The sequence below is a fragment of the Nicotiana tomentosiformis genome, chromosome 7 (genome assembly GCF_000390325.3).
Source record: "Nicotiana tomentosiformis chromosome 7, ASM39032v3, whole genome shotgun sequence".
Classification (NCBI taxonomy): domain Eukaryota; kingdom Viridiplantae; phylum Streptophyta; class Magnoliopsida; order Solanales; family Solanaceae; genus Nicotiana; species Nicotiana tomentosiformis.
The window spans coordinates 49,118,178-49,190,266 of NC_090818.1; the positions used below are offsets into that span (position 1 = coordinate 49,118,178).

A 72,089-nucleotide genomic window follows, 5' to 3' on the forward strand; every position below is an offset into this window, starting at 1 on the left:
ACAGTTCCCAGCTCCTAATTTCTACTATGCGAACGCGAGGGAACAAATGCGAACGCGAAGCAGAAGAAAGCAGACCTTTGCGAACGCGATGAAGAAAAATGGGGCAGATCAACAAAACACTACGCGATCGCGACTGGAGCTACGAGATCGCGAAAGAGAGCACCAGAAACCAGCAATCAAACAATAGAAGAAATTGGTCTGAGACCCATCTGAAATGCACTCGAGGCCCCCGAGACCCTGTCTAAACACACAAACAAGTTTCATAACCTAACACGGACTCGCTAGAGGTCTCACATCACATCAGACAACGCCGAAAATACGAATCGCACCATGAATCGAACTTAAGAACTTTCAAATCTTCCAACTTCGAAAACTCATGCCGGAACCTATCAAACCAACCCGGAATGACGTCAAATTTTACAGGCAAGTCATAAATGACATAAAAGAAGCTATTAAAATTTCTATATTCGGATTCCGACCCCGATATCAAAAAGTCAACCCCCCCCTCCGGTCAAACTTCCCAAAAATTCATCTTTCGCTATTTCAAAGCCAAATTCTTTTACAGACCTCCAAATAATTTTACAGACACGCTCCTTAGTCCATAATTACCATACGGAGCTATTGTCATCATCGAAATTCCATCCCAGAGTCATTTGCTCAAGAGTCAACTTTCATGTCAACTCTTTCCATTTAAACTTCTAAGTAAGGATTGTTCTTTTAATTAAAATTTGAATCTTCCGTAAATCAAACTCGACCACACCCGTGGGTCATAATACATATTGCGAAGCTTCTCGAGACCTTATGTCACTGAACAAGGCGTAAATTCTTAAAACGACAAGTCAGGTCGTTACATTCTCCAACTCTTAAACAAATGTTCGTCCTCGAACGTGCTAAGAATTATTCTGAGGTTACCAAATCGATGATTTTTTTTACTTTTACACATATACTCACGGTTGATCCCATGTTACCGCATTTGAGATAAGGCCGACAACACCATCTCATTTGAGATTATTTATTTTATCCATATTTATAAACTTTAAAACCAATTTCTTACACTTCAAATATTTTCAAAAGGCCTGATTTTTACAACGACAAATGGTATTAGTTTCAACTGGCTATAGCAACTCGTGCCTACGCACACATCAACTTTCTTGATAGTGTTGAACTATTTCAAAAAAAATTCGGGGTGTTACATTCTCCCTCACTTAGGATCATTCGCCCCCAAATACATAACATAACTTATCTCTTCTTTTGCACGTATAAATCCCCTAAATTTTTTTACTAACTCCCAAAATTTTCAAATTTTTTTGGCAGAGTCTCCCCTGTAACTGGGTGTATCCACTTGCCAGAGTAACACCAAAACAACTCCTAACAACACATTCACAACCCAACAAAATATCACAAGGTATATATCAATAACACTAATCTCAGCATTACAAGCACTGCATTATCATAATGATATCAGGATATGAAGCACATCATATGTATGCTCATCACCACATCTCTCGTCTTAAAAGTTGTTCATAATTAATTCCAGCATCTTCAATTAATCTTATATTAATCACTACCTCGTTTCGAATTTTTACAACACTGACAACAGAATGTGGGGCATGAAAACCTCATGATTACTTACTTGGATTAATGAGTCACATTTAACATCACCTGGGCACTCACCTCATAGGCTAAAACTTAATATTTACAGCACGAAGATGGCTGAATATGAACAGAAAATATACAATAATTATCAAATAAGCCTAACAGGCATGACTCTATATTAATATTATTGTAAAAATTAAATTTCACAAAGGGAGAATTTTAAACTCATAAATATTTTACCACAAGGACCTCGTCCTTATATAACTTCCACCGCGGCTTGTAGCCCGGTTTAAATATTTTACATTATATAAAAAATACGAGGATATCATCCTCAACTCCGAATCACAAGTATTTTGCACATTGTGCCAACTGAAATTTTCAATTTCCTTTCTTTCTTCTTTCAATATATTTCATAAACAGTTTTCACAACACATAATGAACCCTCATACCGGTAGGGTATATAATTCATAAAAAAAATTGGAATCAATTATTCTGAAACACATTAAACCCAATGTGATAAATAATAAAAATTACTTTTGGGACTTATAACCCTCAATGGTGCAACAAAAAAAAAAGACAGATACAGGCTCACATCCTCAATTCTCCCAACAGGGATAACATATAAGTGGGTCACAAAATTACTAAGCTCACCCATAAGCGGAGCATAATAGGAGGACTCGCCTCAATATTCAAATCCGAATCGAATTAAAGGAAATTATTCTTTTATAACAAAACCAGGATCGTACCTGTAACGACATCATCTGGTGTATTGGCCTCAGCCAAATCATAGCGATTATATCAACGGGTCGAGCCTCCGCCTCTTAGGCGCCCTCTATCCGTCTGTCCTCCATCCCTAACTGGTTGTGCATGTGGGGGTAGTTGCACTGAGCCTATAGTCTGAGTGTTCTGATAAAATTCACCCCTCCCAAGTCTTGGACAATCTCTCATAATGTGGCTAGTGTCACCACACTCAAAGCAACCCCCCTGCTAGCGTGGCTATGGGAATTGTGCGGTACAGGTACTCTAAGACCCATGAGCACCTGAAACACCGTGCGAAGCTTGAAGTGCAAACTGAACTGGCTGACCCACAAAACCTCTACCATGTCGTACCCTGCCTCCAAAATAAGGACCAGTAGATCTCTACGGTCTACGAGGCCTCCTCGCCTCCTTGCCTTCTCTCTTCTGATCTCGCCTGTACTCTCTCTCATATCCCCGCATGTCCTCTCTCTCCTGATCCCACATACCATGTACACGACAAGCGATCCCTACTACCTGCTGAAAAGAAACATCTGACTCTAACTCCCGAGCCATGCTGAATCGAATATCATGCCTGAGTCCTTCAATGAATCTACGGACACACTCTCTAACTGTGGCGACCAAAACAGGTGCATGTCTGGCCAAATCACTGAATCTAACGACATACTCTGACACTGACATAGTGCCCTGGCGCAGCCGCTCAAACTCCGCGCGCCATGCATCTCGAAGGGAATGAGGTACAAACTCTCTCAGGAACATCTCTGAAAACTGAACCCACGTAAGTGAAGCTAACTCGGCTGGGCTACCCAACTCATATGCCCGCCACCACTGATAAGCCACTCCCCTGAGCTGGAACGTAGTAAAAGCAACCCCGCTCGTCTCCACAATACTCATAGTACGAAGAATGCGGTGACACTCTTCCAGGAAACCTTGTGCACTCTCTGAAGCCAAACCACTGAATGTAGGAGGGTCATATTTCTTGAACCTTGCAAGTATAAGTTTCTCTTCCTCAGATGTTGCTACCCTGACCACGGGCTAAACTGGAACCATAGGTTGTGTCGCCATGACACTTGGAACCTGACCAACATGAACTCGCTGCTCTGGAGTGTGCGCGGAGGGAGTCTGGGTTCCTCCCCCAGTATGTGAAATAGCTGGTGCAACCAGAATCAACCCCGCCTGATCCAATATACCAAACATGCTCAGGAATTGTGCTAAAGTCTCATGAAGTCCGAGGGTAACATCAGGCGCCTCTCGTACTTGCTCCCCAACTGGAACTACCGGCGGATCTTCAACTGTTGCTCTGGTAGGTGCTCTGGATGCGACACTTACTTCTAGTCGGCCTCTGCCTCTAGCGATACCTGCTCTGGGAGCAGTGTCGTCGATAACTGCACCTCGTGTCCTCACCATCTGTGAGAGAATGGAATGATAAAAGTTCAAACTCTGAGATGAATAAACTCGCACGATAAGAATGAAAGAAGTGAGATTGTCCTAATAGTTCCGTAGCCTCTCGAAGATAAGTACAGACGTCTCCGTACAGATCCGCAAGACTCTACTAAACTCGCTTATGACTCGTAGCACCTATGAACCTTGAGCTCTGATACCAACTTGTCACGACCCAATTTTCTCTTTGTTTGGTATCGTGATGGAACCTAGTACTAGGGACTAGGTAAACCTAACATTAATTGAAACAAAAATATTATTTAAATAACATATAACAAGTTAAATAGAAATCTCTTAAAATTTCCAAAACCTGTAGAACAAGTCATAAGCTCTACAGAGTTTTCTTAATTTTTCTAAATACAACTGTTTGAAATAAAGTAAACAGTATGGATATAAATCAGAAGGTAACTCTGAAGCCTGAGAGCGCAGCAACAGGTTTACCTTGAGTCTCCACAACAATAGGTCTGCACAGCTAGCTAATGATCAACTCACTTCGAAATACCTGGATCTGCACAAAAATGTGCAGAAGTGTAGAATGAGCACACCACAACGGTGCCCAGAAAGTATCAATGTTAACCTCAGTGGAGTAGTCACGAGGTACATTCAAGACACTCTCTAGTCAAATAACTTGTGCCATACTAAAATAATCGAGAACAAATAGCATTGACATAAACAGCAAGGCAACAAGAACACCACAATTTTTACTCTAACAAATAAGAAAGAACACAAGTACAACCAATTAAACAAGTATTTCACATATAATCTCTTCAAATAAATACCCGTCAAGTATATTTCTTCAAATAAGTATCCTTCAAATATAAAACTCTTTCAAATAAATATCTTTAAAAATATAATTCTTCAATTTAAAAGTCACCATGTGACACCTCATTTCATAATCATAAAAATACGGGTCTCAGCCCATTTTCAGATTTTTTTTCGGCCCTTCGTGCCCATAATTAAATCATCATATTTCTTCGGCAGCTCCTGCCCACTTTTCATATTACAGTTGCACGGACAATTCACGTGCAATATTATTATCAATGTATATAAGATTCACATGACCAATTTATTCCCAATAAAATAAGTTTAAATTTTTTAAATCAAGTAGAAATCAACAAAGGAATGAATTTGTTTTAGAATTCATTTGGGTGGAGAAAATAACATTTCAATTAAAATGAAACACCTAATAGTTACTGATTTGGATGTAAAACTTACAAGAATTAAAGCATACAATAATTTCTTTTATTCAAAACAACTTAACCTTAAAAATTAGTAAAAACTAAAAACACAAATCCTTAGAGTCTCGTAAAGAGCCAAAACCTAACACATTACAACAAGGAATACAAACACATAATAAAATCAAATAATACATCACAGAAGAACACAAGAAATTTACATATCACGGGGAAAAAAAAACCCAAAGGCAAGTGCAACCATAGAGAAATATCAACAAAGGACACTCCTAAGGTACCGCCTCGTAGTCCCAAAAGTAAATATGCAACAACAACAACGCCCCCAGGTCATCACAAATCAATCCCCGACATAGCTGACATTGTCTCGCCACGTGTGCAATAGTAAAGTGAATGCCCGCCTTGTCTCGTCACACGCGCACAATAATATTTCCACCTTGTCTCGCCATATATATATATATATATATATAGGTGGCGCCTTATCATGCCGCATGTGCATAAATCAATAGCAATAATAGCACGGCAGAAATCTCGTGCAAACACCCAAACAAAACTTCCCAACAAAATAACGTGCCAATATCACATCTCATAAATTGTACCTCAAGTGCTCAAATATTACAATTTACCACAAAATTCAATAATACATAAATTTCCATAATAAGGAGCCCATTGCTCGACCATAGTGTGCAAAATTTTAACAAATATTTTCGGGAGTGAACAACTCAACAAATAATATTTCACATAAGAATCAAAGTGGCAATTCTACCAAATCATCATGTAGAAACAAAACCAACAAAACAAGAATTTTGGCAAGACAATTAAAGTATTTAATAAGTACCAAAAATTTCTCATTTAATACATAAGGCGTCTAAGGATTTTAACCAATGTAATTTGCACATATAACCCAAGTACGTACTCGTCACCTCGCGTACTTGGTTTTCAATTACACAAATTGTACATAAGACTTAAGGGGTAATTCCTCCACTCGAGGTTAAGCAAGACACTTACCTCAAACTGCGCTCAATCAGTCAAGTAGTGTGCCCTTTCCTCGTTTTTTACGACTCCGATCGGCTCGAATCTAGTCATAATTAATTAGACTCAATCAATACAAATTGTAGGAATAAATTCCATATGAAAATATAAATTTTCTACAAAAATCCGAAATTTAACCCAAAAATTGCATGTGGGGTCCACGTCTCGGAACCCGATAAAAGTTATAAAATATGAACGCACATTCACTCACGAGTTCAACCATACTAAAATCATCAAATTCCGATATCATTTCGTCCCTCAAATCGTGATTTTTCGTTTTGAAAATTTTCTTCAAAACCCAACATTTTCCTCAACTCAAAACACAATTTAAATGATAAAAATGAAGATAAAATCATGGAATATATTAAATACTAGGTGAAGAACACGTACCCAATCAAATTGCTTGAAAAACCCACCAAGAATTGCTCAAAACCGAGCTATATAAGTCAAAATATGGTAAAAATGGCCTAACCCTCGATTTGAAAAACTTATATTCTGTCCAGTTGACTATGCATCGCGATTGCGGAGATTGGGTCGCGATCGCGGAAAAGAGAATTGAGGCTACCAAGAAAGACCCTTCGCGATCGCGAGTGAAGGGACGTGAACGCGATGAATAATGGACAGGAGCTTACGCGAACGCGGGGTAAATGATGCGAACGCGAAGTAGAAGAAAGCAGACTTTCGCGATTGCGAGAGGTACTATGCGAACGCGATGAAGAAAAATGGGGCGGATCAACAGAACACTACGCGATCGGGACTGGAGGTACGTGATCGCGAAAGAGAGCACCAGACACTAGAAACCAGTAATCCAAAAATAGAAGAAATTGGCCCGAGGCCCATCCGAAACACACCCGAGGCCCCCGGGACCCCGTCTAAATACACAAACAAGTTCCATAACCTAACACGGACTCACTCGAGATCTCAAATCACATCGAACAACGCCGAAAATACGAATCGCACCATGAATCGAACATAAGAACTTTCAAATCTTCCAACTTTGAAAACTCGTGCCGGAACCTATCAAACCAACCCGGAATGACGTCAAATCTTGCAGGCAAGTCATAAATGACATAAAGAAGCTATTCAATTTCCCAGAATCAGATTTCGACCCCGATATCAAAATGTCAACCCCCGGTCAAATTTCTCAAAAATTCATCTTTCGTCATTTCAAGCCAAATTCTTCTACAAACCTCCAAATAATTTTACGGACACGGTCCTTAGTCCATAATCATCATACAGAACTATTGACATCATCAAAATTCCATCCGAGAGTCATTTGCTCAAGAGTCAACTCTCCGATCAACTCTTTCCATTTAAGCTTCTAAGTAAGGATTGTTCTTTTAATTAAATTGTGAATCTTCCGTAAATCAAACTCGACCACACCCGCGGGTCATAATACATATTGCGAAGTTTCTCGAGACCTTAAGTCACTGAACATGGCATAAATTCTTAAAACGACAAGTCGGGTCGTTACACAAACACAACTTCATCTTCAATTCAAATTTTAGTGAAATTCTAAATTTGAATTTATTTTTTTTGGAATTCATGTCCAAACGCCTACTTAGAGTCCGTTTGGACATAATTTTTTTTTACGTTTTTCCGAAATTTTTTTATTTTTTCTTGAAATCAGTGTTTGGCCATAAAATTTTTAATTTTCATTTGAAGATACAACAACAACAACAACAACAACAACAACAACCCAGTATAATCCCACTAGTGGGGTCTGGGGAGGGTAGTGTGTACGCAGACCTTAACCCTATCATGAGGTAGAGAGGCTATTTCCAATAGACCATCGGCATCCTTCCCCTCCAAGAACTCCCCACCTTGCTCTTGGGGTGACTCGAACTCACAACCTCTTGGTTGGAAGTGGAGGTTTGAAGATGAATTTTGGAATTTTTTGAAAATTTGAAAAACTACAAAAAACTGTTTTTCAAAATTTTCACTCAAATCACTCACAAAAATTCAAAAACAACCCAAATTATATTCATGTTCAAACACAATTTTCAAATACCATTTTCAATTGAAATAAAAAATTCACTTTTTTTGGAATTTTACTATTCTTATGTCCAAACGCCCACTTAATTTGTTGTCTAGTTCCACACTACACAATTACTACATAATAATGGAATTAATAGAGCTGGGTCATCATTGTTTAGCTAATTCCACACATCCTTATTTTTTTTCCAGTTGATTATTAAGAGCAACAAATTGTTAGATAATTTCTTTTCATCTATCTAAACTTTAGCAGGTAGAGTTGCTTGATAACTGTTCTGTACCACTAAAATGTAGACACTCAATGAAATATCCAGATATTTACAAACTGGTTCTATCACCACAGTTCTGGAAAAAAAATATTAACTGAGCCACAACTTTAAGAAATGAGTAGTAGGATTATCAATAGTGATGCAAAATTTATTTTACAGTAATAATTTACAGGTAAGATGCTGCTCCCTGTCTGCTCATAATCAGAACTCATCTGGAAGCATCCGAGTATTTTTCTTATGCATCAGCTCTTCATCTAGACTATCAACACGATCATCAGGTAAGAAAGCAGGGAGCATTTTGGACCAAAATCTTTTGGCTTAGAGTTAAAGGTTATGTTTCCAGGTTTATCCGAGATTTTGTCCCCAGAATAATTGCTTAGAAGCTTCGCTGTGTAGCTACCAAAATCGATCCTTGTTAACACTCAAGTAACCAGACATGACTTTTCCTCCGGTATTCCTCATACCATCTATGAGGAAACACCATGTGGAACCCAATGCTCCAATGAAGAAATCATCTTCAGTTGCCAACAAAAAGTTAACAAGAGGATAATTCGTGCTCGTCTCCCTGCCAAGACTGGCTTCATAATTTGCCATTGTCATGTTACCCATTTGGCGTGTCACATTTGTGTAGTAGAACTTCCAATGCTGGTACAGTCTCGATTGATCCACAACTTCCTGTTATGTTGGAAGATGTGTTATAATGAAAAATCAGGGAGAGAAAAACAACTGAAGTATGAGAAAAGTGTCATACCTGCATTTCTGTTGAAAGCCAGATGCTCTTAAGATTAGGGAAGTGCTCTCTTATGCGCTCAGCGAGATGCATGTATTCTTTGAACCCTACAACCTTCATCTCACATGCCTTGTCGCCCATCCGGACATGCATGCTCAGCATTGGCCTAGGAATCCAAGGTTTATGACTTGACCATACAAATTTTGCAATGTCATGTCCGGCCTTTTCTACTCCCTGAAGAAAGGAAATGAAAGGGAAACAATTTTCTTTTTAATCATACAGATTCATATTGAAGCATGATAAATAATTTTCTGTTACACTATTGGAATAAATCCGAGGAGGATATCACTTCTCCACACGAACAGAATAAAGGAAATTTATATTAGATTTGATCGATGACCGAAGATGAGAGCGCAATGAGATGGCATGATCCTATAAACTGTATCACAATATTCAATATTAGATGAAAAGGTAGAACCCTGAAGAATTAGCTTCTAGTCAAGAAGAGATGAATAGAGTTCTGTACCTCTGAAAAATCTCTAAGTGGACTTTCAAGAACCATTTTCGCTGCTTCCCAGCCAAATGCTGCATGTCGTGCATGGTTTAGCAAGTCGCATGTGTACTCAGTCTGAAATCGCATTAGGTAGCGCACTGCCTGGAGAAGAAAGATATAAAAGTCATGACAAATACATATGCTTTTCGCCTTGCACATCGCTGATAAAGCTATTTATTGAATGCACTGGAAAAACAACAGGTAAAAAAGCTTTTGAATTGCAGCTGGAAAAGGGCAGATTGATGAGAACATTAGCATCCATTTTGTTATATACTAAGGGTACCAACTGAAAGAGCAATGATTACAATTTTGCACTGTTTTATTTGTCTTTCAAAAGAGTCGATATAATTACACACAAGGAGCATGCGAACATCCGAAATTATATGATGTTCTAAGTAGGCCTACTGACTCTACCTGAGCTCGCCACCACCTCCTATCCATTTTGCGATGATAAGCAATTAGAGTTCCATTTATATCTGTTGTTGGCTGCAAATAACTCCAAGGTTTGCCCCATGACCTGAAATCAAGATGCTTTGAGTTGCATGAACTATATAATACTATCTCCATCCCAAAATAAATGACCGGGTTCAGAGTTATATTCTGCTGATTTATGGTATGATTTTGGACGACATTCCTTTGACGTTCCTGAAAACTAAATTTGCATGTATACAAACTACATAAAAGCACTAACAAGTGTAAATCACAAGTTTTAATATTAAAATGGAAATCCAAAACGAAAAGTTATTTTGACTTCCTAATTAGTATAAAATGGACAGAACAATGTACTTGATATTGCAGAGTTATTTATTTTCACAGATGGCATATGTTACAGCTTTTACCTTGGAGTGTGTCCAGACCATATCTCCTTAGAAGTATAGTTTTCTTTTATCGTTATGATCCCTTTTTCCCATGCTTCTTTTTGTTTCATAAGCTCAAAAGCACGATATCTGCATTCCTGGGGTGTTTCTGGAAAGAAGTAGCAAGACCAACTGGAGCGTGACGAACCTATGAAGGCAACAGTGATAGAATTTCATGCCAATAGCCATACTATCATGTCTCAACTTCAAAATGCACTCAGGAAGGAACTCCATAGTCTTAACATGGCACTTTTAATGTTTGTTCGTGAGACTATTCACAGACCAATTGTCTTAACTTTTCTAAGTTTTTGGTGGGATCCTGGAATAATGCATATAAAGTTAATGGAGATTTGAAATAGGTTTGACAAACTAAAGGGGATGTAATGTAGAACCAAAATAAGAGGAAAGTCATCAGTTTTTTATGTTCTCCTGTGATTTCTAGAACTGTTTTTGCCCCTAATGGTCAAATGTTGATGACCCAAAGGGGTAAAAGTGTAAAGAACAAGCGGCGACAATTAGAGCTACCTTTACAACCATCATGATCAGCACGATTATAATAGCTCGTAACAAGGACCCTTTTCTCATTGATTGCTATTGCAAGAAGACCACACATTCCGGCTATCTGGGCACCAATACCAAACCCAGGTATTCTCTCCCAGTCAGCTATCAGAAATTTCACATTTCCATCACCGCAGTTCAAAGGATGCTGATGGAGCCATATATCACGTTGCACCTTCCTTGTTAAGGGGTAGTTCTCTTCATCTGACCCCTTGATCTGCAATTGCTTCTTATGTTTGAGATGTTTTTTGGTATTGAAATATGAAAGCGGATATCCTATATTTTGTAGTGTTTGATAAAAGAAATGATTAATTAATCCCTAGAACTTATTAGAATAGAAGTACTGCACGACAATAACATACCCAGGGAGGATAAGCTCCTTCAGATACTGTTTGATGCCTATGATACCGCAGCTTCTCGTCTTCTGCTGTCAAAAGGAAGTTATCTAATTGTCCCTTCCATATAGTCCATGGAGGGAAACTGTCATTTCGAACTCGGGTATCAAGTCGTTTATTTGTTTCTGCACTCAGCTTGCAGTCCTCAAAGTGAGGTGCTTTTGGTAACTTGGATTTACCCAGACGATTGTCTTCATTTGCTGATTTAGTCAGTAAGTTACTCCAAGATGAGTACAGTAATGACACCCTCTCATCTACCCCCAATGCAATTTTTTCCTGGGGAAAAAACAACCTTTCCGAGTTCTTTTGTTTAACATCGCAGTCTCCACCTGTAACATATCAAAAACAAGGTTAGTTGCTCATAAGATTTCCGCAACAACAGGAAGATGTATATGTTGTTCGGTGCAAACAAATAATTAAGAAATTGATATTATTGACGAAGACAACCACTCTTCTTCTTCACTCCTTTTATATACTGGGAGTGGAGTATATTTAGAGTCACACAAGACGTTAATAAATATCAGCTTAAGTAGTGCTTTCCATTGCAGTAGCTGTGCCATAACATAAGTAAAAGATTCCAATGGGTACCAGATTGCTTAGGCAAAGTATTTAATCCCATGTTTGATCTAATTTCACCTTTTTTGTCAGCGCCTTTTTGTCAGAAATCATGTCGCTTCTAGTCAAATATTCTTTATCTACCAGATCTGTTTCCTCTTATCAATTATACAAAGGGAAAATAGAAAAGTGCCACACCAGTCAAAATAGCCTTAAAGTTGAAGTCAGCTAACATAGAGCAGTTATACAAAAAAATTGGAAAAAATCATACAAAAGTTTTACTCAAATCAGTTATATTCCAACCTTAGGTTGCTTCAAAGTCACTCTTGGAACACATTTAATGATTCTTGTGTCCTGCTACTTTTTTCATGGTTTAGACTAGACCATAGTCATAAAACTGCTATACAAGGATTATTAAATCTGGTTTGTAATGCAGATGACAATTGACATGTATCCTAAAAATCAACTGTTTTCATGACCTTCAATATCATCTAATATAATATTCAAGAGCTAGCTTATCAAAAAAAAAAAAAAAAAGTTTATCAAAGGAAGGAAAAAAGAAGACACTCTTTTCCGGAATTAGAAAGAATCTTCTACAAATGCACAAGTGAAAATTTGCGAGGTCGGAAATGAATTTGACTTACTTATTATGCTTGTGGAAGTAGAATTGGATGTTGAAATACCAGATGAAAAAGCTGAAAAAGAAAGGCCACCAAACTGAAAAGCACCAAATGAAGTAAGAGCAGCAAGAAATAAAGAGGTGAGGCAAACACCACAGAGAAATCCAACCACACAAATTCGACATGGAAATGAGCTTCCCATTTGCATAGCCCTCTGTGAAACAACTCTTTCAAGAGATCTCTGATTCAAAGCTTCCATCTTTTCCCCACAAATGACCATTTCACTCTTTCAAAAGGAGTAATAGTCATGTGCTTTGCTTCCCAACCTACTTTTTAACTGTCCATCACATGAAATCCTTTCCTTTTCCTGTTATGCTTTTCTTCCAACTGTAAAATTACAAAAAGAAATAGCCCCTCAGTGTTAATATAGCTTTATACACATAATAAATAATCTTAAAAAGGGAGAAATGGAGTAATTAACACTGAAGGTCGATGAAGGAATGCATCCCTTTCACAACACGCCACACTCCCACAATAATAATAACAAATTAATTAAAGAGAGTAACAAAAAGTGGAAACCTCAAAAGCGAAAACTGTTGTCTCACGGAGTGTAACTTTTTAACTGAACAGCTGGAATTTATGAAATGAAATTACTGAATGTTCATTCCTTAATTGAAAAGGAACTTTTGAAGAGACTGGAAATACAGTAGTAATAAATAAACCAAATACATGCTTGAAGCTTTTTCACCTATTATGAAGATGGATGTTGGGAAATGACTCATTTTAAGACAAAGCTGGCTTCTAATTATAAGTAAAATTTGCCTAGGATGAAGAGGAATTTCTTTTGTGAAGTTGAAATATAACCAGAGATAAGGTCAGTCCTCAGTAATTGGACTAAAAATTCAGTGCCGCGAGTGATAGATAGAAGACGATACAACCACATACCCAATGTGTAATCAAGAAGACCATGCAATGAAACAGAGACAGCCAATTAGCAGAGAAGAAAGGCACCCAAAAAAAGGAGAAAGAAAGAAAATAGCTCTGTAAAAATTGCTCTCACCAAATAAACAAAAAAGCTATAATAATTCCAAAAAATGAATAGCATTTTCAGCTGAAGAAAAGGAAAAGAAGAGGCAAAAAATTGTCACGGATGAAGACATGGGAATCTTACCCAAGAAGAAGACAACATCCAGCTGTACTGAAGTACCAGTTACTCCAGTGTCATTTAGCGGCTACATTATGGGATTAGTAGAGCTGAGAATTAGGTCCCACTTCATTAACTTAGTACTCTAAGATTTTAGCAAAATTAAATCTCATATCGGGCAAATTAACTTTGGTGACTTAATTCAAAATCGTGTAAACTTAGTGAATTGGGCTGTTACATTACATACCCTTTCTCATTCAAACAGAAGTGATGGATTCTTTTCTTTCATTTTCTTCCTCTTCCTCCTCCTAGTCCCATCGCCCCCTCTCCCCAGTCTCCTCAATATCCCCATGACCAAGGGCAGAGCTAGATTATTAATTAGGGGTTTTGCTAAACCTAATAATTTTTGCTCAAATTATGTTTTGTGCTAAAAAGTTTTACTTAATATATATGTCTTATAATTTATTTCTAACCCAGTAAATTATCATGTCTTATAATTTACTTAAAATTCTGGCTCAATGCTATCCCATCCCACATGCATTCGACCATCATCACCTAATTTTTTTCACCTAACCAAACCCATAAAATTTCATCTTCCTCCCCTCCGACTGAGATAACCTGCATCAGATGTCCCAATGGATATTACTCCACTAAAAAAGACAGTAACATTTAAAGTTAAAATGCAAATTATGATTCTTTAGAAATGGTAATAGAAAAAGGGAATCCTCATTAAGGTAGTCAGGAAATGGACAGATTTGGGGTTCTACGCTGTAAAAAAAGTGATTCGCAGGCTAATTACGAAAATTAAAGGCAAACTGGAAGTTGCCTAGGCAGGATTCGACTTGGTAAATGGCAGAATGAGAATTGAGGTGTAGACGTACTTAGGGTTTTGACAGTGAGAGAAAGAAGATAATGAGAGGAAATGTGAATTTGCTAACATTTTGCTTAAATTAATGAAGTGGGTCCTGATATTCCACTTGTCAAATTTTAGAAGGTCTCACCTAAATTGTGTTGGTTGTGTGACACGCGCAAAAACAATTGTCATTGTTTTGCAATGTGCATTATTAAAATAAAATGTACGTGCTCACTGTTTACAATAACTTTATTTTTCCAATTTCTTTTTAAATTTCCAAATGAGTACAATAATAAGATTAGTTGCATGATTTTGAAGGGAAAGAATAAATAATAGTATTTATTATCACTTTTGTAGATGAGGATGAGTTGTGCCTCATTGATAGAAGAGGTCTATGATTCAATTCTACCTGCCTCACAAATTTTCCACCAAAGAGGATTGCTTCAGATATTTGCCAAAAAAATGTTTAAGGAGAGATTTCAAACCTCTAACCTTTGTAAGCAACATCAGCCACATAACCTGCGCCAAGCTGATTCCTTGTGAAGCGGTGTCACTTATTTTTATTTTTTATCTACTATAAGATTCAGTATAGTACTAATATATGTATTTAGTATAATTTTCTCGCGGAGCAATGTTACTTCAATCAATGTGCATCTGCCGTTGCACACTATAATATATACTACTTAGGTGTAGAGAAAAAATAATATACCATTTAGGTGTACAGTTTAATCTCATCTTTGATCAGGGACAGGGACGTACGCGTGATTTTTAATAAGGTGTCCACGTTTAAATAAGTAAACCAATGAATAAAACAATATAATAATATCATATTTTATAATATAAAAAAACCACAATTCAAGTACACTATTGCTTTTTAGGAAAGGAGTCGTAGGATCAAGCCTTGCTGGCTGAGTAAGGGTGTTTACCGGACGGGCTGGATCAGGCTGGTCACGGAAAAAAGAGTCTGCCCGATTAGAGGGGCGGGCTGGTTAGTGGGCTGGGGTTCTGGGCTGGTTAGTCGGCTGGGGTTCCGGGCTGGTAGTGGACTATGATAATCCGGGTTTTATTGGGATCGTCCGGGTTCGAGCTTATTCTGTTCAAATCGGACCGGGTTTATATATATAGTGTATTATATTTCTTTATTCAATGTAATTGACACTTAAGTGCTTGCAAACTTTTAAGTAATAAAATAAGTATTTTAAGACATAAAATTAAACTTTTAAACTTTAAAGTTTAAAGTGTTAAATTTGAAATTTGAATTTTATATTTTGAAAATTGAAATTAAGTGGCTACATAATTTTTTAATAACCAATATATAAGGATCAAACTTCAAAGGCTTTCATTTTATATTTTTATTGCATAATAATACTTCAAATTAATTTGCAAGTTCTATTTTAATTTTTAAATTTTTGAACTTGCAAATTAAAAGTTTACAATAATTATAAAAAATTAGAAAGAGTACGTCACGTGTTTTGCATCATTATTGTAAGTTCTTCCATGTCAACATGAGGTTTTTGATTTCCGCCATTGCTTGAATCGGAACCATAAACTATTATATCTCCAATTTTTTGGTTCTCCAATTCATCTACCTCTTTACGTCCTTGATTTAGTTGTTCTGGTCTTATCCAATCTCTGAAGCATACTAGAACTTTCAAAATGTTTCTACCCAATGAGTGACGGTATCTCCTAGTTGCTGCCTTGCTTAACTAAATGCGCTCTCTGATGCAATTGTTGAAATCGCTACATTTAGCCCGTCTCGAGCCATGGCCGAAAGAACAAGAAACTTATTTGAATTGCTCTTCCACCAAGCCAAAGGTAGAAATTCCTTTGTGTGGAGCTTTGTTGCCCTTTGCAAGTAGAATTGGAGTTCGTCAATATTCATGCGACTGGGTTGTTGATGCTCTCCTAGTGTATACCAAATTAAATAATTTTCAACACAATCATTATCCTCTATAGCACCGGGTGCAGATGTAGAAATGAACTTGAAGGAATATTTGCATTTGCATCACAACAGAAGAAGCACCAACAATGTTAGCATAATAATTATATAAAGCTTGTAAATATTTGTGTAGATCATAAATGTAAGTGTCAATATTAGGGGTTTCAGTTGGTCCAATATCCATACAAGCATATAAAGCAGCGATTAATTGGCGACACGTAGCCATTTTGGTAGAAGGGTTTAAAATAACACCAATTAGGTAAATATGGGGAATATGATAGAAATATTTCTTAAATTTATCTAGCATAGATTCAACAACAGAACTATATCCTTTTTTTTTTTTTTTTGAAATTATGAAGTAAAAGAGAAATTTTAACTATATGTACTAAAATATTTGCAATAGTGGGATAATAAGCTCCAGAAAACTCAAGTGTAGCTACATAAAATTTTACATCTTCAATAACGCTCCAAGTACTAGCTATTAACAAACGGTTAGGATCGGTACAATGAGAATTAACAACTTTAGTTATAGAGATTCTATATTTATAACAGTATATTAAGAATAAATAAGTATAATTCCACCTAGTAACTATTTCTTCAAGCATGCGTCCTGGTCTTAGTCCATAATATTCACATTTATCCTTAAGTGCATTTAATCTAGCACTTCTATTATTTGCTTGAATTACACCAATAGCTTTTCTAACTAAAGTGATCTCATTTCTAAATAATTCAAGGTCACTCTTAACAATTAAATTATAAATATGACATGCACGCCTCACATGAAATATTTTAGGAAGTGGTGGATGTAGATGCAATTTTAATAGTAAAATAACAGCATTGCTGTTAGAAGCATTATCAAATGACATATACAAAATTTTTTCTTCAAGATTGTAAAATATAGCAACTTCATGGATAGTATTACTTATAAATACACCAGTATGATTTTGATCTTCATCATATTTAAAAGCAATAATACGTTTTTGCATACAAAAACTATCATCTATCCAATGGCATATAACAGTCAAATAATCATTCTCATTAACAACACCAATATCATAAGTAAGAGAAACTCTACAAGGAGACTGGCGAACAAGTAATAGATATATGTTTGATATTGTCCCAAAACCCTAAAGATTTTAGCTCTACAAGTACTTATAGGAATACCTTTAAATAAAGGGTTATAAATTCTTTGAATATAAGTAACAAGGTATGGTTAAGCATCAAAGCTAAAAGGTAAACAACCTAAAACAATCATTTTAGCTAATTCTCTCTGATCTTTCAATATATTGTATTTACCCCATTATACCGCCAGTATCCAGGTTAAGTTTTTGTTGGCCAAATTGTTCATCAGCACCCCATGCAATAGGGTGGTTATCTACCATGTGCCTACGAAGTTGACTAATTCCCCCTTGCTTACCTCCGGTCTAATGTTTATAAACTTCATGACAGATAGTACATCTTACATAATTTTTATCTTCTTCTAGTCTTTCAAAAAATTGCCAACACTTACTTCTTAATCTCCGTTTCTTCTTAATAGGGAGAGGATGCCTACCTATATTACCACGACTGCTACCCTAGTATTTTGACTAGCAGTACCAGGTGTAGGTGATGGTGTTTCAAGATTATCAGGTGACTCAATATCATCTAAATTATCATTTATACCATAATCTTCTTGAAGTTACTCATAATCTACATTTAAATTTTCAGGTGAACTTTCAGAAATATGTGTAAAGCTACTAGAAGAACCAACACCACCTCTTGATCTTTTAGTATCTATACTCTTACTGGTACCACCCTACTAGTACGCACTTTTTTTTACTGCTCTAAATATATCCATTATGTAAATTAAATTTAAAAAACTAAATTAATAATTCTAAATAATAAACACCAACGAAGAGAAAACGATGGAACGAGAGTAACGGGAGTCTGGATGCCACACCAAATTTGATATCACACTTCAATTAATATTTTATGATACCACACTTCACTTGATAATAGTAATTTTGTAGTAGCTACCGTAAATAATTGATAAAACATGAAATAATAATTAATTAAGAACTTGAGAGCAACAAGCAATTCAATAATCAAGAGGGAATTGAAAGAGAATTAGAGCAGAATAAGAGAACAAGTTGTAAGAAAAAAATGAAGAAAAGGGGTGCTATCTATATTTTTTAAAAGGCTAAAAATATATTTTATCAATTATGTGGGGGATATTTTAGTAAGGGTAGACCGAAATGGCTAAAACTGTAAAAAAAAATGGCCATTTTGAATTTGACTGTTGACAACGGTAAAAATTAAAAAAAACTATCAGTAACCGGGCTGGAACCCGGTAAAAATCCATGAACGGGTTACCGGGCTAGCCGGGTTCCGATGCACTCGTAGACAAAAAAAATCTGACCCCGTCCGGCACAACCCCTACCCCTTGCCGAACCGGACTGACCCGTGTTGAACAGGGGTATTAGTGGGCCAGCCCGGCCCGTTTAATACCTGAGTGGCTTTTGTTTCGGAATAATGGTCAAAATTCGAACTCTTGACTTCCACCTGGAAAACTGCATTGCTAAACCAGCGAGCCAATGAAAATCTTTAGTCAAGCGGTCTCATTTCATCTCTATTTAAGTGTTACTTTGTTTTGCATATTATTTTACATACATATTAATTAAAAAAGAAATCATCGACGAAGCGTGTTGTCGGATGTCATCGCTTCAATCAACGTGCTTCCGCCCTTGTCAAAGATCTTTCTTTAATTTGCATTTTCTTTACACTATTCACCGCATATCCAACTTGAAGAAAAAAAACCTTGTTGTAATACCTGATTTTTCTTTAGAGGTTAGAGTCGAAAATTTTAACATTCCTCAGTTCTAATCCCGGTCTCGCACTAGGACGCTTGGGCCAACTTGTGGTAATTACGTGTATTAAATATTTATATTAAATCAATAGATAATGAAATATATTTGTATATCGATATTTCCTGTTTAACTATAGGGTATGTAATATACATTTTTTATTTTAGTAGTGACTTAATTATGGTATATTAATATGATTTAGTATGAACATTATATGCAAGTTATATGTTTTTACTTGATTTGGCCTACTTAACGTAAGACTTTCACGCTAATACACAAATGATTGTAATAATACTGATAGGGGTGTTTGGTAGGAATTAGGAAAATAGTTGTATTAGTTTTGATATTATTAATTCTTTATTTGATAGTGTTTTTAACATATGCATAACTAACACATGTATTAGTTATACATCTTGCTATTCTTTAGGGTTAGACAGACTTGCCCTTTCAATGCCATACTTTTTATTTTAATACATAAATAAGCAAACATTTTTCAAAATCTTTTCAACTTTTGTGGAGGGTATTTTATAAACAGATATATTGTTTTTAAAAATACAATATATATTGTTTTTAATATATCAAATCACACAATTGAAAAATAATAATCTCAACATTACTAATTTCAGTATTATTAATATATCATATTCGTATAATATTTTTATGAAATATTATACAGGGTTTTATGAATTTTATGAAAAATACATTACGAACCGCGTAAAGAATTTATACAATTCATATATATATATATATATATATATATATATATACATACATGGTTTCCTTTTATTATTGCCTTTTTTGCACTAACATCCACCAATTATCTTTTCCTTAAAATTTAAAAATAAAAAAGCCTTTGTACTTTGTTTTCCGCACTTTCTCATCGTCTTCGCCTGTCTTAAAGAATATACTACTTTAGATTTAACGTTTCAGCTCACGTTTCTGCTTGACCAAACCAAAGCTTTAGTCAACCTTCTCTCCCATTTTGTTAAGAATAAATCAAATCAATCCCTCTACTTAAATTTCCAATCTTTGTTTCAATCTCTATCTGGGTTTCTTCTTTTTCCTGATTTTTTCTTTTATCTACCTCAGTTTCAGTTCATCAGCTCTTCTTTTTTGCTAGATCTAATAAATGGGTAATATCTGTTCAAGCAAAAGTAAACCTGAACAGTCAAATGCCAACGGCCACCACGGATCAGGAGGAGTTGGGCCCCATCGAACTGAAATTCAGTACACAAAATCTCCAGGCCCGGAATCTCAATTGCCTGTAAGGCCCCCACCAAGCCCAAAACCAGTTTCTGCACACGGTACAATTCTTGGTAAGCCATATGAAGATGTTAGGGTGCACTATACACTTGGAAAAGAATTGGGTAGGGGTCAATTTGGTGTTACATATTTGTGTACTGAAATATCAACTGGTCAACAATATGCTTGTAAATCAATATCAAAAAAGAAACTTGTTACTAAGGCTGATAAGGATGATATGAGGAGAGAGATTCAAATTATGCAACATTTGAGTGGACAGCCTAATATTGTTGAATTCAAAGGTGCTTATGAGGATAAGGGATCGGTTTATCTTGTGATGGAGTTATGTGGAGGTGGAGAGCTATTTGATAGGATTATTGCAAAGGGGCATTATAGTGAAAGAGCTGCTGCAACAATGTGTAGGGCTATTGTCAATGTTGTGCACGTTTGTAATTTTATGGGCGTGTTACATCGTGATCTCAAGCCTGAAAACTTTTTGCTTTCTGATAAGAGTGAAAATGCTGCTCTAAAGATTACTGATTTTGGGCTCTCAGTATTCATTCAAGAAGGTAAATTTTTGCTTTATAATTGTCCTTTTTTCTTCAAGTCGCTGACCTTTCCATGTAAAGCTAGTGAAGAATCTGTAAGGCTAAAAGCTTGATCTTTAAGTTCAGAAATAGGATTAAACATTTAGCTATAAATGTTAACTTTAGATGTGATCACGTTCACACGTGCACGTATTACTTACAACTATATCAATCTTGTATTATATCCTCCATTCAAGTGCCATATTTGATGTTTCTGTAAGTTAGTGGAAACATTTACATCTCTGATAGCCGGGGAAACATTTAAGGGGATCTTCTTAGTTGGATGTGTATAATCGTCAAGCATCTATGAATGCTCTTCATTGCTGATTAATGTCCTTTTTCACTAGGCACTTGTTGCACTGCATGGTCGGGTGAGAATGTGCAGTGAAAACCTTAGTATTAATAGAAAGAATTTGCTGCCGAATTTAATTGTAAATCGATTTGTAAAACTAAATATTGTACTCCCTCCGTCCCAATTTATGTGACACTCTTTCTTTTTTGGTCGGTCCCAAAATGAATGACACCTTTCTATATTTAGTAATAATTCAACTTTAAATTTCACTTCTTACCCTTAATAAAATGATTTCTAGCCATAAATATTTCTATTGTTTTATTTTAGACCACAAGTTTCAAAAGTCTTCCTTAATTTCTTAAACTTCTTGTCCAGTCAAACACTTTCACGTAAATTGGGACAAAGGGAGTACTGAGTAGTATTTTAGCATGATATGTTGATTATTCTTGAATTACTTCCCTTTAAACTTGGTTTCCTGGAACGTGTCATTTTTACATCATCATGTAGGTGTATTCCCCATGTGGCGCTTGTTCAGCTTCTTTCTCACTCTTGCTTAGGAAGCCAGAATTTTAAACATGGTGTAATCCAAATGTTAAATTGTCTGTAAGTTTGTGAAACCGTAGTTGCATTTCACACACTAGTCGCATACAGATTGCATGTATTAGTAAGCTGATTTCTGATTACTTCAGTTGCGATGAACGCCTTCCCTTTTACAAATATGTTGAAGTACCGAGGCTTAACAGTTTCTTTGTGATTTTCTTATCTTCCTTACTAATGCTAACCTTTCTTCTACCTGCGGCTTTCTTTTCCTTTTGTAAATGGATATAAAATCCCATGCAGGTAAGTTGTACAAGGATATAGTTGGGAGTGCTTACTATGTTGCCCCTGAGGTCTTACAGAGGAGTTACGGCAAGGAAATAGACATTTGGAGTGCAGGTGTTATGCTTTATATACTACTCAGTGGTGTGCCCCCCTTTTGGGCAGGTAAAGTCATCCTCTCGCTTTTTGTTGTCTAAGATAATAACAGATGACAATTTTTGTCACTATCTAGGATTCAAGGACTTATTGTATCTTCGTTTGGTATGCAGAAACCGAAAAGGGTATATTTGATGCCATACTTAAAGGACACATTGACTTCGAAAGTGAACCTTGGCCCTCTGTATCAAGTAGTGCCAAGGACCTAGTACGGAAGATGCTGACTAAAGACCCAAAGAAACGGATTACAGCTGCACAGGTTCTTGGTATATGGCCTTTAAACTATAACTTATTTGATTTTAAGAACGCTAAGGATTTCAGTGCAGAGCCTCCATGTTATAGATTCAGAACTCCTTTCTGACATTACTGCACATATTTGTTTCTTTTAGGAAAAAAGGAATTGCATGTACAGTAGCCTGACCTGTTGCTTTCCATGCTTTTATGTCTTTCCATGCATACTCCCTCCTTTCTAGCAGTTAATCGTAGAAAACAAATTCAAGGCAGCACAAACTCTTTTAAGGCAACGTCACCCCTCCAGTTAGATTATTTTGCTTTATTTCACCCAGGCGGCCTTCCCACTTTCTTTCGCAAAATCTGTACTTTGTTTAGGTGTTTACTTTTATCTTCAGTTATGTTTGGCATCTTGAACTGGATTTGTTATTAAGTAAAGCACAGCTGCACCTTCTTGTTAAAGGAGTTGGACATTGCATAAACACATTCTCTTTCCTGTTTAATTTTCTTACACTGATAGTATAATTTTTTTTTTTTTGCATAAGTAGATTATTTAAAAGATAATTATAAATATTATGCATAATAATAGAATTATTTATCTAAAGAAGAAAACCAATAACTAGAGCGGATATAGTTTGTTTCTTATGGATTCAAAAGCTTTTAATTCTCTTTCCTGTTTAATTTTCTTACACTGATAGTATAATTTTTTTTTTTGCATAAATAGATTATTTAAATGATAGTTATAAATAATTATGCATAAAAATAGAATTAGTTATCTAAAGAAGAAAACCAATAACTAGAGCGGATATAACTTGTTTCTTATGGATTCAATAGCTTTTAATTCTCTTTCCTGCTTACACTAATAGTATGATTTTTTTTTTTTTTTGCATAAATAGATTATTTAAAAGCTAATTACTAATAATTATGCATAATAATAGAATTAGTTATCTAAAGAAGAAAACCAATAACTAGAGCGGATATAGCTTGTTTCTTATTTTATGGGGCCAAAACACAAGGTCTTGCCACCAAAATTAGTTTATATGAAAATCAATCTTTTTCTTGGCCAGCGGTAGTTCTTGCTTACTTTTAAGATGTGCCAACTAATTTTAGTTTGGGGCAGCTTTACGCTCTGTTAAAAGAACCTCTCCCGGCTTCACAAACGCCATCATATATCTGGATCACATGATTTATGTTTGGGACAGGTGATAATACTGTCCTTGCTGCTATCTTTGGGGTTCCTTTGAGATACTTTATTTGTTTATTTTTTATAATGCGGTGTACAGTTAACCTGCATGCCCCTCGGCTTATCCACTAGCAACCTATTACAACCCACAAGTATAAGTGTCTGGTAAGCCTGCCCACCAAGGTTGGGGCAGATGGACTCCCACTGGGTGTTATACCGGGATTTTAAACCTGGAATCTCCATTTTTTGTCCTACTCCTCAACAACTCACCTATGCCATTGGAGACTTCAAATAATAACCAGAGTACTCTATTATTTATATATATAAATCATTAAGTTGTTTTCAGATCCATTTTGTTACCAGTTATATTTATTAGTCATATCATTACGGTAGGAAGGATTACGTCAAAGTTGAGAGACGTGATATCCGTCGCAAACAGCTACAAAATTTGCTTGCAAACTAATTTTAGTCATTTGAATCCAATGCAACCTAGGAGAATTTATTTCGATGAGATAAAATAATTCATTTTGATGGCATTACGTTCCCATTGAATCATTTTCCTGTTAATGAGTAGTACTTTTTTTTTAGTGATATGGTAAATCTTACCTTCCAAATTTTCTTTCTAAAGAGTCAAAAGTGATCCTGTCAAACTCCCATGGTGACACAAACTCCCAATCTCTTGGTTGGAAGGGGAGTGTTCTTGCCACTCGAGCATCCAAACCATTCCTTTCCTGTTAATGAGATTTTTTTTGGGGGTGGGGAAGCACTTGTACTCTCCATCTGCCAAGAATTTTGAAACTTGAAAATATAGAATGACGAGATGTGAAAACATTATCTATTTGCAGCTCAAATTAATAGGGGTAATTTTGCTTGCAGTTTCACCTTTGAAGCTTATTTTTTATTTGACACTGGGAATTCGTTCCCCTTTTTAAAATCCTGTTTCTTAGCTTTAATCATTTCTACGAAAAGACTTCTAACTGTTTTGTGCAGAACAAATATTTCAAAGATCAGAACCCACAACAATTTAGGCATTCATGGGCAAATGTACTCCTTGAGAACATCAAAAAAGACATGTGTTGCCAGTATAATTTGCTATGTCTTTTTCTAACCTTACTGCTGGTGTGTCTAATTGATAGAGCATCCATGGTTGAAGGAAGGTGGTGATGCATCAGACAAACCATTAGAGGGTGCTGTCCTTTCAAGAATGAAGCAATTCAGAGCTATGAACAAGCTCAAGAAACTCGCTTTGAAGGTAATCTTAGAATTTCTCAACTCTGCTTCGTTGGCTTTGTTTTCCTAAAGAAGACAAATGGACCACCTTTTTGCATGTACAAGTTACGTTCATTTTATCTGCCTTAATCTCACTTCGTTGCCTTCCTGTCAAGCAAATTATATGTGAAGAACATGATTAGATTTTAGCATGAGCACCATATCTTTTGTGAATTTGGTATGTCAGCTTTCTTACTCAAACTTGTGTGCATGATCATTTGCTTGAAAAGGATAAAGCTAGTCGACCTTTTTTACATTTTTGTGTTTTTGTGAAAGGTAACAGTAAACCTAGTACACATTCTAGTCAATGTATTTGCTGTGAGTGATATCTTTTGGAATTGGTGAATTTGGTAAGTTGACATGCCAAATGTTTGTATCTATTAGCTGCTTTTTCTCCATGGACAACAAACTTACAGAAAGTCGACAATCATTTGTTTCAATTTAATACATGAACGTTCCACTACTATATCAAATTGAAACTGATCGTGTTTTAATATTCTGCGGGCCCGTGTGTTATCCCTACTTGGGATCCTGTGGTTGCGTGAGTATTCTTCTTCCTTCTGCAAGTAATAACGCATTGCATTGTCTGTCTTTTGGATCAGGTCATTGCCGAGAATCTCTCTGCAGAAGAAATTCACGGGCTCAAAGCAATGTTCCATAATATTGACACTGATAATAGCGGCACTATCACTTATGAAGAACTGAGGAGCGGATTGGCTAAACTTGGGTCAAAGCTCACAGAGGCTGAAGTCAAGCAATTGATGGAAGCTGTAAGGCAGAACAACTCCTAAATGTTACAGTATTAACCATTTCTTTCCTTCACAATTACTGAATATATGCCCGCAACAATATCTCATGTCTTGTAAACTTCAGGCCGATGTGGATGGAAATGGCTCAATTGACTACACTGAATTCATCACCGCCACCATGCATAAGCACAGGCTAGAAAGAGACGAAAATCTATATACTGCATTTCAGTATTTTGATAAAGATGGCAGTGGGTACGTACTGTGTGTATATCTAGTGTAAAAACATGATCAGACCTTTAGAATCCCAAGATCAGTCTTTTTCGTGTTAAAACTGTAGGTTCATCACAAGAGATGAACTCGAAACAGCTATGGAAGAGCATGGAATAGGCGATCCAGCCTGTATAAGGGAAATAATAACTGAAGTGGACACGGACAATGTGAGTTTTCACTGCTTTTCGCTAAATAGTTGGACTCAACCTTGCCACATATATGCTAATTCTGTCAAATTATTTTCAGGATGGAAGAATCAACTATGAGGAATTCTGTGCAATGATGAGAAGTGGAGTCAAACAGCCAGGCAAACTCTTCTAGTTGCACGAGTCTCCATCCACCAGGGAAAATTGCATGAACTACCAGAATTGCAACCATTACTTGTTGGGATGTTTTTATCTTTTCCAGTGGTGAACGTGTACATTAGTACTAATTTTTTTCCATCCAAAAGAGTCTTTGCTGTTCTGACTTCTGAGCGCTCTTTTTCCCCTTGTGTAAACTGCCTTAGTTTGGAGCTTGATTTGACCACTCCTAGTGTATGAAATGATCGTTCAATGGTTGAAGATTTCCCCTCATTTTTTGTTATTGAGTTTGTTTATCCATGATAATTGATATCCATTTTTAATGCATGTACACTTTACTTGCTGGACTCTACAACCTCTCCTTGGGCTCCCTTTGCTCTATGCCAAAGTTTCAATTCAATCACTTGAACAGAGGAAGTTGACCTACCTAATTGCTGGTTTGGGTGCGGACCATTGCATGCTACCCCCTTCCACTAAAATGTGTTTCTCACTCGCCCGCTTTTTGCTAGAATGTATTATGATGAGAATCGAAGCAGTCAGTCTGGTGACTACCTTGTTCTCTAGTATTCTTTGGCTATCTTTCTCTAGTTTTAATAGTTAAAACTAGGTTTCTTTTGTATAATAATTACTAGTATACATACCCGCGATGCGCGGATAATATTCAGAAAATAAACGACAGAAAATAATATAAGTAAAAAAATAGTAGATACATATGATACTTCTTTTAATTAGTTTGTCTTACCAATAAAAAAACTAATTTTACATATTACACTGATTTTAAGATGGAACTCTGTCTATGCAAAAATGAAAAAAAATTTGCAACCGAATAAATAGTTTTTTAAGTAATATACATGTATAAAAAATAAATTATATATTAATGAAATTACAAAAGTATAAATATATTTAGTAGAATTACAACCAAGATGAAGTGCATATTTTATTATCAAGGTGCAAGGTGTATGGGACATTAATAGACGTTTCTTTCTTTCTTTATTCTGTAATCTTTGTCTATTATCCATCTTTCAAATAAACCCCTATTATCCCAATCCCTAAATTGCATGTTTTCTTCCTTCTTTCCTTTTGTCCCTCTCTTCTATGATTAATTGAAAAAAGATTATGCTTCCTATTTGGTAGTCTATAAAGTTTAAAGATATATATTATATTCTTTCTATCTCAAGCACTGAGATATGATTACCTATCAAGACTCTAGTAATTACTCATATTAGATATTTTTAGTGTTGTATAGACACACTAAAGCTTTTTTGATCTCATATGATTCAAGGTTGAATTATTGACAAATAATTATGTGATTTAATAATCGAAACAATTTATGTCTCCAAAAATATGCATTTTTGCTGTATCATCACTCGAAAAAAGATAAAGTAAGCTTACCCACTCAACTGTTTCACCACCGGAAGGCGTCGCAATGTCTTGAACAAAAAGTAACATTTATTTGTTTGGGAAAACTAACTTGTTTACATATGCATAGTAATGCTCGATGCACACCATATTTAGGTAACAATAGTTCTCAGTGATAATTTAGAAAAGAAAAAAAAAGAATAGTTCAAACAGAAAATCAAATAACTGCAAATAAGTAAGTCAAGTATGCAAAGTATTTGGTTAGCTCTTTGATTACACAACAAAGACATGAAATCCTTCCATAGAATTAAGTACCCAATCATCTTGAGTATCTTGTATTTGGTAGGAGAAATACCCACTATCATATTGAAATAATTAAGTCAAGTACGCAAGTGTAAGCGAAGATGATAACCTCATTATCATTATGCAGAATTTCACCTATGCCGCTCTTGCTAGTTCTCTTTATAAAACTTTCATCGGTATCAAGTTTTCAGCTCCCTGAAGCAGGTCTATCCCAAATAATATAACTGTTAATGATATTTTGCCTTAGCATTTCAACATATTCACAAAATCGAGTCCAATGCATGTTGCGGTTTCAGCTAGGGAAAGTAATAACCTAGGTGATATTGATCATCCAACTAATATCTTTCTCCATTGTGAACAGGGAGAACTTCTTGGAGTCACCATACACTACCTTACCTCTGTGCTTCTAAATGATCCCGCAAATTGCCAGAGGAGTAATTCTGAGATTGGCTCAATAATCTTATCCTTACATACTCTAGTTAAGCATTTGTACTGATTCCTTTACCCTATGTATTTCAATAAGTATCAGAATAATGAGTTATAAAATCATCACACAGTAAAATTTAAGTTGTCAAATAACTTCGAATTTTAATTTGAACTGGAAAATAGGAGTACTTGATTTTAACTTATAGTGAAAACATCAATCCAATGATTAAGAGCATTTAGAGCTTTCCCTGAATGATGTGTGGAACATGCCACTGCTACTCCTTCAACTAAGTTAACAACTCGTCCGCTGACTAATGTGCTGCTACGACATTCAGTATCTAAATTTGCATTTATGCAGAGGCTTGATGGGACCAATAAGAGTTCAAGTTCTACACATCGACATTGTATAGAGGAAATCGGCTAAATTTGATTTACAATAACAAGTAATCTTTCATAGAAAGTTTGATATATAGTAACTTAAAATATCCGGTTAAAGGGTTAAAATTGTTTAAATTATCAATATATACAACTTTGATCTATAAAAGATGATTTTGTAAGTGCTAATCATATGATTCAAGGCACTCCATCACTGTTACGACTATAAAGGATATTCCGAACCAATATTACTACGTCATAAGATATCGTGCAAGCTCCAAGTATAACTATTAGTCCCGCCAATATTGCTGTATTTGTAAATAATAATTCTAGGAAATATAAGTTATCGTAATGAAACAGTAATTAATTCGAGCCCACTGAATTCACAGTGTTTCCTTAAGGAATTTAATCCCTCCTAGTACCCAAGGTTATGGATTATTTCCTCCCAGGATAGAACGAATCACACACTGGTGTAGCGGTACTTCAAACCCCAGTGTTTCAGCGAACACAAAGTTCGGTAGCAAATCATACTTACAGTTGCTTTGTTTGAAATTAAAACAATGCAGAACAAAGGAGTAGAAACTCAGAAAATCGTATGGAAATGCTGAGAGGAAGGAGTGCAATGTATAGCCAAAGCGTTTTCAGTTTTTGGTGTTGTGTCTTTCTTCAACAGCTGCTGCACATATTTATAGCAGTCAACTTTGAAGATGAACGACCCTCCACCCTCCATGGTGGAGCATGCACTAGTTTGTTTGTGGAGCAAGCACTTGACCATGGTGGGAAGAGCATTAGGCGGCTGCTATTGCAGCTGGTGGTCAATACACGGATTGGAACATATCCGTTACAAATGCGGATAATCTTACGTTAATATTTACTATTAACAAATAAATTTGGTCCAAAAAATTAATCAATCAATCATTTGACCAAATCCAAATCCGAATCCGAATCCGAATCCGTAGCCGAGCCGAAGCCGACGACGACGGCGCGAGGCTTGCTTTCTTCTTAACTCTTTAAGAGCTACAAGAAGAGCAATTATATATATACCCACCAAAAATCTTTTCCTCTTCCAATATGGGACAATGTCTCATTGTCAAGAGGGGGAACCTTAAAATTTTACTCAAAAAATTTCATTTTTCCTCCATTTCCCATTCACCCTCATTTTAAGACTATTTCATCTTAAATAACAAAAACCTCAAAAATCCCCCACATGAATGGGGAATGACTATATCACGGAAGTATGCATGAAAAAACTGTGTAATTTGCAAGCAAGGATTAATCGCATCTGGATAAGTAGGTTTCCCTTTGAACTTTCCGTAGTGAACTTATGTCGGATATACTCGGTCAATCGGTAGATTTGATATCTTTGAACCGTCGATCTTTGGTGTATACCTAGACAACCATAAGTCACACAATCAACCCTTAACCGTCTTTGGTTCTCATTGTTGTGTTCGTTTCAGCCATGAACACCGCCTGGTTTCATAAGTGCGTAGAGAACTGGCCTTACAAAGTTCTCCTTGAAGCGGCTAACACTTCACACTTACATAGGTGATTCCTAAACTTGTCATCCTTTAGATACACTATTTGATATACCCCGTATCAAATTTAGAAATTATTAAAAAGCCTTAATGCTTTATCCTTGGTACTGAACATTGTCTCATCACGAGAACGGACTAAAATTTTATTTGACAATGTTGAACCGTCATTAATGACTTTGTTTGATCTCCTTGAACCTAGATCTTGGGATCTCCAGTCTTCTAGGTAGAGTTACCGCCACAATGACTTGTTCTCGGCCATAGCCCCATTCCCCTTGATGATTTCTCAACTACTTCTCTAGTTAGGCCTTTTGTAAGTGGATCCGACACATTATCACTTGACTTTACATAGTCAATCGTGATAATTCCTCTAGAGAGTAATTGCCTAACAGTTTTATGTCTTCGTCGTATATGACGAGATTTACCGTTATACATAACGCTCCCAGCCCTTCCAATTGCCGCTTGACTATCACAATGTATGCATATTAGTGCCAACGGTTTGGGCCAAAATGGAATGTCTTCCAAGAAATTCCGGAGCCATTCAGCTTCTTCACCGGCTTTATCTAAGGCTATGAATTCAGCCTCCATTGTAGAGCGGGCAATACATGTTTGTTTGGACGACTTCCAAGATACCGCTCCTCCACCAATAGTGAATACATATCCACTCGTGGACTTAGAATCAGTTGAACCGGTGATCCAATTTGCATCACAGTATCCCTCAATCACCGCAGGAAATTTACTGTAGTGCAAGTCAAAGTTCTAGGTATGTTCTAAATATCCCAAAACTCATTTCATTGCCATCCAATGAAATTGGCCTGGATTGCTCGTATATCGACTCAGTTTACTTATAGCACAAGCTATATCTGGTCGTGTACAATTCATGATATACATTAAGCATCCCAACACACGAGCATAATCCAATTGTGATATGCTTTGGCCTTTATTCTTTGCTAATGCAAGATTCACGTCAATTTGAGTCTTTGCAACTTTAAAGCCCAAGTGCTTGAATATTTCAAGTATTGTCTTAATATAATGAGATTGTGACAATGCCAGACCTTGAGAAGTCTTATGGATCTTAATTCCCAGAATTAAATCAGCAACTCCCAAGTCTTTCATATAAAACTTGCTATTGAGCATACGCTTAGTAGCATTTATGTTGGCAATGTCATTACTCATTATCAGCATATCATCCACATATAGGCAAACAATGACTATGTGATTTGGAATATTTTTAATGTACACACATTTATCACATTCATTTATCTTAAAATCATTTGACAATATTGTTTGGTCAAATTTCGCATGCCATTGTTTGGGTGCTTGTTTTAGTCTGTAAATAGACTTAACAAGTCTACATACCTTATTTTCTTTACCTGGAACCACAAACCCTTCAGGTTGTTCCATGTAAATTTCTTCCTCTAACTCTCCATTTAAGAAAGCCGTCTTAACATCCATTTGATGAATTTCAAGACCATACACTGCAGCTAATGCTATTAACATCCGTATGGACGTAATTCTTGTAACTGGAGAGTACGTATCAAAGTAGTCTAGACCTTCTCGTTGTCTATACCCTTTGACTACGAGCCTTGCCTTGAATTTATCAATAGTTCCATCATCTTTGATTTTTCTCTTAAAAATCCATTTAGAACCCAAAGGTTTATTTCCAGGAGGAAGATCAACCAATTCCCATGTATGGTTATTCAATATGGATTCTATTTCACTATTGACTGCCTCTTTCCAAAACAATGATTCCGAAGAAGTCATAGCTTCTTTAAATGTTTGAGGCTCATTCTCCAATAAGAAAGTCACAAAATCTGGTCCAAATGAAGTAGACGTCCTTTGACGTTTACTGCGTCTTGGATCCTCCTGATTATATGTACTTTCTTTTGTTTCTTCCCGAGATCGTTTAGATCCTTCACCAAACGACTCACATTCCTTTTTATACGGATATATATTTTCAAAGAACTCAGCATTATCTGATTCTATAACCGTATTATTATGAATGTCGGGATTTTCTGATTTATGAACCAGAAATCGATATGCTTTACTATTTGTCGCATATCCTATGAAAACACAATCAACGGTTTTCGGTCCTATCTTTACCCTTTTGGGTTTAGGAACTTGCACTTTTGCCAAACACTCCCACACTTTAAAATAATTCAAGTTGGGCTTCCTTCCTTTCCATTTTTCATATGGAATGGATTGTGTTTTGCTATGGGGCACTCGATTTAATATTCGATTAGCCGTAAGAATGGTTTCCCCCTACAAGTTTTGTGGCAAACCAGAACTTATCAACAACGCGTTCATCATCTCCTTTAATGTGCGATTCTTTCTTTCCGCAATCCCATTAGATTGGGGCATGTAAGGGGCTATTGTTTGATGAATAATTCCATATTCTAAACATATTTCTTCAAAAGGAGATTCATATTCACCACCCCTATCACTTCTTATCATTTTTACTTTCTTGTTAAGTTGCGTTTCAACTTCATTTTTGTATTGCCTGAATGCGTCTATTGCTTCATCTTTACTATTCAGTAAGTAAACATAGCAATATCGAGTACCATCGTCAATAAAAGTTATGAAATACTTCTTTCCACCGCGAGATGGTATTGACTTCATGTCACAAATATCTGTGTGAATTAAGTCTAAAGGATTTGAATTCCTTTCAACTGACTTATAAGGATGTTTAACATACTTAGATTCCACACATGTTTGACATTTTGATTTTTCGCATTCAAACTTAGGCAGTACTTCCAAGTTAATCATTTTTCGCAAGGTTTTATAATTGACATGACCCAAACGTACATGCCATAAATCATTTGACTCAAGTAAGTAAGAAGAAGCTGAAATATTATTATTGTTTTCCACAACCATTACATTCAGATTGAAAAGGCCCTCGGTGAGGTAACCTTTTCCTACAAATATTTCATTCTTACTTATGACAACCTTGTCGGACACAAAAATGCACTTAAAACCGTGCTTAACAAGAAGTCCAGTAGAGACTAAATTCTTTCTCATTTTGGGAACATGAAGGACATTGTTCAAAGTCATGACCTTTACAGAAGTCATTTTCAGAAATATCTTCCCATATCCTTCAACTTTTGCTGTTGAAGCATTTCCCATATGAACTGTCTCTCCGGGTCCAGCAGGAGCATAAGTAGCAAAAGCTTCTCTAACTGCACAAACATGGCGAGTGGCTCCAGAATCAAACCACCACTGTTTAGGATTTCCCACCAAGTTACATTCAGAAAGCATGGCACACAAGTTATCAACATCATCATGCTTTACTACCATGTTTGCTTGACCCTTTTTCTTGTCTTTCTTCGGAGCACGACACTCCGTAGATTTGTGTCCGATTTTCCCACAGTTGTAGCAGTTTCCACTAAACCGCTTCTTGCTTGGGTTGTATTTCGGAACAGAAGCCTTCTTCCTTTTTTTGTTAGCTTCAACAATATTTGCTCCCATTATTGTTGAATTTCCACGGCCTCTCCTTTCAGCAGCTTTATTGTCCTCTTCGATTCTCAACCGAACAATGAGATCTTCAAGGGACATTTCCTTTCGTTTGTGTTTCAAATAATTTTTGAAGTCCTTCCACAACGGAGGCAACTTCTCAATCATTGCTGCTACTTGGAATGCTTCATTGATGACAAGACCTTCAGCAAGTAGATCATGAATAATCACTTGCAATTCCTGGACTTGGGTAATAACAGACTTGCTATCTACCATTTTGTAGTCCAAAAATTTTGCGGCAACGAATTTCTTCATCCCGGCATCTTCAGTTTTATATTTCTTTTCAAGCGCATTCCACAATTCTTTTGACGTCTCCATGCCACTGTATACATTATACAGATTATCATCTAGTCCGCTAAGAATATATTTCTTGCATAAAAAATCAGAATGCTTCCACGCTTCAATCACGACAAAGCATTCATTTTCTGGAGTTTTATCTGGCAGATCAGGAACATCTTTCTTGATGAACTTCTGTAGAAATAACGTAGTTAAGTAGAAGAACATCTTCTGCTGCCAGCGCTTGAAATCAATCCCGAAAAATTTTTCGGGTTTTTTTACCGGTGCCAACGCTGGTGTTCGGCTTGTCGATGCGTTCGCAGTCACCGTCGGAACATCTTGGTTTTCGCTTTCAGTTGTCATTTTTTTTGTAAAAGAATGACACAAACAAACGTTTAATAAATGTTTTCAAATCAGAGTAAAAATCACGTAGATTTTAATCTCCAACAAAATGCCACGAAGGCTTTACTCTCCAAAACGGGAGTACACAAAACCACAAAGGTTTTAGTTTGCAGAATAATAAGAATAACACAAATACAGAAATAAATATTAAATTCCTTAAGGTTGTTAGTCCCGCCAATATTGCTGTATTTGTAAATAATAATTCTGGAAAATATAAGTTATCGTAATAAAACAGTAATTAATTCGAGCCCACTGAATTCACAGTGTTTCCTTAAGGAATTTAATCCCCTCCTAGTACCCAAGGTTATGGATTATTTCCTCCCAGGATAGAACGAATCACACACTGGTGTAGCGGTACTTCAAACCCCAGTGTTTCAGCGAACACAAAGTTCGGTAGCAAATCATACTTACAGTTGCTTTGTTTGAAGTTAAAACAATGCAGAACAAAGGAGTAGAAACTCAGAAAATCGTATGAAAATGCTGAGAGGAAGGAGTGCAATGTATAGCCAAAGCGTTTTTAGTTTTTGGTGTTGTGTCTTTCTTCAACAGCTGCTGCATATATTTATAGCAGTCAGCTTTGAAGATGAACGACCCTCCACCCTCCATGGTGGAGCATGCACTAGCTTGTTTGTGGAGCAAGCACTTGACCATGGTGGGAAGAGCATTAGGCGGCTGCTATTGCAGCTGGTGGTCAATACACGGATTGGAACATATCCGTTACAAATGCGGATAATCTTACGTTAATATTTACTATTAACAAATAAATTTGGTCCAAAAAATTAATCAATCAATCATTTGACCAAATCCGAATCCGAATCCGAATCCGAAGCCGAAGCCGAAGCCGTAGCCGAAGCCGAGCCGAGCGAGCGACGACGACGACGACGCGAGGCTTGCTTTCTTCTTAACTCTTTAAGAGCTACAAGAAGAGCAATTATATATATACCCACCAAAAATCTTTTTCTCTTCCAATATGGGACAATGTCTCATTGTCAAGAGGGGGAACCTTAAAATTTTACTCAATATTTTTTATTTTTCCTCCATTTCCCATTCACCCGCATTTTAAGACTATTTCATCTTAAATAACAAAAACCTCAACAATAACATATGACAAAAATAGGTATACTCCTAGTATCGTGACTTAGTCTGAAAGGATCCAAGAAAATATAATGACATACCAATGTATTTGCAATTGGCCCCTTTTCTTTCACCTGAAAGCACACGCCTTAGTACTTATGTATACGGTCGAAATAGATTTCAGCTTTCGTACGATTGATCAAGGTCGAAATATAATGGATCGAAGAAAGATTTCGTAATATCGAGATGGGTCCCGAAGATGGTACAAACAAGCTTCGGATTCCAGGAATAGGTCAAACACCGAGTTCGAAGTCATCATCGAGCTCGGATCCGGATCGAACTATGATGAGATGATTTCGATCTTAAAGGGCAGAGGCCAACCGGGACCGAGTCCGAATCATCACCTGATCCCGATTCCGTATCAAGCTCTAGAAGCACTACCGACCGGCACCGAGGTCGATCGAGTTCTAGCACACAGACTAGAGCCGTTGCAAACACACTAAGGGAGAGATCTCGGCGGGAATAAGGGAAAAACTGATTTATCATGGAGTCTCCACTATGTATTTTTAATTATATCTAAAGTAGGATCCTCCACTATAAAGAGTATGGCTACATTTCTGTATAAGGCAGTTTTTTGCTTACATTGTAATTCAAGCACCATACTCTCCTATATTCAAGAATTATTCTTTTAAGCTTCATTAATTGATCCATTGTGCTAAGTCTTATAAATCATCCTCTTTCCTACCTTGTTTATTTTGCATTCTCTACAATCCATATTCGATATTTCTGTTTATCCCTACGGTTTGTATCAAGTTATATGATATATCCTTGGAACTAAGTACAAATTCAACTCTATCCGTTTTTCGGGTAAACAACTTCCACATTGTACTCTGTCTCTCCCTTGCAGGTTATGTAAAGTGCAGCAAGGTATACCAAAATCAACTGCAATGATACACGAATATTAGTTATTGTATTTTATGATGAGAAACCTAATGATTCTTTTTATTTTCTTCTTTTAGAGTCAAAAGACAACAACAACTGAAATGTGCTTGAGAATATTCATCTTTTCAAATTTATTCCGCATCAGGCTTTGTAAGTAACGAATGAAAAAGAAGCAAACTTTAGTAACCACAATCTTTAAATATTGAGAAAATAAAATGTTCAAAATAAACAAAATAGAGAATATATTTATTGATCTCATATCAATTGCAGAACATGTTTTGGTTTAAATTTGTTTTAAAGGGGCATCATCATTGTTCTAGAAGAATAGAAAAAAGATTCTTACGTGGGTCAAAAGAGATTATTTTTATCTTTTCAGGTGTAGCGTCAAGGACCGCTCCAGGCCCTGTCCATTTTCATTGCATGATTGATAAATCCAAGTGCAAGCTTATATACATAATACATAAAAAAAAAAATTACTAAGAGGGCCCATTTATTGCAAACCTTCAGAATGGACAATTACTTCTCTCTTCATGCCATAACTTTACAGTGTTTTTGCCATCTTACTTACTATATTTTGTTTGTATACTCCAACTGTAAAAGCTACCCAAGCAGGTTTTCTTCTACTCCTTAGACACACCGAGAGTGCATTGCAGTAAAAATTACAGCAGTTGCTAACATTGATGGCGGGAATCGAAGTAGATAAATAAACAATCTTTTCAGCAGGAACCAATATGCATAATGTTGTGTGGCTATAATTCATGGTTTAGCACATTATCCACCTTGTATTTTTATACGCTTTAATGATAAGGTACATCTTATTTGCGTGTAATAGGGTCCATTTTATGTGTAGGTAAATTGGAGATGAAAGTAGAAGAAAAATGAGACCTACAAGTCGAAAGCGTGCGCGGGAGCAGTGAATGAGAGAACCTGGCGACGCCAGGCTTGAAGCTGGCGTTGCAAGGAAAAGGCCAGGCTTGAAGCTGACGTTAGGCTGGCGACGCAAGGCAAAGGCCAAGCAGAACCAAGCGTTAGGCTGGCGACGCCAGGCCTGGAGCCAAGTTCATCAAACGTTAGGCTGGCGACGCCAGGCCTGGGGCTAGGTCCAATCCGAGCTTTGAAGACTTAATTCTCCGTGGGATTCGACTCCGGACATGTAAACCGAATTATATTTGCAACGACCGCTTAGTCCTTTTTATAAGGTATAGTTGGGCATGATCTAATTTTGGCGCCGTTGCCGGAGAATTAACGGTGTTATTAATTGCGGCTAAAAGAAGTGCTAGAATTCTTAGTGTAGTCAATTTTCTCCATTCTAAATCAAATACATTGAAATTTTAACGTTTGTAGTCTTGGGTGTTACAGGTGTATGCCTAGGAACTCCTCAAGAACTGGTGAATTGCTCGAAGCGTTATCACATCCTGAGAAAGTTTTTAAGGTACTAAATCGTGCAAACAAGAAAAGCAAATAGCAACGAAACTCGACAGAACAAATCGAACCAGACATGGCTGACGGAATAGAAAATCCAATCAACAACAGAAACAATGAGAATAAACCGAACAATCGGGGTGTGGTGCCTCTTATACCAGAAACAACATTATATGATTGGGAAAAACCCACCGCCGACAATCTGGCAACCACAATTGCAGTCCCTCAGATACAAGCAGAATCATTCCAAATCACAAACAACATGCTACATTTGTTGTAGAACGAGGGACTGTTCTCAGGGTCACACATTGAAGATCCTCAACATCACCTGAAGAATTTTCTTTCAATATGTTTAACGCAAAGGCAACCTAACGTGACACCAGACGCAATAAAGCTTTTGTTGTTCCTATTATCGCTGACAGGAGAAGCTCAGACTTGGCTTAATTTACTCCCTACAAATTCTATCACTACTTGGGAGGAATTAGTCAAGCAATTTTTGAACAAATTCTACCCACCAAATAAAACTGCCCAACAGATTGATGATATATTGAGCTACAGGCAGAGACCAACATAATCACTACAAGAAACGTGGGAGAGGTTCAAGGGCATGTTGGTTAAGTGTCCACATCATGGTATTTCCGATCAGATATTGGGGTAGAGATTCTACATGGGACTGGCTGACAGCTTAAAGGCCAATGTTGATACTTGAGCAGGTGGATCATTTCTGAGTAAAACGTTCGCAGAATGCAAGATCCTACTTGATAAAATGGCACAAAACTCAGGATGGATGACAAGAGCCTCTACGATCACTCCGGTAGTTCACTCAGTGGCTTTGGACCCAAATAACTCCATAGCTGAGAATGTGGCCACTCTAATGACACAAATGAGTATCCTCACCAAAAATATTGATGAATCAGGCCAGAAGCAGTAGGTTCACATAGTTGACACAACTAATGAGGGCTTATGTACACCATGCATTAACCAACCATATGTTTGCTCGTGGAGTGTGGAATGTGACAACCGGCAATATCTGGAAGATATGAATTATGTAGCCAACTATGGGGGACAGAGGCAATGTGGTCATAATTGGGGTCAACATAATCAACAATATAGACCAACGCAACAACAGTACAATAACAACAATAATCCTGGAGCTATGCGACCACTGGGTCAAGTTGCGCCTTACCAAAGGCAACATGGCTACATCCAGCAAAATCAGCAACTGACTTATCAACAACCTCAACAACAACAAATTATGAGACCAGGTGATGGGTTTACTAAACTTGAGGGAATGCTGGACAACAACAACAGAATGCTGCAACAATTGATTGGGTCCACGGGAAAAATGCAATAGAGGGTAGACTCGCATGAATCAGCGATATAGGGTATTGAGATTCAATTAGGACAGATTTCTATGGCCCTAAACAATCGTCCCAAAGGGACGTTACCTGCAGATACACAAGTCAATCCAAAAGAACAGGGCCCGAAATAGCTTATGGCAGTGAGTCTACGAAATGGTAGAGACCTAGATCTGGAGCAAGAGATGGCTCGCGAAAGCCGGCCTACTAAAACACTTGTGCCAATACCCATCGAGATAGATGACTCAACATGATTAACATAGGTGACGGTACAACATGTGCCATCTAAAACAAGCAAAGAAAAAGAAGTCGCGAAGGAAACTGAGTTAGGGCAAGAGAAGGCAGTAGAAATAGTGCCGGAGCAGGTTCAAAATCAAACCACAAGAAAGAAGCGACCTTCAGCACCTTTCCCCCCAGAGATTGGCCAAATATAAAAAAGATGAGCAATATAAGAAATTCTTGGAGATGTTGAAGCAAATTCAGGTAAACATTCCATTGATTGACGCCTTAAAGGAAATGTCTGGTTATGCAAAAATGATGAAGGACTTGATGTCTCGTAAGTTCGACTTTCAAGACTTGGCCACGGTTACACTGACTCAGATATGTAGTGTTGTTGTGACAAGACCTATAACTGAGAAGTTATCTGATCTAGGGAGTTTCACAATCCCATGCACAATAGGCAACTATGTGTTTGCTAAGGCACTTTGTGATTTGGGGGCAAGCATAAACTTGATGCCCTTGGCTATCTACAAAAGGTTAGGCATTGGAAGAGCTAGACCTACGTCTATGTTATTACAGATGGCTGATCGGACAGTGAAGAGGCCCTCTAGTATCCTTGATGATGTATTAGTACATGTGAGGAATTTTGTTTTCCTAGCAGATTTTGTCATTCTAGACTGCTGGGTTGACGAGGAGATGCCCATAATTTTGGGAAGGCCATTCTTGGTCACTAGGAGAACCCTAATTGATTGTGAAACTGGAGAGCTAAAGATGAGACTGAACGATGAAGAGGTAATGTTTAATGTGCAAAAATCTATGCGGCGACCCAGTGAGTTTGCTAACTGCTCTCTAATAGAAGCTATGGATGTGATCTTGGAGGAGGAAGATGAGACTCTGAACGTAAAAGACCCTCTAGCAGCATGCCTTATGAACTTAGAGGAAATGGATGGTGAAAACTTGGCAGAGTGGGTTTTGGCTCTTGAAGGGCGAGGGTACTGGAAAAGAGAGCTCGAATTCGAGCCCTTACACTTAGAAGAAAGAAAAACACCTCCAGTTAAGCCATCAATTGAAGAGCCACCACAGTTGGAACTAAAACCATTACCGTCTCACCTCAGGTATGATTTCTTGGGACCTAAATCCACTTTACCTATTATTATCTCATCCAGTTTGTTTGATGTGCAGACAGAACAACTTTTGCAGGTGTTAATGGAATGCAAGACTGCAATTGGCCGGACCATTGGAGATATTAAGGGGATCAACCCGACATTTTGTATGCATAAGATTCTACTGGAAGATGGGCACAAACCTTCCAGAGAACATCAAAGAAGGCTAAACCCTAACATGAAAGAAGTGGTAAAGAAAGAAGTGATCAAGTGGTTAGATGCGGGAATCATCTTCCCAATCTCTGACCGTAACTAGGTTAGCCTAGTTCAGTGTATGCCAAAGAAGGGTGGAATGACTGTAGTGCCCAATGAGAATAATGAGTTGATCTTGACTTGTACAGTTACGAGTTGGCGAATTTGTATGGATTATAGAAAACTGAACACAGCCACTCAGAAAGACCATTTTCCTTTACCATTCATTGACCAAATGTTGGATAGATTGGCAGGGAGGTCTCACTTCTACTTTTTGGACGGGTATTCAGGGTACAATCAGATTTCCATAGCCCCCGATGATAGTGAGAAGAAATCATTCACTTGTCCGCATGGCATCTTTGCCTTTTAGAGAATGCCGTTTGGCCTATGCTACGCACCGGCCACCTTTCAGGGGTGCATGTTAGCCATTTTCACTGACATGGTTGAAGATATTATGGAAGTCTTTATGGATGATTTATCTGTGGTGGGGGATTCATTCGTAGACTGTCTGTACAATTTAAGAAGAGTTGAAAAGGTGTGTGGAGACAAATTTAGTGCTAAACTGGGAGAAGTGCCATTTTATGATACAATAAGGTATAGTGCTGGGGCATCGAGTGTCCAGTAAGGGTATTGAGGTTGACCATGCTAAGGTTGACGTGATTGAGAAGTTGCCACCTCCCACTTCAGTTAAGGCAGTAAGAAGTTTCCTTGGGCATGCCGGGTTCTACAGGCGATTTATAAAGGATTTCTCTAAAATTGCTAACCCCTTATGTAAACTCCTTGAAAAAGATCATTCTTTTGTGTTTTCTGATGACTGCAGGTTAGCATTTGAGGAGCTGAAGAGGAGACTGGTGACTGCACCAATCATCGTTGCACTTAACTGGGAGCAACCATTTGAGCTCGTGTGTGATGCGAGTGACTATGCTATAGGAGCAGTCCTGGGGCAGCGGAAGGACAAACTGGTGCACCCAATTTACTATGCAAGCAGAACGCTAAGCGGTGCATAACTCAATTATACCGTGACTGAGAAAGAGATGTTGGCTGTGGTGTTTGCATTCGATAAATTCAGGTCTTATTTGATTGGTTCAAAAGTGGTTGTTTATACTGACCATGCAACACTTAGGTACCTGATAGCAAAGGAGTCAAAGCCATGCTTGATCTGTTGGGTTCTTTTGCTACAAGAATTTGATTTGGAGATCCAGGATAGAAAAGGGGCAGAGAACCAAGTGACAGACCACTTTTCAAGGTTGGAGGGAGCTGAAAAGAAAGTCGAGGTAGAAGATATAACCGAGACATTCCCAGATGAACAATTGCTAGCAGTGACATTGGAGGAAGTGCCATGGTATGCATACATTGCAAACTACCTGGCAAGCGGTATTGTCCCCTATGATCTTTCCTCTATTCAAAAGAAAAAGTTCTTTCGTGACTGTCACATGTATTATTGGGATGAGCCTTACCTGTTCAGGATTTGTGTTAATAACATGATCCGGAGATGTATCCCCAAGATAGACCAATCTTCTATTTTGCAGGCTTGTCATGTATCACCATATGGTGGCCATTTCGGGGGAGTAAGGACTGCTGCGAAAGTGCTGGAATCAGGCTTCTACTGGCCGACAATGTTCAAAGATGCACACTTATGGGTGAAAGGTTATGACGAATGCCAACGAATTGGGAATATTTCCTGCCAACATGAGACGCCTATGAACCCAATTCAAGAGGTAGAAGTGTTTGATGTGTGGGGAATCGATTTCATGGGGCCTTTCGTCAGCTCATATGGCAACAAATACATACTCAAAGCTATGGACTACATGTCAAAATGGGTGGAGGCTGCAGCGCTCCCGACAAATGATGCTAAGGGGGTAATTGGCTTTTTGAGAAAGAACATATTCACCCGATTTGGCATTCCAAGGGCGATAATCAGTGACGAAGGCACTCACTTCTGTAATCGAGCTTTCACAAAGCTGTTAGAAAAGTATGGTGTACGTCACAAAGTTGCCACCCCATATCATCCACAAACGAATGGGCAAGTAAAAGTATCGAACAGAGAGACAAAGTGTATTTTGATAAAGACTATGAATGCTACAAGAACAGATTGGGTAAGAAAGTTAGATGATGCACTCTGGGCCTATCGTACCGCTTTTAAAACTCCGATTGGTATGTCACCATATAAATTGGTATTTGGGAAGGCATGTCACCTACCAGTGGAGTTGGATCATAGAGCGTTATGGGAACTGCGGCAGTTGAATCTCGATATAGAAGCTGCGGGCACAAGTAGAGTCACAGAGCTGCACGAGCTTGATGAATTTCGTTACCACGCTTTTGAGAACACAAGGTTATACAAGGAGAGAATGAAAATAATGCACGGTAAAATATTCTTGAGCGGAGTTTTAAACTCGGAGATAAGGTATTGCTATACAACTCAAGGTTGAGGTTATTCCCGGGTAAGTTAAAGTCACGATGGTCGGGACCATTTAGTGTGGTAGAGATTCACCCCACCGAAGCCATAGAGATTTCTGCATCAAATGACTCTCGCACGTTTAGAGTCAATGGGCACAGGTTTAAATATTATTTGGGCATGGAAGATGCGAAAGTAGTGTTGGTGACTCATTTGCTCGAGCGACCAAGGTTAAGCGAGCCTTAAGTGCAATTATCTGCGTCGTGCCTTGACATTAAATCAGGCGCTCGTTGGGAGGCAGCCCAATTCGTAGTTGATTTTTAGTGTAGTTAGAATTTTTTTTTTTTAGGTACTAACAAGTTTGCAGGCGAGTTTGGGCAAGTCGAGCAGGGTTTCAACATCACCCGATGTACACCAGGCGCTGGGGCTGGCAACGCCTGGCTAACGCCAGGTTCTGCTTGGCCTTAGGCTAGCGACGCCTGGGTAACGCCATGTACTGGTCCAGGCGATGCCAGGTAAGTTATTTCGGCCTAGTTTAAGTTATTTTAGTCGAACCTCCTCACATTACATGCCCTAAACACTGAACACAATACAAAAAACCCTAACCTTACTTAAACCAAACACACATCAAGCTCTAAAAGAAACATTCACATGCACACACATCTGCTCATCAGCTTTGCTCTCAACCAAACACACTGCATGAATTGCCCTCACCCACAAACACTCAACAACACATTGCCATAGTTGTCTCTCCCATCCCCATTGAAGTCAAGTTTAGTCTTGCTATTCTTTCACACTCATCAAAAATTCTCAGGCAGCTCCCTCCTCTCAAAAGCTTCAAAGGTATGATTTGATCTCTTTCCTTTGTAATTTCGAGTGGGGTGTAGGTATACAATTACACATAAAAATTAGTGGATGTTCTTCATTGTAGTATTGAGTTTGTGTGCCCCAACCCCATGAAACCCCATAGGAATGGTGCTGCTATTGTGAAAACATGTGGTAGTACGGAACCCCCAAGCCGATTTGGGAGGATGAGGCAATCCCTCATATCCATAATAACTCCCATTGCACTAATGCATGTTAAGTGTTTGATATAATGCCTCAATAACATTCCTTGTCCCCATTGGAGCCCGAGTCTTCGGGATTAATAGACTAGTGTTATGAAGTCGTACACCATGTTAAAATCTTAAGTGTGGGGTGGCTCGCGGGTAGCCCATGTGTTGTTCTTTGATTTTAATATTAAGAAAGTACGAGTTGAAGTCTGAGTAACCTCGGAAAGTCGGGAAAAATTATGTGTGTAATGTGTAATGCAGTTTTATCTGACTACTGCTTATTTGTGTAGGAATGAAGATGCCTCCCAGAAAAGACACAGGCAAAGCCAATGCTACTTACACTATGCATGCTAAAGTAAAGGCAACCTCAGCACCTCCCCCAAAGAAGAGAAAAGGGGGAGAAGCTACCTCCAATCTAAGTGGAGTACAAGCTGTGGTAGCTATAGCAGCCATGCGTCAACAACCACAAGGCCAATGGGAGTTTGGCATCAACAACATACCACCGCATACTAAGGATTGGTATAGGCGCTGTAGGCCTAAACATGTACACTCGGAAGCAGCTATCCAAGGACACAGCTTGAAAGCGAAGTATCAGGCAACCGGAGGTCAAGTTTAGGTCTTTGACTAAGACTTGGCCTACACGTTTAGGTCTTTTTCTACACATATAAATAGATCTAAAACACCACTTGGAGGGACTTTTGCAACCGGAGGCAAGAATAACTTGTGGAATCACCCGTTGGGAGTTAGAATTATCAATTTCTACATCTTTTCATCTTTACTATGAATATGAGTAGCTAAATTCCTAATCTAGGGTTTTGATGGAACCTATTGAAGGATGATTTTCTTGTTACGTTAATATAAATTTGCCGTAGTATTTTCTCTATTTGTTCAACTATATTATTCATGAGGTTGATTGAAGGGCCCTCAATTAGTTATGCCTATTTAGTATGTATTACTCAGGAGAGAGTACATATTTAGGTAGTTTTTGAATAACATAACTCCTAAACGTATATGAGGGATCAATACAGAGGTTTAAAGGTAGGATTAGGGATAACGAAACCTTGGTGCGATCTGAGTGAGCTGTACTTAATGCCAGCTAGCGTAATTCGAGAGAATATATCTAGTAAATTGTGGTAATTACTCGGGAGAGAGTTACAACAGTTAGAGTGCTCATGGTTGATATAGAAGACTTAGGCAAGTTTGTAAAAAATATAGCGGAAAAGATTCCAACAATAGGGAAAATCACAACCTTAGATCATTCAAATTCTTGTTCACAACCCGTTCATAGTTAGTTATTAATTATTGCATTTTCATTACATAATATTTAGTTAATAAAAATCTAAATTGTTACTTAAATATTTCTGAAGATTGATTGCGTGAATTTGTGCGAGTCTAATAATTGTGTTTGATAGGTTAATTCTCTGTGAGATTTGACTCTGAACTCGTAAACCAGATTATATTTGCAACGGCCACTTAGTCCTTTTTATAATGTATAGTTGGGCGTGATCACATAACTTAACTATAAAACCAAATTAGAGAACTTAATTATCTAACGAAGAAAGCTATGATATTCACTATTTTTACATAAACCGTTAGTACAATTTTTTGAACATGAATCCTATGAACAAACTCTAAGGAAGATATAATTGTAGTGAGAAGCTACGTCAAATATCTATTAGACTATGTACATGTATTAGAAAAATAGGTGGCTAATAAAAAACTGAAAAGGTCAAATATCAGTAATGCTTATAGTTTACTGATAGTTGCTGCTAATGGAACTAATGACTTCATAGCCCAACACCTCAGAGTAAAATGCAATGCTTTCAATGAAGTTTGAGGCTGATACATTTGCTGAGCGTTACTCATTCGTGATACTGTAAACAATAGGCAAATGAGACCTAGGAGAAAAAAAAACAAAAACAAAAAATTCCAGATGGTAAAATTGTTAATGTTCATCGCATTTACACTGTGGAAAGATCGAAACTTTGAGAACCAAAACAAAACCAAAAAAGGAAAAAAAAAATGAAACCAGATGATAAAATTCTCTGATGTTCATAAAAATTACAGATTTAAGTGCAAAGTTGATATTTTGAGAGAAAAATGTAATGGGTACCTTTGAGTTGTTTTTCATAAGAAGATGAAGAAAGAGAGCCAGAAATTGCAGTTGAAGATATGAAAGCCAACATCATTTCTCAAACAGAAAGCTTCAATTCGAACAATTGAAATTTTTTACGTTTATCCCAACTCTTTATCAATCTAACATTTAACATGATTGACATTTTTTTATACTGAAAAAATATGGCCTGCTTTTATACCCAAAAAATCTAAAATACTTTCCTCCACAAGAAAGTTCTCGTGAAAAGCATCTTCCTTTATAGCAAATTATACTGGCATTTTCCCCCACAAAGACAATAATGCTAAAGATGTATAACATAGTAATAGCACTAATATAGTGCAACTGCATCAATTCTCCAATTCAATCAAATGTTTGAAAGAAAGGAATGAATGCAAAAGTAGTGAAAGAAAGTTACCTCTTATATCTTGGATGTCATGAGCGTCAAATGCAGGAGCAACATGATATAAAAAAGAACTGCATAAGATAATCGACTAATTTACGAACCTGCACAGGGATGTGAAGTAAATGTGAAAAAATGGTGGCAATCACTTAAGTTGTAAATGCATCAGGTATTTAGCATTTAAAGAAAGAAACCAAAATATTTTCATGACATATTAACAACAGAATATGTACAAACCAGACAAAGTATTATGACCTTTGTAGATGAGAAGTTGTGTGAAGAAGGAGCCGATTTGTTAACACTAGCAAGAGAATTGAACGGTGAAAGTACTTCAAATCAAAGTAGGAGATCTTACTATCAGCCGCAAGCGCAATTATAAATTTATAGTTTCTCCACTCAGAAAGAAGTAAGAGATGCACCAATTCCTACAAATGAAAAAGTAGATTTTTAAATGTTATTCAGTTAGGTCACAGAGTGAAGGCGAAGCACCAAGTTTGTTCTGCGTCAGCCTTTGTAAGTAACGTCTGAAAAATAAGCAAATATTAGCAACCACGATATCCAAAATTGATGAAAATAATTTTTTTAGAATAAACAAAACAAAGATTAAAATATTTATTGATCTCAAATCTTACCTTTTGAATGCTTGTTCTACCATGAAAACTATACTACCTGAATCTGATTTTGGGAAAGTTGCTACAATGGTAGATTCACTTCTCATTGGAACCCAACGATAAATCACTGCATGAATATTAAAGTCAAACTCTAACCCTAATCGTGAAAACCCAACTCCGTAACTTTCATTGGCGAATTAATGAAATGGAGCGGAATAGATATAAAATGATGGATTGAAGTTTTGTGAATAAACTAAATCTGATAACTTCCACTAAAAGAAGTTTCAAAACGTGCCTTAGATTATGTTGTACGATTGCCAAATTTTCCTTTCACGAAACGCAATTAAATAAAAAATTAATAAAAAATTATGGGAGTCTATATTTTGGAATTGGAGTAATTATTTTTTTTTTCTGTTAAGTTCTAAAAAAATATCTGTCGAAAAATGTGGGACTCTGTGAATAACTGAATTGGTTAATTCTTTAATATTTTGCAAGTGTTTTTTTATTTTAAATTTTTTTTAATCTCTAAATTTATTGGAGTTTTGTCTTAAAACATGGCACGTGTCGATATTTCATTGTGACACTTGACATAATATCATAAATTTGCTTTTCCTTTTATATATAGATAAATTTCTCTTTTTTCCCTTCCTAAGAGATTGAATTAGAAGTGTATTGAATGTGATGAAATGTTAGATAGTAAGTTTACCCGTAAAACGGTACAGTTGAATTTATACGTAGTTTCTAGACAAGTGAATTAATTTGATCCTGAAATAATATAATAATTGAAGAAATGTATAATACTTAGGCTTGAAATATAGATGAAAACAACAGAGATGACAATTCTGGGAACAATATTTCTGGGCACATCGATGATGAGATCAAAAGCAAGAAAGTAAAATTGTATAAAGCTTTGTATAGAATAGAGTGCAAGTTTAGCTAAAAAATTTGTGTCATTTATAATGAAAACTGAGCTCACTATTTATATTTATGTCTAGGGAAGGAAGTCCTAAGATCATATCTTCCTTTAATGTCAATTATGAGGGTCATTGATGAAGACGTAACGGTGAACATAAATGCCAAATTCTCTGTATCGGACCGTCGCTCTTAATGCTACAGAACATTCTCTATTAAATACTACCGGGCACAGAGTATTTAACACACATTTATGAACGTTATACTTTCCGGTGACAAGCGGAATGGCTGCGTTCGGTCTCCGGTCATTCCTGTCTTGGGTTCCACATGTCCTCTCTTTAGATGTCCACGTGTCATATCATATTTTACCCTATATAGATAGTCTCCCTACTTTCCGGTGACATAACTTTGTGTTACCGGAAAGTTGGTAGAAATACCTTTTTGGCGAGAATTACTATAACTCCCTCTGAAGGTTTCTGACGGTTGATTAGATGCACGTTTTTCCGTATTTAATACCCCGAACACGCATCATTACATAATTCAACACAACTTTTGCTGATTATCGAGGTAATCATGGCCATAAATTTAGCCGCCAAATTTTTTCTTATTCCCCACATTCTTTTCCTTTGCGTTTCATAATTTCTCGAGCTCCTGATTTGCATCTTTGTTATCCATTTTCTCTAGTTCTCTTCAAATGAAAAAACCTTTTCCTTCTTCTTTTTCAATGGCTTCTTCCTCTAAGCGTATTGGTTCTACAAAGAACATGAACAAAACTAAGGACTATGTTCCTCCAACGGTGGGTTCCATCATTCCAAGAAAACTCAGTACCATAAAGTACCTTGATGAGAAGTTCCCTACTGATAACCCTCGTACATGGGCTGTTAGTAAGTACCCTTCTTCCATTCATCCTTCCAGTATTCCTACTGTGAAGTAAGACTGTCGCTGCCATGAGTTAAATATTATCGCTCCTGATCTATCGAAGCGAGTGACTCTTCCCAAGGAAGGTTTTACATACTTTTACACGTATCCCTTTATTTTGGGTGCGTTTTCTTTCAGTGGAGAGCTTGATTTCATGATTGCGGAGTTTTTCTTTCGCTACCAAGTGTGTTTGGTACAAGTAAGTTCTTCAGTGTGGAGGACGATCGCCTATCTTCGACGCTTGTGCCAGGAAACTAGAAAGGATCTAACTTTAGCTCATATGATGAATCTCTATTCCCCCAAAATCTTCCGCGGGGGAATGATAAACCTTTGCAAGCGTGGCCACCATGCTTTGCTATCTAGCATGGATGATGACAACGACCGTGGGTGGATGGAACGGTTCATTGTAGTTGCCACCAATGACAATATTCCGACAACGACTTCATCCTTTCCGGCCACTTGGAACCATACTCGTAAGCTCTTTGTTTTGTATTTCTTTTTACTAGATATTCCTTTGTGGTCGTATTAAATCTCCACCTTTCGCACGTTTCAGCAACTCGATGGATCCCACCGGTGGTGGAAGGTTTGGACCGGCAGGTTCAAAAGATCTTGTACGTCACAACGCCCGAAACTCGTTTATGGAAAAAACTGGCCCTTCAATACGGATGAAAGGCCAAAAATCATGGTAATTTTAATTTACCTTGGTTCCATTATGAAGAACTTGGTTGAACCCTTATGACATGTTCATAAAATTAGGTCTACCTGCGGGCTCTGTTGCTGTCCCTGAGGAGGACGATTTGGCCGATCCCGTTGATGCAGCGAGGTTGCTTCAGGAGGCACTTACTCAAACAGGTATCTCCGGGCCTGTTTTGTGCGCAAACACTTCTTTACGGAGTCCCCGTCCATAGGATAAGAAATTAAAGAGAAGACGTTCCTCCGCGGCTGGGGAAAAGAATAAGAGGACAAAGACTGATGCCCCCGAGTCATATCTGGTGGCGATGACGACTGGTCCTCCTTCCGGGCCAGTCATAAACACCGTGATGATTGATTATAATGAAGAAGATGTTGATGAGGGAGATTCTTTACATAGAAGGCGACGTTTATCATCATCTAAACATGATGCTCGACCTGTTGAGATATTTACACCAACTGAGGACAATGTCTCGGCACTTTGGGGAGAATCTGATTTGGTAGAATATGCCAACTCCCGTTTTTGGGCCCCAATTGCTGTAACCGGTGCTGCGGGGCTGAGTACCGGGTCCTTGCCAGCATCCAGCAGCCGGGACTTGATTTCATGTATCTGCTTTTTATTCTTCAACTCCATCAGCTTCATCTCCACCTTCACCAACATCAACAACTGCTATATCAAGTCCTTCTTCATCCACTCTTCCACCAGCAGTTGCTACATCACCTCCATCGGCCGCACCTGACCATAAAGTAGCTGTTCCTCTTCCACGGCCCCCAGTTCACGGAAATTTAGGGCAAAATAATATTTTCCCTTATGAAGTTCCACAAAGGAGGAGGAACGTTACTCTTTCGGTCTCTACCGGATGCAACTTGCTATCCAAGCTGATAGAGCTTGCTAACTATATGAAGCCTTTGGCTTTAGAAAAAAACTGGGAAAAGATTCAGGCACTCTCGGGAGAGTGCTTGTTGAACAATGCCATGCATAATGCCGTAGTGGTATGTTCTTTTCTTCCTTCATTACTTCTTCTGCTTTTGTATGAATGTATTCTAAGTTTTACTTTTCTTGTTTTGTAGGACAACTTTCTTGCTTCTGAGGGCCTTCAAAGGTTGATTCGTGAAAAGGAAGAACTTACTTTTGAACGGAATCAGCTTTTGGTGGAACAGGACCAAACTGTTCTCCGCTTCTCGGAACTGGAAGCCAAAGCTACTGAGGCCGTTGTTTTGGAGGCTCGTTTGCAGTAGAGCGAGTAAGAAGTGGTAACCCTTAGCCAAGAGATTAGCCCACTGAGGGTTAGATTTGATGAAGCCAAGGCTAAATGGGCTGAAGTCCAGGATGCCATTCTTGCTGCAACCGATCGTGAGGCTGCCTCCGCTGAAAGAGTGATTAACTTAGAGGTAGCCTTGAACTCCAAAATCGAAGAGCTTGCTATTGCGGGGGCGAAACACGCGTAGCTAGAAGAGAAGTATAGGAAAACTATCGAGCATAATAGGCTCTTTAGTTCAACCGTCCGTGACCTCGACGTCAGCCTCAAATCTGCTATGTCCGCCCGGGAAAGCCTTTCTATCGAGGTTACCCAACTCAAAGAAGAACTTAAGCACCGAGGGGCTTCCCTCGTTGTTAAAAAAACTTATTCCATGTACATCATGTGGAGAAAAACCTTGGAAGAGGCCAAAGCTGGTATCATTGACGTTGATGCCGAAATTCCTAAGGCGAGAGAGCTTGAGTTGGCTGCTAAGAATGGACTCTCGGTGCAGTCTGATGCTTCTGGTTCTTCTGGTTCCGATTCCAAATTTTTGAAAACTGAAGAGGGATCGAAAGGCGATGATGCTGAAAACCAAACTGGGGAAAATGTTGAGCCATGGGTGGACTTACCTATGTTTCCCTGGAATGCGGACACTTCTCTTCTTCCTGGTTCCGGAGGTGTTGTGGTTTAGCTTTTCCTTTCTTTTTCCCATTTTGTACTTTTACCATATTGGCACATTCTTGTAAATAAAGACATATTTTTGCTCAAGTAGTGTTTGAGTCTTACTTTCGTTCGAATATCCATGCGAGTCTTTAATCTTTGCATTTTCTCAAGAGTTCTGCGCACGTTTTCTTGTTCGCGCTTTACTATGTGTGGTCTCGAATGTGCTTTCCTTGAATCATTTTGGTTCCGAGTATTATCCCTTTTACATGAGGGTTTCTATAAGTATTTGCGCATGCTTACTTTTTGCGTCCTTTTCATATGCAACTTTGGGTGTATTTTTCTCTGATGGCATTTTAGATTTAGGACATAAATTCTTCCGGAACCAACCCTTTAACGTGAGGGTTTTTATAAGAGAGGGCCCTCTTATGTTTACGGTGCTGTTGAAAAGGACGTCTCATGTTCATTACGACACTAACATTTGAAGTACTAGTTTAACTTTCAAATGACAAAGTTTATTCATCGTTCAGACAAGAAACACGATAAAAACAAAAGGATTTCATTTTATTCCATCTATTTTCAAAAAATACATAAGCATTTGCTATGCTGAAAAGAAATTACCATTACTTGTGGTTATCTTGTAAAACTTATTTCTACGGGGTTGACTGCACAGTCCCCGGTCCCGATGATGCATTTAATTTCCGGATTTTTGTTCCACTGTTGACGTGGAAGTCATTGTTGCCATATCCTTATATCATTTTCCCCCAGTGTTCGAATGCGAAGAGTGCAAATTGGAACACTGGAAGTCTTGTATCTTCGAAGATTCCACTAATGAATTGCTAGGTAATCCTTCATTCGGCAACATACCTAACTTCCCCTTAGTAATCCATGCTATCGAGCGAAAGAATACCTAACAATCCTCTAGTGGTTTGTGCTAGTGAACGGTCTGGTAACCTCCGTTCGGTAGCAAACTTAACTTCCCAGTGGGAATTTGCTATCGAACCAAAGATTATCTAATCATCCCCGAGTGGAAGCTTGTTTGTTTGCCTTGATATCAAAGGTCTTATTGCTGTTATCTTCGTAGTATGCTTTCTGTCGCTGCCTCATTAAAAACCTTGCCAGTAAAACCCAATTGGGACAAAAACTGAACGAAGGGAAAAATAGTGCAATACATACTTTCCGCTTGATTAACGTTCATCAGCAATAATATCTTTTGAGGTGTGCCACGTTCCAGTTGCTAGGCAACTTGTCTCCATTCTGGTTCTCCAACTCGTATGAATGGTCTCATCCAATTTCACTCCTCTATTTGAGGATATGAAAACGGTCGATGTAATAGTAATACCCAACAAGGAGTCAGGGTCGATTTTTCACAGGGAGCTATGAATGGGTCTTAGGAATATATATTATAGTGTATGAGTTTGAATTATCTCAAATTGTACTTCCACAAATTTGGGTTGTTTCTAGGTCTAATTTAAACGAAGACTACAAACTAAGAATTTAAACTAGGAAAGTGTTTTTAGTTGTTTTTCAAATGATATGAAAGGCCTAGGGCTATAACCTTCACCAAGGTGTTCGCCTAACGGGTTGTAAACTTTAAAGCTTGTTTTATTGGTCAGGGTGTATTATAGCTATCAACACCCAAGTACCCACTCAATACCTCTCGGTCAGAGGGTGATTTTGCCCAATTTGGCTTTCTCAAGTCCAAATGGGTATTGAACAAAATAGCTGATGATAAGCTCAAGTCGGGTTTTACTATCTTTAGGTTCAACCCTTTATTTGGGCTTATCAATCTTTCGATTAACCCAATCTCTTGCTAGCCAAGTTTTCCTAGATTAAGTCTCTCTTTATCAAGTAGAGACCAAGTCAAATAGGCATGAAATAATATTTTCAATCATTAATTCTTCACATAAAAGCAAGAACTAGGTTAGATAATCAACACCCAACCATAAACAAGCAATAAATCAAATACCCATTAAGTTTACACACTAGGGTTGGGTCACAACCCTAGTGAAAATCTAGCTACTTATGCTTAAATTGGAAGAAAAAAGAAGAAGTGATAATTAAACACATATTGATAATTAAAATGATGACAGCAATATTCAAAAAGCTCAAAATAGCAAAAACTACTAGAAGGAGTAAAAGAAAACGTCTACTGTAGCTACTGATGTCAAAACTTTACCTAAAAAAGTGAAACTCTTCTATTTATACAGTGCTAGAATTTTCGGACAAAAATGCCCTTTCGGAGGTTCTACGACCGCACAATTCCATGTGCGATCCACACTTTGCTTCAGCCTAACAGGAATGGAAACCTGCGGCCACATAATTCTGAACTGCAGCCACACTTCTCTCTTTCTGCGGTCCGTGCATTACTAAGTGCGGCCACACAATGCTCTTCTGCGGACCGCACAAATATGATTGCGACCACGTAGCTGTTCTTATGCGGCTGCACAATAATTGTGCGGTCCGCACTTCTGTTGAACTTGAGATGCAAGTTCACTGAACTTTTGCTCTTGCCCATGTTCTGCGGCCGCACATGTCATGTGCGGACCACACTTTGCACTTGTCTCTTATAGAAGAGTTTCTCCACACTTCTGAGCTTCTGTGCCTGTTTGTATCCTTGAGTTCAGATCACTCCTTCTTGAGTAGAATTTCATCTTAGGGGCTCATTTTTCACTATTCCTGCAATTAAGTATAGTTCATCAGTTTTCGAGAACACAATTAAATGCTTTTGGACTAAAATGAAAGCAAAAAGGTGCTAATAAGTAGTCAAAATCCACACTTATCAACTCCCCCAAACTTAAGCTTTTGTTTGTCCTCAAGAAAATAAGGTACTTCCCACCTCCACAAGTTAAGAGCTATTCTTGGTAATCAAAGATGCATCAATCGTGCATCAATTGGGACCAACAATTACCCACAACACTTATGAATTATTAACAAGGCAATGGGTTGAACTTTTAAGCACAAATAGTTCTAATGTGATACTTGAGCATCAAGAGTTGACTTCATTCATCAAGGAAGCTCACTCTTTCATGTAGATCATTTCGCATCCCAAACTCCTCCTCTCTACTCTCCGTTTGCATATCTCACTTAAGAATGTAGCACTCAATTCAAAGATTTGTGAAAGGTTCTCTCATCTCTCTCAAAAGAATGTCACAAGTACGACTTTAAGTACAATAGGCTTGCCCCTCATGTAAATCACCACTAATGAAAGCTCACTCGGCTTGAAATCACGTAGGGCTTTTTCGGAATGCAATAAAGGCTTTTGGACTACGGTTGGATATGCTATGATAGAACGAGTATCTTTCCTTAAGCACTCCATTTTCTCTTATCGGCTCATGCTTTGCCAACTCTTTGAGGCATTTTCTTTTCCATAGGGGGATTAGAGAGACTTAGCATCACTCTTTCTTGGTCATGATATTCATTTTCTCCTTCTTTTCTTTCTCCATGCTTTGCATCATTACTTTTCTTTGAATCCCTTCAACTCTTCAACTTATTCACTCTCTTTTTGCATTTTTCTTTTTGTTCTTTCTTTATTTTTCTTGACTTTCCTTATCTTCATTTATTTTCTCTTTTTGTGACTTGATACCTTTTTCAAACTCCTCGTCTCTCCCCCAAATTACGTTTTTAGCCAATTGTTCCACAAGAGTGTTAAGGAAAGCTCGGGTGTTAAGAGAGGGTCACGACAGAATTGTAATATGGTTATCTAATGAGAAAGTTTTAGGCTCAAATGGGTTGATTAGGGATAACAACATTGGTGGGCCATGAAAAATTTCAAGCGGGTCAAGGAGAGCCTACAATCACTTCTCAAGCCAAGCAAAACTTAAAATTTCGCCTAAAGACATATTCGGGGCAAGTTCTACACCATTCACACGGGTACTTGGACTTGAATAAAAAACATCTCACCTCTCATGCAGCGAGATTGTTAAAGAGGATAGAGTTGAGGTCCCACAACGACCATATTCAAGATTGAAAATCACTATGATTTGACTAAACCACTCAATGATTGCCTAAGGCAACACAAGAGTCACAAGGTCACTAACTTGAGATATATCTTTCCAAGAAAACTTGTTTTTAACCATAAACACGTAGTTAAGTGTGTTGGTACCAAGTGAAGCATGTTTTACTCTTTGAGCCTAACTCAGTTAGGTCTTTTTATTCATTATTACTACTATTCTTACCTAAACACCAAAAACGGACTCAATCCCTTAAGATGGTTGTCACGCCATCCATCGTTGGGAAGAGTCACCCGGTTCACACAAAAATGACCTTTGGAAAGAACTGTGGTATTAAGAAAACCAAAGGCTTATTGTTTACTAAAATATAAAAAGAAGCTATAAAATTAAAAAGAAGCTATTAGATTAAATATAGAGTAATAAGAAAACAAAATAAAGCAGCTAACGAATATATATAATGAGAGAGGAAAAGAGAGAATATATACATCAAGAGAGAACAGAGAGAATATCTATATAGAATGAAGAGAAAAAAAGAAAATATTGTCAGTTATTACAAAACAAATGTCTAAAAGTCATCCAAATAGCAAATCAAATAAATCCACCCCCCCGAATAAAAATAAGCATTGTCCCTAATGCTTAATCAAAACAAGAATAAAGAAGGGTAAGAGTGAAAAAAAACTCCCTATGTGGCCTTGGACATCTCTGTGTCCATAGCAGCGTCACCGCCCTCAGTCTCCTCTAACTGGATCTCATCATCGGCTATGGGAGTAACTGGTTGGTGAACATCTGGTGAACTGCCTCAGCAGTGTCGGCAGCCAGGTCTGGTTCCTCAGACTGGCCAGCTGGTGCCACTGGAACTGATGGTGGTGTTGGATCTGCTGGTGCTGGAGGGTCTGGCCCCATGAGCATTTCAAATGAAAGATCACCAGCTGCTGCTATCTTGGTCACCTCTCTCCTCAACCTGTCAACTAATTTCCTGGACGCCTGGGATTTCTTCATTTTCTTTACCTGCTTCCCCAACTCCTAAATCACTGCTCCATGTGCTACCAAGGTGTTCATGATGGTGGTTTGGTTCTCCAAGATCTTCTTAAATGTATCCTCCACTGTCGGAGGAATCTAGGGTGTCGGAGTGGATGACTGTGCTACAATAGCACTGGATATGTCAGACAGCTTTGCAGTGACTATCTGCATCCAGTTGTTGAAACTCGCTAGTGTTTGGGAGACTCGCAGCGTAGATAGTGGATGAACGGACATGGGCACTGACTTCAAAGCCGATGTGGAAGGCACTGATACTAAGGGAACTGAAGAAGGAGGTGGAGGCATAGCTGCTGCACCATCAGCAGGCTCTGCTGAAGTAGATAGATGTCAACTGTCTCAGCATCTACCCCGATGGGCTCATCAGACTCGCCTGCAATAGTACAGGGTTGACCCTTTTTCTTTGGGTTTCCATAACCCATTAAAGAATGCCATGAGAAGGGCTTCTTCGCCTGCATCTTGGTATCAAAACCCCTTGGCTCCACACCCGTATCCGTAAGGTACTCAGTGATAGTGTTGGGATACGGGTAGGAGGTGTCACCTTGCTTGGCGACCACAGACATGTTTGCCGACATCACAACACCCACATTGATTGGGTACCCGGCCATGATATAAGCGATTAGCATTGCCCGCTGAATTGGAATATTTATTTAATTTTGGCACTGGTCTAGTCTGCTACACACGAATGTTTACCATCCCTTTGCCTCAAAATTTAGGGTGTTCCGCTGAATGGGAACCCCTGCTGTGATCCATGCTGGAGGCGCCCCGGAGCTGCAAGAATTTCAGCTAGCCATGGTCGAACTGCGTCTCCCAGTGCTAGCTTTTCCAGGTATTGCACAGGCTCCACATCCTCAAACCCTTAATACGTGTTCAGGGTGCTCTGATCGAATCGCACCTTTAGATTTCTCACTTTTGTTACCTTGGTCCCTTTCTTTATATGCACCACATTGGCGTAAAATTCCTGGACCAGGCATTCCTTGGCATCTACCACACTTTTGGTGAACCACATCCACCCTTTCCTCTCCCGGTACTATCTCAACATTGTCGAGTTGTATTTTTCAATGTCTTTTATCATGAACTGACACTCAAGAGTGAGCGATCTCATTGGCCACCACTCTCGGAAGCTTGTGAAAGCAGCCAGACTGACAAACCTATCATCCCAAAGCTCTTTCTTCTTCGACTTCTCAAGGACGGCAACTCTGGTATCACCCTCTTGGCCATCATCCGGAATATCATCAACATCCACTGTAGTAGCAGGTGCATCGGGGGAATGTGTGGATGAGGGCTCTGAAGCCTGACTATCACCTTCCGAACCCTCAGAAGAGCTCTTAGAGAAGGAAGGCTCGTCTCTAAGTTGGTATCTTCCCTGAGGCTACTGTGGCTGTGATTGCACAGCACGCTGCTCTTGCACTGAGTCGCCCTCCGAAGCTTCCCTAGATGGGGCATATGAACTAGATTCGGAGGGTTCGGGCTGTCTTCCTCGGCCTGCTGTGGCTTTCTTACAAATTAATCTTTGAAGGGCGTGGGGTAAATTTCTTTTGCCTCTTCCTCTGGAAGGTTCACCCCTCCCCTTTGATATCACCACGACCTTGTGATCTAACAATTTTCTATAATAAAAAATAGTAGGAGTCAGTTCCAATTCAATTGCAGACAAATAGAAAGTCATAGAACAAAATATGTTGCAGGGTGGGGAAGTGCGGTCCACACAATTGCAAGTGCGGCCGCAGCCTGGGTTGTGCGGACCGCACAATTTTAATGTGCGGTCGCAGCAATGAAACTGCGGTCAGCACAATTTTGAGTGTGACCGCAGAATTGAGTGTGGTCCGCACAATTACAAGTGCGACCGCACATGAAAATCTCCAAAAGTGACAACTATCTGATGACAGAGATTGACCTGATCTGCGGCTGCACACACGTTTCTGTGGCCGCAATGAAATTACTACGATCCGCACAATTTTAAGTGCGGTCTGCACAATCTTGTCTCACCAACTGCCCTAATCTATACTTCTGTGGACCTCACAATTCCTTGTCCGGCTGCACATTTCAAAATTGAATGGGGCACAGTCTTGTAGGTTTTCAATTTAAGCATAAATTGGACATGGTGATAGAAACTAAACATGATAATCAAACTACCTACTCCCCAAAAAGCAAGTAAGAGCTAACCCACACAATTTAAACCCCACATGGATATGAAATTGACAAATGGTCTAAACTAACTAATAAATTGTACATTAAAGTAAGAAAATTGAAGAATCCTAGAAATTATTTGAACATACCAGTGATGAAGTGGTGCTATGGAATGATCACAGATGCATAATTAGGTAGTAGATGATTGAATCAGATGCGTGCAAAATTTTAGTTTGATTTCTCAGAGAATGGAAAGTTTCAACAGTAGCCTTAGGGTTACTATTTATACACAGTGGGTCTGGCTAAGGAATCAAGAGATGAGTGCGGCCGCAAAATTCCTTCTGTGGTCCGCACTCTGTTACCTGGTGTTCCACTTCCTTTTGATGATCTGCGGTCCGCAGATTTAGCTGTGCGACCGTAGATTTTGGTGAGGACCGTAGAATTTGCTGTGCAGCTGCACTTTGGCTGTTTCTCTAACAAACAAACTTCAGAGAGTTTGCATTTTTATATCTCAAGTTGTGCGGTCTGCACAGATATTGTGCGGCCGCATTTGCCTTCTACTGTAGCGTCCAAAATTGTGCGGTCCACACTTTTTCCATACTTAGCCAATTTGTTTGAGCACGGTTCCTGTAAAGCACACACCTTCCTGTAACACACTTCAAATCTAGTTAGCACAAAATAAGACCTATCTAAAGAAGAAGAAAAGAAAAAATAAAAGAAACATAGGTTGCCTCCCAAGAAGCGCCTAATTTAACGTCGCGGTACGACGCAAATTATCATCACTTCAAATGAATCACTACCACCACGTGGCCATCATTAGCTTGTCCCAAATAATGCTTCACCCTGTGACCATTGACTCAAAATACCTCATCATTTTTGTTCTTCAATTCCAATGCACCAAAAGGTGTCACACCTACAATTTCAAAGGGACCACTCCATTTGGATTTCAACTTTCCGGGAAACATCTTAAATCGTGAGTTGAACAACAAAACAAGATCGCCTACCTTGAACTCCCTGTTTTGGATGTATTTGTCATGAAGGTACTTCATTCTTTCTTTGCACAAGGACGAACTTGCATATGCATGGTACCAAAATTCATCTAAGTCATTCAAATGTGCAACCCGCAAGTTAGCAGTTGCATCCCAATCAAGATTTAACTTCTTTAAAGCCCACATGGCCTTGTGCTAGAGTTCCGCCGGAAGATGACAAGCTTTTCCAAACACCAACCGGTATGGAGACATCCCGATAGGAGTTTTGAAAGCAGTCCAATAAGCCCATAGTGCATCATCAAGCTTCTTTGACCTATCCGTCTGATTAGCATTCACTATTTTGGACAAAATACTCTTTATCTCCCGGTTGGAGACTTCCACTTGACCGCTAGCTTGAGGGTAATAGGGAGTCGTAACTTTATGAGCGATACCATACTTGCTAAGCAAGGTGTCAAAAGTTTTGTTGTAAAAATGCGACCCCCCATATCTTGTGAAGATGTTCTTCTTCAAAAATGCCACCACACTTCTTGCTTCATTGTTGGGTAGAGCAACGACCTCAACCCATTTAGACACAATCAACCGCGACCAAGATGTAGGTGTTTCCACAAGAACTCACAAAAGGTCCCATGAAGTCAATACCCCACACATCGAAAATATCTATCTCCAAAATGGTGGTGAGGGGAATTTCATTTTTCTTTGAGATTCTACCGGCCCTTTGACATTCATCACAACACTTGACTAGATCACTTGCATCCTTGTAAAGGGTGGGCCAATAGAAACTGCAACTTAGCACTTTGGCCGCCGTTCTTGCTCCACCATGGTGACCACCATACGGCGAAGAATGACAAGCCCCCAGACTTTCAACTTGTTCCTCCTCCGGTACACATCTTATAATCACTCCATCCGTATAAATACGGAAAACGTACCGTTCATCTCAATAATAGTCTTTACAATCCCGTTTGATCTTCTTCCTTTGGTTTGAAGAGAACTCATCCGGGGTGATACCACTTACAAGAAAATTTGCTAGATCCGCGAACCATGGCACCTCTTTCATTGAAATGGCTAAGAGTTGCTCATCGGGGAAGGAGTAATTTATTTCAAGGCCATCATGCGGCCTCCCTTCCTCCTCCAAACGAGTCAAGTGGTCTGCCACTTGGTTTACACTTCCTTTTCGGTATTGGATGTCTATATCAAACTCTTACAACAAAAGCACCTATCTCATCAACCGATCTTTGGAATCTTTCTTTCTCATAAGGTAACAAAGTGCCGCATGATCCGTGTGGACAATCACTTTTGCACCCATCAAGTACGGGTGGAACTTCTCAATAACAAACACAATGGCAAGGAGCTCTTTTTCGGTCATAGTGTAATTGACTAGGGCATCATTTATGGTCTTACTAGCATAGTTGACCGGATGAAAGATCTTGTTGATACATTACCCCAAAACTGTTCCAACTGCTACATCACTAACATCACACATGAGCTCAAAAGGAATGCTCCAATTAGGAGCAGTGATAATAGGAGTAGTTATCAATTTGAAGTTGAGCAATTCAAATGCTCTCATGCAATCATCATTGAAGTGAAATTTAGCATCTTTCTCCAAAATCTTGCACAAGGGGTTTACCACTTTTGAAAAATCCTTTATGAAATGCCTGTAGAACCCCGCATGACTTAAGAAACTTCTCACGCCCTTCACGGATGTTGGAGGTGGAAGTTTCGAAATCACCTCTATTTTTGCCTTGTTGACCTCTATTCCCTTCTTTGAAATCTTGTGGCCAAGGACAATACCCTCCTCGACCATGAAATGGCATTTCTCCCAATTCATTACTAAGTTCGTTTCTTCACACCTTGCCAATACCTTATCCAAATTTTCCAAGCAATCATCAAAAGAATCCCTGATTACCGAAAAGTCATCCATGAAGACTTCAAGGTAGTCCTCTACCATATCCGTAAAGATTGCCATCATACACCGTTGAAAAGTTATCGGTGCATTGCATAAGCAAAATGGCATCCGCTTGAAAGCGAATGTGCCATGGGGACAAGTGAAAGTTGTTTTCTCTTGATCTTCTAGGGCAATAAGGATTTGATTATAGCCCGAATATCCATCTAGAAAACAATAGAACGCCCGGCCGGCCAACTTATCAAGCATTTGGTCAAGAAAGGGTAGTGGAAAATGGTGTTTCCTTGTGACTTTGTTTAGCTTCCGATAGTCCATACACACTCTCCATCCGGTCACCGTTCTTGTTGTAATCAACTCATTCTTATTATTGGTGATCACTGTTATGCCCCCCTTCTTCAGAACACATTGCACCGGAGAAGTCCATGAACTGTCAGAAATAGGGTAGACAACCCCGGCATCTAACAACTTTATGATCTCCTTTTTGACCACCTCTTGCATGACTTCATTGATATTCCTTTGATGTTCAATGGAGGGTTTGGAATCTTCATCCAAATTAATATTGTGCATGCAAAATGCGGGGCTTATTCCCCGAATATTTGCCAAAGTCCACCCAATAGCTTTCTTTCTCTTGTGGAGCACCACCAATGTAGAGTCAACCTGCACGTTAGTCAAACAAGAGGAAAGAATAACCGGTAAAGTAGAGCAAGGGCCAAGGAATTCATACGTGAGATGTGAAGGTAATGGATTCAACTCCAAGATAGGAGGCTCTTCAATTGAAGGCTTTGTAGGAGGAGTTTTCCTATTCTCAAGATCCAAGGAAAGTTTCCGAGGTGCATAATTGTATGACCCCATCCCTTGAAAATAATTAACAGATTCCATGAAGCCATTCATTTCATCATCATCAAAATTGAGCAAAACGACCTCCAACATGTCACCCACATTAATCGTGGAACTTGTATCCTCAATAATCACACCGATCACCAAATCCATGAATTAACACACTTCATTGCTATTCGGTTGCCTCATAGATTTGCACACGTGAAATACCACCTTTTCATCACCCACCCGGAAAGTGAGTTCACCGGCTTCCATATCAACAAGAGCCTTCCCCATAGCAAGGAAAGGTCTACCAAGAATAATCGGCACCTCATAGTCCATTTCACAATCAAGAATAACAAAAGCCGCCGGGAGATTGAACTTGTCAACTCGAACCAATACATCCTCAATCACCCCCAACTGTCTCTTCATTGTATGACCGACCATTTGTAATCTCATAGATATGGGTCTTGGTTGCCCAATTCCCAATGTCATAAAAATAGAATAGGGCATCAAGTTAATACACACCCCAAGATCACAAAGAGCTTTTGCAAACTCGGCACTTCCAATGGTACAAGGAATTGTAAAAGCGCCGGGATCTTCCAACTTAGGAGCCATCAAATGCGCAATTGCACTCACTTGGTGAGTGACTTTGATAGTTTTAAAATTCATCGACCTCTTATTTGTCACCAAGTCCTTCATAAACTTTGCATAACCGGGCATTTAGCTTCAACTAATGGCACATTTATAGAGAGACTCTTCATCATATCAATGAACTTCTTGAATTAATTCTCGCCATTTTTCTTGGCAAGCCATTTAGGATAGTGAGGAGGTGGCTTAGGCAATGGTACCTTAGCTTTTTGCACTACCATTTCCGGTATGTCAATCGCATGATCCCTGGACGGGTTCACATCCTCTTGAGTCTCTTCCGCCGTGTCATCAATATCACTCCACACTTTATCATTTGATTGCACAACATTATTCGTGATCTCCTCTTCTTCTACCACTTGCTCATCATCCACAAGTTGCTTTTGACTTAAGGTAGGTGCATTCCCACCTCTTCCAATTCTTGTAGTAACAGCCATAGGATGTCCCGTATTATTCCCACCTTTCAGGTTCACCACCGTATCACTTGGTAGTGCCCCCTTTGGATGAGAATTTAAAGCTTGAGAGATTTGACTCATTTGCACTTCTAAGTTTCGGATTGATGTGTTGTGTGAAGCACGTTGGGCATCGAAATCGGCATTCTTCTCCATCATTTGCTTGAACATGTACTCAATACGACCCATTTCAATGTTGGAGGAACTAGGACCATGAGAACGATAAGGAGGTGAGTTGCTCGGTTGTTGATGCATCAGGGGCCTTTGAAAACCCGACCCCCGATTTTCTTGGTTGTTGATCCACCCGCCTTGGTTATTATTGTTTTGCCAATTCCCTTGGTTATTGCTTCTACTCCAATTACCTTGATTGTTGTTCCAATTGCTTTGATTATTTTCACTATTCTAATTACCTTGGTTGTTAGAATTCCAATTGCCGTGATTATTCGAAGGTCTCTATTGTTATTGCCTAGGGACTTGGTAGTTGTTTCTTTGCCCTTGAAAGTTGTTCACATATTGGACCTCTTCATCTTGATCATTGTAATAATCTCCTTGATCAAACCCACTATAATCTTGCACAAAATTGTCCACTCTTTGTTGCATCTGTGGACTTCTTGTTCTTCTCTTGTTTACCATCATATTGATTCCCTTCATAGCATTGAATTGCCTTGGGTTTTGCACTTGTTGAAGTTGAGCCTTTGCCAATTAGTTCATGGTGGTTGTTAACTCGGCTATTGCATTTCCATGGTCATGTAAATCCTTATGCAGAAGAATCATATTTGGATCACCTTGTGGAACATTGGCTCTAGATTGCCATGCTGATGAAGTATTCACCATCTCATCCAAAATATCAGACGCCTCCTCATAAGCCGTAGTCATGAAGTTCCTACTGGCAAGTTGATTCACTATACATTGGTTGGTAGATTGATCCCCCGATAAAAAATTTGTTGAATCATGTTCTCCGTCATATCATTGTTGGGGCACTCTTTCACCATTGTCCTATATCTTTCCCATATCTCGTGTAGTAGTTCATTGGGCTCTTGCTTGAATTCTAGAATTTCATCCTGAAGAATGGCCATATGCTCGGGAGAGAGGTGCTTTGAAATAAATTTCTCCGCTAGTTCATCCCAAGTATGAATGGAATGATTTGGAAAACGTTCCAACCAATCTAAAGCTTTCCCCCGTAAAGAGAAGGGAAAAAGCCTTAGCCTCAAAGCACCCTCAGAGACATTTGTTTGCTTGCTCCCCCAACATGTATCAACGAACCCCTTCAAGTGTTTATATGCATTTTGACCCGGTGCACCGGTAAAGAATCCTCGTTGCTCGAGCAAAGTGAGCATTACGTTGGTTATTTGAAAGTTGCCCACCCTAATACGGGGTGAGACTATAGCACTTGCATACCCTTTATTCGGCAACACCCGGTGTGGAGCCGCACGTGGTGGAGGTGGGGGTGGAATAGGTACATTGTCTTGAGGTGGTCGGCCTCGTCTATTGGCTTGAGGTTCAAGAGGGACCTCATCTATTGCATCATCATCAACGTCCACATTCTCCACGGTTATGTTTCCTAGCTCATTGTTTGCCATGATTGCACCTACAATACTCACACGTTAGTAACAAGGAAGAAAAATAAGATATTCCAAAAACACACCTAAATATATAGCTAACACCGTCTTTTAGCTCCCCGGCAACGGCGCCAAAAATTGGTCTCATCCAATTTCACTCCTCTATTTGAGGATATGAAAACAGTCGATGCAATAGTAATACCCAACAAGGAGTCGGGGTCCATTTTCCACTGGGAGATATGAATGAGTCTTAGGAATATATATTATAGTGTATGAGCTTGAATTATCTCAAATTGCACTTCCACAAATTTGGGTTGTTTCTAGGTCTAATTTAAACGAAGACTACAAACGAAGAATTTAAAGTAGGAAAGTGTTTTTGGTTGTTTTTCAAATGATATGAAAGGCCTAGGGCTATGACCTTCACTAAGGTGTTCGCCTAACGGGTTGTAAACTTTAAAGCTTGTTTTATTGGTCGGGGTGTATTATAGCTATCAACACCCAAGTACCTACTCAATACCTCTCGGTCAGAGAGTGATTTTGCCCAATTTGGCTTTCTCAAGTCTAAATGGGTATTGAACAAAACAGTTGATGATAAGCTCAAGTCGGGTTTTACTATCTCTAGGTTCAACCCTTTATTTGGGCTTATCAATCTCTCGATTAACCCAATCTCTTGCTAGCCAAGTTTTCCTAGATTAAGTCTCTATTTATCAAGTAGAGACCAAGTCAAATAGGCATGAAATAATATTTGCCACCATTAATTCTTCACATAAAAGCAAGATCTAGGCTAGATTATTAACACCCAACCATAAATAAGCAATAAATCAAACACCCATTACGTTTACACACTAGGGTTGGGTCACAACCCTAGTGAAAATCTAGCTACTTATGCTTAAATTGGAAGAAAAAAGAAGAAGTGATAATTAAACCCATATTGATAATTAAAATGATGACAACAATATTCAAAAAGCTCAAAATAGCAAAAACTACTAGAAGGAGTAAAAGAAAACGTCTACTGTAGCTGCTGATGTCAAAACTTTACCTAAAAAAGTAAAACTCTTCTATTTATACAGTGCTTGAATTTTCGGACAAAAATGCCCTTTCGGAGGTTCTGCGGTCGCACAATTCCATGTGCGGTCCGCACTTTGCTTCAGCCTGATAGGAATGGAAACCTGCGGCCGCATAATTCTGAAATGCGGCCGCACTTCTCTCTTTCTGCGGTTCGCACATTTCTGAGTGCGGCCGCACATTGCTCTTCTACGGACCGCACAAATATGACTGTGGCCGCGCAACTGTTCTTCTGTGGCCGCACAATAATTGTGCGGTCTGCACTTCTGTTGAACTTGAGATGCAAGTTCTGTGAACTTTTGCTCTTGCCTATGTTCTGCGGCCGCACATGTCATATGCGGACCGCACTTTGCACTTGTCTCAGATAGGAGTTTCTTCACATTTTGCGGCCGCAAATGAAAATCTGCGGTCCGCACTTCTGAGCTTCTGTGCCTGTTTGTGTCCTTGAGTTCAGGTCACTCCTTCTTGAGTTGGATTTCATCTTAGGGGCTCATTTTCCACTATTCGTGCAATTAAGCATATTTCATGAGTTTTCGGGAACACAATTAAACACTTTTGGACTAAAGCGAAAGCAAAAAGGTGATAATAAGTAGTCAAAATCCCCACTTATCAATGAACCTTTCCCAGTGATAGCTGAAATCTAGTAGGGACCTTCTAACGTCGGACCTAGCTTCCCCGCGTTGAGCTCCCGGGTATTTTGGGTTACTTTCCTCAGAACCAAGTCTCTTACTTTGAAATAACGGAAGTTTGCTCTTCGATTATAATATCACTCAATTCTTTGCTTTTGAGCTACCATTCTTACATGCGCCAAGTCCCTGCGTTTTTCGAGTAGTTCCAAGTTGATTAACATCGCTTCGTTGTTCGATTCTTCATATGCCTGAAAATATCTCAAAGTGAGTTTACCTACTTCTACTAGGATTAGGGCTTCAACACCATACACGAGGGAAAAAGGAGTTTCTCTTGTACTCGATTTGGCCGTTGTTCGGTAGGCCCATAGAACTTCGTGTAATTCTTTGGGCCATTTGCCCTTTGCTACTTCCAACCTTTTCTTGAGGTTTTGAATAATCACTTTGTTTGTTGACTCCGCTTGACCATTTGCGCTTGGATGATAAGGAGAAGATGTGATCCTCTTTATCTTCAAATTTTCGAGGAATTTTGAAACTTTTGTACCGATAAATTGTGGCCCATTGTCGTACGCTATCTCTTTTGGTATTCCGAACCTGCAAATTATATTTTTCCACAGGAAATCGACCACTTCGCGTTCTCCGATCTTGTGATAAGGACCTTCCTCCACCCAATTAGAAAAATAGTCAGTCAAAATTAAAAGAAACCTTACCTTTACGGGAGCTGGTGGCAGCGGTCCGACAATGTCCATCCCCCATTTCATGAATGGCCATGGGGACAAAACCAAATGTAAGGGTTCTGTCGGTTGATGTACTAGTGGTGCGTAGCGTTGGTACTTATCACATTTCTGTATGAAGTATTTGGCGTCTTGTTCCATGCGAGGCCAGTAATATCCTGCCCGTACCAACTTCAGCACCAAAGAATCTACGCCCGAGTGATTGCCGCATATCCCTTCGTGGAATTCTCTCATGACATAATTAGCTTCTGACGCTCCTAAGCATCGGGACAGAAGGCCTTGGAAAGATTTTCTATACAATTGGCCTCTCTTGAAGCTATAACGTACAACTTTGGCGCGTAATGCCAGTGATGCTTTGGGGTCTTCGGGCAACTTCCCGTGATCGAGATAGTTGATTATTTCATTTCTCGAGTCCCAGACCAGACTAGTCGAATTTACCTTATAGTAACCATTCGTATCCAGGACTGATCTCATCAGTTGTACTACCGTTCCGGATTCTGATCCCTTTATTTTTGTCGAAGATCCTAAGTTTGCTAATGCATCTGCTTCTGCGTTATCCTCCCTCGGTATGTGAGTAATTGACCACTCTTGGAATTGCGCCAATAGAGCCAGGACCTTTACCACGTATTTTTGCATATGTTCTTCTTTGGTATCAAAGATCCCGTACACCTGATTTACCACCAGCTGCGAGTCACATTTAATTTCGATAACCTTGGAATCAAGTCCCCGTGCCAATTCGAGCCCTGCAATAAAAGCTTCATACTCTTCTTCATTGTTAGTTAAAGCGATCGTTCTGATGGCTTGCCTTAGGGTTTCCCCCGAAGGCATGATTAAGACTATTCTGAGTCCAGACCCTTTTACGCTGGAAGATCTGTCCATAAATAAGGTCCAGACCCCCGATGTCGATTCCGACACTATTACTTCCTCCTTGATGGCCAGAGGTAGTAGTCCCAGACTGAAATTGGCCACGAAGTCAGCCAAGACTTGCGAGTTAATTGCAGTCCTTGGTTTATATTCTATGTCGAACTCACTCATTTCGACGGCCCATTTGGCCAATCTATCCAGAGCTCAGGTTTATGGAGGATGTTCCGCAAAGGGAAAGTAGTCACCACAGTTATTGGGTGACATTGAAAGTAGGGCCTCAACTTCCGAGCGGCGACTACGAGAGCTAAGGCCAGTTTTTCCAAATGTGGGTAGCGAGTTTCCACTCCTGTTAAAATTTTGCTAACATAATAAATGGAAAATTACGTACCTTCGTCCTCCCGGACTAAAACCGCACTTACCGAAACTTCTGAAACCGCGAGGTAGACTAGCAATGTTTTACCTTCTTTTTGTTTTGAGAGAAATTGAGGACTTGATAAGTACTTCTTCAGGTCCCTCAAAGCTTGATGGCACTCCGGTGTCCATTCAAAATTATTTTTCTTTTTGAGCAGCATGAAGAAGCGATGACATTTTTCCGACGACCAGGAAATGAACCTGCTCAAAACTGCTAACCTTCCTGTGAGTCTTTGGACTTCTTTTACGTTTGACAATTGATTCAGGATATAGTCTATGACCTTGATTTTGTCAGGGTTTACCTCAATTCTCCTTTGTGAGACCAGAAACCCCAGGAACTTACCAAAACTGACCCCAAACGCGTACCTCTTGGGGTTAAGTTTCATGTTATGCTTCCTCAGGATATCGAATGTTTCTTGTAAATGCTTAAGGTGGTCACATGCATTCAAAGACTTAATGAGCATATCATCTATATAAACTTCCATGGTCTTTCCTATTTGCTTCTCAAACATCTTATTTACCAGCCGTTGATAAGTGGCTCCGGCGTTTTTCAACCCGAAGGGCATTACATTGTAACAATATGTACCGAAATTCGTTATAAACAAAGTTTTTTTTCTGATCTTCTGGGTTCATCTTAACTTGGTTGTACCCGGAATAAGCATCAAGGAAACTTATCAACTCGTGCCCGGCCGTGGCATTGATCATTTGATTGATATTTGGCAGTGGGAACGAGTCTTTCGGGCACGCCTTATTAAGATCTTTATTGTCTACACATATGCGGAATTTATTGTTCTTCTTAGGAACTACTACTACATTGGATAGCCATTCCGAATATCTTACCTCTCGGACTGAACCGATTTTAAGCAAGCGGGTTACCTCTTATTTGACGAATTTATTCCTGGTCTCGACAATAGGGCATTTCTTTTGCCTTACCGGAGGTATGTTGGTATCCAAACTCAGCTTGTGCACGACTATTTCCATCGGGATACCTCTTATATCCTCGTGCGACCATGCAAAACAATCAGCATTAAATTTAAGGAATTCAATAAAACCAGACCTGAGCTCCGGGTGTAGTCCTGTCCTCAAATGGAATTTTTTTTCTAGGAATTCCTCGAACAATGCAACTTGCTCCAGTTCCTCCGTTGTGGATTTCGTTGCGTCTGTCTCTTCTGGAGCTTGGAAATATCTTGGCACCTGATATTGTTCTGACAACTTTGTTTTTGAGCTAACTCCTTCTAGTTCAGGAAGAGGTGCCGGTTCCTGTAATTGCTATGCTATGCGTTACTTCCCTTTGCTACTGGAAACAGAGATTGCATTCATCTCCCTTGCTGCCAGTTGATCACCTATTATCTGCTTGATTCCTTCAGGCGTTGGAAACTTCAGTAATTGGTGATATGTTAATGGTACATCTTTCATTTCATGTAACCATGGCCTTCATAGGATAATGTTGTATCACATGTCACCATCTACTACTTCAAAGAGAGTTGTTTTCATTACTCTTTCAGCGTTTGTGAGCAGAAAAATCTCTCCCTGGGTCGTCACACTTTTAAGGTTGAATCCAGTGAGGAGCTTTGTTGCCGGAATAATGCTTCCGGTGAGTTTAGTTTGCTCCAATACTCTCCATTGTATCATATTAGCCAAACTTCTTGGATCCACTAGAACCCGTTTAATCTTAAAATCTACTCCCTCCATTTCAAATTAGACGAGGTACTTTTCTTTTTATTCTGTTCCAAAATAAATGACACATTTCTAAATTTGGAAATAAATCAACTTTAAACTCTTCATTTTACCCATTTTACCCTTAATGAAAAACTTTTATAACCACACAAATGTCATGGCCCCACAAAGCTTTTACACCTTAAATTTTTAAGACCACAAGTTTTAAAAGTCTTCTTCTTTTTTCTTAAACTCCGTGCCGAGTCAAACTACCTCATCTAAATTAAAACGGAGGGATAACACATTTAAAGAAATTACTAGTGCGTCGTTGTGTGGTAACAACAATTCGTCTGTGTCCTCCTCCGTAAAAGTGATATCGTCTTCCCGGAGTCTTCTACTATGAGTTATTGATACTTTCGTCTTCTTCGCTGCCAAAAAGGTGACCCCGTTAATCTCATTCCCCCCGAAGATCATATTGATCGTTTGGTGTGGGGGTTCTTCTCCTGCTTTCGAAAGTTTCGCTTTGTCTCTGTTACGACCATAATTGTTCTTAGCTCGGTCACTCAAGAATTCTCTGAGTTGACCATTCTTTAACAATGTTGCCACCTCCTCTCGGAGGTGTCGGCATTCCCCTATCCGGTGACAGTTTGTCGCATGGTACTCACACCATAAGTGGGGATCTCTTCGACTGGAATCAGATCTCATAGGTCTCAGGAATCGTGCATCTCTAATGTTTCTCATGGCTGACACCAACTCCACTATACTGACGTTGAAGTTCCATTCCGATAACTTGGGGTAAGAAGGATCCCGAGACCCCGACGTCTCCTTATCCTAGAGTGATCTATTGTTTCAACCATGATTGGTCCCTCTGTCAGCGATGAACTTGTTTGTTGCCCAGAAGTTTTTGCCATGGCTTTCGGTCCGCTCGTAGGGCAAAAACCGGCCCCTCGAAGTCCGTCTATCCGCGTCTTAGTCAACCTTTGATTTTTCTCTGCTTTTCTCCCATCCTTTGGCCGATGATGTAGAACCGACCTGGTCATCTTCAATCCTTATCTTTGACATGTACCGGTTATGTACATCTACCCAAGTTGTTGCTTGGAACTCAAAAAGGCTCTCCTTCAGCTTCCGGGAAACATCTGAACTTCTTGGATTCAATCCTTTGGTGAATGCTTCAGCTGCCCATTCATCTGGGACGACCGAGAGCAACATTATTTCTCTATAGAATCGAGTAACAAACTCTCGTAATAATTCAGACTCTCCATGTGCGGTCCTGAATATGTA

At 38.6% G+C, this 72,089-nt stretch overlaps 3 protein-coding genes and 2 long non-coding RNA genes across 9 annotated transcripts; 4 read left to right on the plus strand and 1 right to left on the minus strand.

Annotated features, from left to right (window-relative positions):
* Nucleotides 1-8,268: 8,268 nt before the first annotated feature.
* Nucleotides 8,269-14,581, minus strand: LOC104098990 (uncharacterized). Of its 5 annotated transcripts, none has more exons than XM_009605848.4 (9): nt 13,718-14,581; nt 12,571-12,933; nt 11,339-11,700; nt 10,944-11,193; nt 10,401-10,566; nt 9,976-10,078; nt 9,535-9,663; nt 9,030-9,242; nt 8,269-8,953 (listed from the first exon to the last, which is right to left on the minus strand). In XM_009605848.4, the coding sequence occupies exons 2-9, from the start codon at nt 12,824-12,826 to the stop codon at nt 8,675-8,677; spliced, it is 1,758 nt and encodes a 585-aa protein (XP_009604143.1). In that variant the 5' UTR covers nt 12,827-12,933; nt 13,718-14,581; the 3' UTR covers nt 8,269-8,674. The 5 variants fall into 5 exon arrangements, with proteins under 5 accessions (XP_009604143.1, XP_070037612.1, XP_009604142.1 ...); XM_070181511.1 differs by lacking the exon at nt 13,718-14,581 and adding an exon at nt 13,607-13,666; XM_009605847.4 differs by lacking the exon at nt 13,718-14,581 and adding an exon at nt 13,492-13,649.
* On the plus strand, nt 13,252-13,641 carry LOC138896485 (uncharacterized). Its single transcript, XR_011409688.1, has 2 exons — nt 13,252-13,392; nt 13,433-13,641. It is a non-coding gene; the product is annotated as an uncharacterized lncRNA (long non-coding RNA).
* A 5,559-nt stretch (nt 14,582-20,140) lies between the features above and the next one.
* LOC104098991 (calcium-dependent protein kinase 2-like) lies at nt 20,141-26,708 on the plus strand. Its single transcript, XM_009605852.4, has 8 exons — nt 20,141-21,136; nt 22,287-22,430; nt 22,535-22,687; nt 24,972-25,087; nt 25,707-25,874; nt 25,978-26,105; nt 26,191-26,290; nt 26,370-26,708. Exons 1-8 carry the CDS (start codon nt 20,455-20,457, stop codon nt 26,442-26,444), a joined length of 1,566 nt encoding a protein of 521 aa, XP_009604147.1. The 5' UTR covers nt 20,141-20,454; the 3' UTR covers nt 26,445-26,708.
* On the plus strand, nt 25,153-25,459 carry LOC138896486 (uncharacterized). The gene is made up of 2 exons (XR_011409689.1): nt 25,153-25,282; nt 25,381-25,459. It is a non-coding gene; the product is annotated as an uncharacterized lncRNA (long non-coding RNA).
* A 13,161-nt stretch (nt 26,709-39,869) lies between the features above and the next one.
* Nucleotides 39,870-41,042, plus strand: LOC138895575 (uncharacterized). The gene has a single exon (XM_070180281.1). The coding sequence runs from the start codon at nt 39,870-39,872 to the stop codon at nt 41,040-41,042; it is 1,173 nt and encodes a 390-aa protein (XP_070036382.1).
* Nucleotides 41,043-72,089: the final 31,047 nt, after the last annotated feature.

Excerpts from the sequence above, each read along its gene's own strand:
- LOC104098990 (XM_009605848.4), bottom strand. The coding sequence starts at position 12,826 with ATGGTCATTTGTGGGGAAAAGATGGAAGCTTTGAATCAGAGATCTCTT. Across the intron at positions 10,567-10,943 it reads TGATCATGATGGTTGTAAAG|GTTCGTCACGCTCCAGTTGG; the intron begins GTAGCTCTAATT and ends TTGCCTTCATAG. Across the intron at positions 9,243-9,534 it reads CACTTAGAGATTTTTCAGAG|GGAGTAGAAAAGGCCGGACA; the intron begins GTACAGAACTCT and ends TCCTTTCTTCAG.
- LOC104098991 (XM_009605852.4), top strand. The coding sequence starts at position 20,455 with ATGGGTAATATCTGTTCAAGCAAAAGTAAACCTGAACAGTCAAATGCC. Across the intron at positions 21,137-22,286 it reads CTCAGTATTCATTCAAGAAG|GTAAGTTGTACAAGGATATA; the intron begins GTAAATTTTTGC and ends AATCCCATGCAG. Across the intron at positions 25,088-25,706 it reads TCAAGAAACTCGCTTTGAAG|GTCATTGCCGAGAATCTCTC; the intron begins GTAATCTTAGAA and ends CTTTTGGATCAG.
- LOC138895575 (XM_070180281.1), top strand. The coding sequence starts at position 39,870 with ATGTTGAAGCAAATTCAGGTAAACATTCCATTGATTGACGCCTTAAAG.